The sequence below is a fragment of the Thunnus maccoyii genome, chromosome 16, assembly GCF_910596095.1.
Source record: "Thunnus maccoyii chromosome 16, fThuMac1.1, whole genome shotgun sequence".
NCBI lineage: Eukaryota > Metazoa > Chordata > Actinopteri > Scombriformes > Scombridae > Thunnus > Thunnus maccoyii.
In genome coordinates, this window is record NC_056548.1 from 26191971 (window position 1) to 26243918 (window position 51948).

At 41.0% G+C, this 51948-nt stretch overlaps 1 protein-coding gene across 2 annotated transcripts; it reads left to right on the forward strand.

Moving 5' to 3' along the window:
* Positions 1 to 1193: 1193 nt before the first annotated feature.
* On the forward strand, positions 1194 to 47295 carry ccdc88c (coiled-coil domain containing 88C). Of its 2 annotated transcripts, XM_042387904.1 has the most exons (31): positions 1194 to 1811; positions 4516 to 4628; positions 7002 to 7110; positions 19443 to 19512; positions 20248 to 20306; positions 21462 to 21545; positions 23224 to 23367; positions 23948 to 24180; positions 24806 to 24887; positions 25256 to 25414; positions 25735 to 25881; positions 26164 to 26314; positions 26406 to 26587; positions 26700 to 26837; positions 26925 to 27209; positions 27293 to 28090; positions 28358 to 28485; positions 28613 to 28754; positions 28849 to 28992; positions 29416 to 29577; positions 29732 to 30009; positions 31450 to 31593; positions 32151 to 32337; positions 32495 to 32640; positions 32830 to 32919; positions 33053 to 33354; positions 38546 to 38635; positions 39168 to 39278; positions 39377 to 39514; positions 39856 to 40094; positions 42610 to 47295. In XM_042387904.1, the coding sequence occupies exons 1-31, from the start codon at positions 1752 to 1754 to the stop codon at positions 43390 to 43392; spliced, it is 5898 nt and encodes a 1965-aa protein (XP_042243838.1). In that variant the 5' UTR covers positions 1194 to 1751; the 3' UTR covers positions 43393 to 47295. The 2 variants fall into 2 exon arrangements, with proteins under 2 accessions (XP_042243838.1, XP_042243839.1); XM_042387905.1 differs by lacking the exons at positions 38546 to 38635; positions 39168 to 39278; positions 39377 to 39514; positions 39856 to 40094; positions 42610 to 47295 and adding an exon at positions 36534 to 36815.
* Positions 47296 to 51948: the final 4653 nt, after the last annotated feature.

Here is a 51948-nt window from a genome sequence, read left to right on the forward strand (position 1 = left end):
GTGATGTAAACCTTTGCCATTTCCTGTCTGATCATGCCAAAATAAAAATTACACTCTGGATTTGAGTCTTCCAGAGAAATGACCCGGACTCCACCCTTCACTCCTCCACATGTAATGCAGCCAAAGTGCACTGGGATCAGCATCAAAACACCTGACTTCACTTTCCAGTTAAATTCCTCTCTAAAGGTCGGTTAACTTGGAGTGGGCCAAAGGAACATTTTCACTAACACTTCACTCACTCTTCAAGGTAGACAGCAGCCTTCATAAAAACTTCCAGACTTCATAAAATAATCCCATAGAAAAATACCATGATCTGCTGAAGTACAACTTTATCATTATTTTCTATTTTATTGGTGCAACTTCCTCAGCTCTTGTATTTCATGTCATCAGTTACAGCTAGTTTGTATTTGGCCTTTGTGCCCTTATGATCTGAGCTGATCTTTGGTTTCTTTTCAACCTGTTGTAAGAGTGATCAGAGAGTGTTGAGGCAAAGCAAGATTATTACCCCCAATACCCATCTGTGTGGGCTAACGGAAATATTTCAAACACTTGTAAACATTAGGAATAACAAAGATATATTTCTGGGCCTATTTTATTGTTTTGTCATTAATTTATTTTTTGAAAAACTTTCAAACATAATTTAGAAATGTTTCCATGGCACCAATGCAGTTTGATAAAAGACATTGACAGAAACATATAGGCTACATAAATGTTAGCTTTAAGCTGATGACTTCCAAATAGGAAGGTGTTGGCAAATAAACTATGTATCTGGTTAGCCAACTTAATGTATTATTTATATTTAATGTACAAAACAGTAGCCTAGATAGCCAATATAGTAGCTGATTGTTGTATTGTACAATGACATAGATGCGAAATTAACGTACTAATAAGGTAACTTAAAAAAACACTGACCAAGTAGGGCTGGAAAGATAATAAATATGACAGTAGCTGACAAAAATCAACTAAAAAATACCTAAAAACTGTAGTTTTGGAAACCACTTGTCAGGACGGGAACTATCTTGCTCCGTTTAAACTCTGGCTGCTTGATTCTGTCTGGCGGTGACGTCAGCCTCAGAGAAACGCTTCCAAATTACAGGACTGTAATTGGTTAATTTATTGCAAGGGGCGGGAATCACGCTTCGTGCAGTAGTGGATTGGTCAGTATGCCTGTCAGTCAGCCCCCTGCCCCTGCCTCTGCTTTCACAGTCAGGTTGATGTAGAGACGGAGAGGAGAGAGGTGAAAGAGACATGCAGATGTAGCAGCAAACAACAGAAACAACTCTTTTAACTGTTTTTTCAATATTGCATTTTACTTTTTTCTACTCCGTTTATTTTTCTTTTCTTATTTTCACAGCGGTTTCGCTGCTTTACGGTCCGAGTCGTTGTAGCCTTGGCAACGTGAACAACTGTCCTGCGAAGTTTGGATCAAGTGTTTTTACCTTCAGCCGGGAAACAAACTGGATATTTACCCACTTTAACTGACTGGAATTCACTCTCTGTGCACATGGGCGCTGTTGGAAGTTTTTCGAACAGTTTTTGTCACGTTTAAACTTGTTTTTCAATTTTAAACCCGGTGTTTAAAGAAACGGAGCAGCGCGAGACAATAGTGAGAGGGGGAGAGAGGGAGAGAGCGAGCTCGTGCGGGGGGGATCGATGCCTCGCGGGGGCTTTGTTCTGTCCGGTGTGGAGACCTACCGCGAGCCTGCTGCGGATATTGATTGATTGATTGATCGGAAGCCGTTCGAGCAGCCATGGATGTGACTGTGTCCGAGTTATTGGCTTCTTTCATGGAGTCACCGCTCGTGGTCTGGGTGAGTGGGAGCTGTTATTTTCTGCTCTATTAGCTGTCTCAGTTTACGCACATTTACAATTTACTAACTACCGTTCATTAACTAGTGGAAACAAAGCACTTTGACCCCTAATGCATCATTCTATAATAAGTTTCTCTTCTGCACCATTAATGTAATCATTGAGCGTTGATTCTGTGTCATACTGAAGTGAGAGGGAACATATTTCTCAATGTTAAAGCCTTACATTGAGAGATTTTTTTGATGGTGTGTTTGGGACTTTCCACATTTAATTCCCACTCTTAACTGTTTTCTGTTTCTTCTGCCTCACCGATTACATCTGGTGCACCTTAACTCATCATTTGCCGCTGTTTCATCACCTCTTGACACTAAAATGTTGATGTTATTTAAGAATCTGTTAAACCAGATGCACTTAGTCTCCTGGTGGTACATCTGTTCTGTTGAGTGAAAAAGAATGAAAGTGCTTAAACAGTCACTTGCCATTGAGTGCTGTTAATCTTCACGGTTTTCTTCTGAGCAAGCAGAACAGCAGCTGGTTTCACTGATACATCACAGTTTCAAGCAGGGAATGAACAAGTGATTGTAAACCTCCTGAAATGATTTTTAGATTGAACACACTGTTAACATAATATATTTGTGTTTTATGCACCTTTATCACAATGTGGTCTGTTATGTTTGTTTTACAGGTAGTTTTAAATCCCTAACAGACTTTGTTATAGATAACAGTTTGTGTGGCCGTGTTTAAGTTCCTGCAGGCCAGCCCAGACTATGACACCCAGCAGAGCAGTCAACAGGTTGTTAACCCTGTGGTTCTTCCTGTTTCCCCGTGACCTCACATCCTGTTGACCTGACCGGTCAACCACCTATTTTTCCCGTCTTTGTTGGACACAGACGAACACAATTCACTTGGCCACACAGTAGAAAGGCGACACAGGGCAACTTTCACCTTTTCAAACTTTCTTTTCTTCTTAATGCTCATGGGTTAGAGAAATGGGCTTGAGACCAGAAGGTCACCAGTACAGTCTCTGGACCGGATTTGATCCTTGGACCGGATTTTTGGATATATCTGGGTGGGGAAAATGAAAGAGCATTGCTTGCCTTCAGCAAGGCCCTTAATCCTCTACTGCTCCAGTGGAGCTGCTCAGTGGCCAGCAGATCAGACTGTGGTTGCACTGGGCAGCTTCCAGCTGTGCAACTGTGTGAGTTTGAGCAGGGCGTTCCTGAAAAAGAGAGCATTGCTCTCAGCAAAACCTCTCTGAATAAGTGAAAACTTGAAAAAATCTAATGTGCTGTATATATTTTTAATGCCAGTAATGTTAATTTGTACAGATCATCAAAGCTGCAACCAAGCAGCAGTTATCTGTGGCTGTGTGGCCATGAAGGTGCCCTTAAATATCTGTAAAGCTGCAGTTCCTCTAGTCACTAAGTGCAGGCTCCAAGCAGGCTCTTACTGTATTGAACATCGCTCTAGAAATAAATAGTCACTATTTTCTTCTCTAGAGGTTACATATAATAGCTCATTTCACTTTTTCTAACATGTGTCTTGGGGTGATACAGAATTTGTTTTATGCTCATTTTAATGCTAGATGGATCTGACATTTTCAGTCTGAGTCTGATTCAACTTCAACTCAGGGTATCTGCTGATAGCAAGTACCATCTGTGCTCTTTTTCCAGAATCTGACATTTGTAGATCTCAGTATGCAGAACACGCTGGGATATTTTTTATCTTGGGTAACATGAGGTCAGAGATTGCTGCGGTGCCAGTGGAATCAGTTGAGTTGAGTTTAGTATATTAGTTTATTTAACAGGGGCCATGCACAACACAGCCGTCGGGCCAGAGTTATCTATATAGCTACTTTACATCTGCAGTCCCTGGACAGCAAAATATCACTGAATTTAATACTGACATTTACAAAGACACGGTATTTAATGTGGATCTGTCACATCTGGCTGATGCTAGATCCACTTAGCTAAGTCAGTATTGGCACCAACATGGATCATAATGGTGCATCCTTAATGTTTACCCTAGTTTTTTTTTTTTTTTAAGCATTTAGCCTTTTATTTCATTGTGACTGAAAGATACAGACAAGAAACATGAGGAGAGAGAGAGGTATAACCTGCAGCAAAAGTCCCTGGACTGAATCAAATCGAAGACATTGTGGTTTTGTGGTAGAAGAAACCCTCTGACCGACATCGTCTTTTTGACGGGTAGTATGGTCTTCATTTTGAAAACATACATTGGCACTATTTAGCCTTTAAGGTTGCGGTTCAATGCCTCAACAGTAGGGCTGTGCGATATGACAATATATTTTGTGGTGATCTACGACAGGCGGAAGTCTCTGGAGAGCATGCTCCATGGGGGTATGGGGTCTATAGAGCATGTGCAGTATGCATGCATCTGGGTAATTTCTTTACAGTGGGAAGTGTTTTTTTGCCTCCATGCGTCACTGAGCCCCACCGCCAACACTATATATCCAGTTCTCTTTATACATCCACTGCTGAAGCACAGTTGATTTAATGGCGACCTTTGTCCCCGCCAACCTGAAAGTCAACAACAGCAACCAAATGACCAATACATGACTAGAAACATCATTACCGAATAACGTAGGATGTCACCAGCATATTTAGTTGAAAAGAAAAACATCAAGACAGGACATTTCTACGTGTGATGGAGTGTCTCCTCTTTTCTGTCTTTGTCTGTCTCTAGGTGCGGACGTTGGGTCCGTTGGGTCCATGTGATGACGTGGGCTCAGAGGAGCGGGTCAACATGTTTATGGAGCTGGTGAACGGCGTCTTCCTGCACAAGATCATGACACACATGTAGGTAGCGCCAAAAAAAGCGAGAGTTCCACGTTTTTATAGCATGAGTCAGTCAAATTATCCTTTGGTGTGTATTTTTTGTGTATCTGGACCTGTGTATAAGTGGTAAGTGAATACAGTGTTTCCTGTGTGTGTGCCTTTGTAAGTGTGTTTGTGCAACCACATCCTGACTCGCTGGTTTCAGATTGGAAACGTCACAGCCAGATGTGCTGCTCAGGTCTGCAGCAAGAAATACTGTGTTTTAAGATGGAGTGTGAGTTCTACCAATTAGGGTCCCTTTAGAGCTGAGCTCAGTCAGTTCCCACTGAGACTCAGGATTTCCACAGGCAGGTGTGTAGCAGGCAGGTAAGACTGTGGTGCAGCAGATAGAGACTGGATCTCCAGATATAAGGATTTGTTCAATCTGTGCAGCTCTGGAAAAAAAAACTGCCACTGCAACACTAACTGACAGGCATACAGGACCTCAGTGCTAGATTCTCCCTTTTTGTACTGTAAGTGAGTTGTAATAAGATATATCAAGCTTTGGCTATACAGACCATACTTGTAGGTAGGATCCATTTATTGTTGGTTTTGGTCTTTTCATGGGATTTGTTGACAATAAGTAAATTATAGAATATCACCAAACACATTGTTTAATTCTTACTGGAGTGGAAAAGCTTCTTAAAGCATTTGGACCCCAGGACACTAATACGGTCCTCATAATAATAATAATAATAATGAAACATACCTACGTGTTTGGAATCTAAATCTTGCTGTGTGCCCCATCCAGAGAGCCCTCTGTCCCCAATCACACCACATGTTCATATGTTAGTTATTGTCTTCAGAAACAATGATAATCATGCTATTGTTCTCCACACACTGAATGTAGGCTGTGCTGACTGGGGGGGTGATTAGGACTTGGTAGGGGTTTATGAGAAAGTGGGTTAGAGAGGAGGAGGCCAGGATGGAAGAGCTGTGAGCAATATTAAAGGAAAAGCACTCAGAGACAGTTGGCAAATCAGTCAGTCAGAGAAGCAGTCAGCTGTTAAATCAGTCAGTCTGTAAACCCGTTATTGTTTCAGACCTCTATATCAACCATAAAAGTGCAAAATAAATGTTGTTTTAAATAAATAAAACAGAAGTAGAAAAGTCTGCTGCTGAAGATGTGCAGTTGAAACATTTGAAATAGCTGACAGACTGAGACAGGCTGAAGTTGAGGTTGTGGTCAAAATACATTTACTGAAAGAAGCTGAAATGATGAGTAAAAATGAAACCACTGAAACAAGTTGAAATCTTGTTCATTTAAGTATAAGCACAGAGTGAAGTTACATCATTTGAAGTGAAAATGCTGAAAGCTTTTAAAATGTGGAAATGTAGGTAAAAATTAAGTTGGAAGTGTCAGTTGAAGTGTAAGCACTGAAAACTGTTTTTTTCAAGAGGAGATTTATGAGTCAGTATGGTAACACAGGAGCACCACACAAACTAGTTGTTGCATAGAGAGTAACTGCCAGTCATACATGTTGTGTAGCTAACTGAACCAACTAACGTTAGCTTTCTAGTGAGTGCCCGTATCTAAAAGGAAAAGAAATAATGTAATTTGTTTGACATATCTGACCAGACACCTGATTAAAATGCTGTTAATAACTATGTGAACTGGTTTTAAATGACGTTTCACAAAAATAACACAACACACTGTAGCTCAAATTCCAAAACTTCATGCGAATGACGTCTAAATGACTAAAGCATTGCTAAGGTTTGCATAATTGGATATTTTCCTCTCATTCTAAAGTACAAGAATGATACTAACTCTCTGTGTATGCAGACAGAAATAAAACAAAGTAATACCCACAGTTACTTAGGATTTGTAAATCTAACCTGATATATCTCTTGGTGACTTCCTGTTTACATAGTTGATTGAACAGCGCTACACATTCTAGCAGCTGATTTTAAGATAGACTTTACATATAAATGTATTGATGGATTTAGGAATAACTGGTACAACACACTCCAGGAGCTCAGATGGTAAGAGGCTTGTGAACAGACTTTCATTTTGCTGGCCTACCATTAAGGTGTCTTAAAGTCTGTTCACTGGTTTACATTTGCAGTAGTTTCCATTAGAGGTGAATGAGCTCCGACATCAAACTGACATCATGACAGCCATGGTAGGTCAGTCAGACAGTGTTGCCCCCCCCCTCCTCCTCTGTTCATATGCAGATCAGTCTGGCACAGGACGACATGTGGACATGTGTGGATGTGAACATAAATCCTTCTCCAGCACAATAGTTACTCTGCACTTGGGGTGTGTGTGTGTGTGTATAAATCTTTGTCTTAAATAGCCACTAATAACGTCAATCTAAGTGTTTCTTGGGTGTGTGTGTGTGTTTGCCTCCATAGTGACCCCAGCCCAACCAATCAGAGGCTGAACAAGAATGTGAACAATGATATGGCGCTTCGCCTTCACAACCTGACTGTTCTCACCAGACACATCAGGACGTACTACCAGGTATGCATGCACACACACACACGGTGCCAACAGTGTGCTCACAAACTACGGCAACATTCATGGGTCAAACTGCACTACAATAGCCAAGCAACAATCCACACTTACATGATTATATTCAGTAGTTATATCACAGCACCACAGATGTTAATTTCTTTTTTCAGCCATGCAAAAGAGTGTGAACCAACTAGTTTCAGTTTCAGTGATCTTTTTATAAACTGCTAATCAATTACTCCAGTTGCTTCATACTCATTTGTAGATGACATCTGTAGTATTTTAATGTTAGACAATTTATAGTCTCTGTCTCTGTCTGTTGTAGATGCTATTGTGATTGAATCCTCAGCTGATTTGCTTGCCTGGGAGGCAAATCATCATTGTCATGTGTATATCTTCTGACATGTCTTTATAGATCTGATGTTACAAACTTCAACGTCCCCCTCAGGCAAACAGTCATGTGTGTCAGTCATGGCTGTATTGATGATGGTATACATCAGTATCGATCAACTTTGAACTTGCTGGCCAATCATCTTTTAGTATACTTGCTTAACAACCAATAATCTGCAGTGATCAATATTACCAGGAAGTGACTCAGTCCAATAGAGTGTGGGATTTTTGTCCTTCGAATTATTTAGTTGTTGTCATCAGATGACGCTACACACAGGACACCTCTGGAGATGTGAATGTTTTCTGATGAATTAGAATTAATTTACTAAAAGAGAGTTTACAGTGAGATTTTCTCTAAGACACTTACTAACTTTCTCCAAAAGGAATGATCAAAAATGATGCTTTCTACTAAATGAATAATTTAAAGATTGAAACAATGCTGAAATGACACCCTTGGTGCACCAGTGATGAAAGCAGTTGCAACAGGAAGACATAAGAAGATAAGTCAGTATTCAGTGACACATCTTGAAACTTGTCTTATGCTACAAAAGTCACTCACTCCACTCTGTCTGGTCTCATTGTGGCCTTTTAAGTGGAGCTGAAATTCAAGAAGGTTATGTGAAGAGGCTTGATGCTCCAGTAACATAATAACTGGTCTGTAGAAGTACTTACTCAGTAGGGCAATAGAATTTTCCTTGAAGAAAAAACTTTGTTTTTATATTTTTAAATTAAAAAAAAAAACAACTTTTGCGTCGCATTTCAAGCTGGAAAGTCTAATACCAACTTCCTTCAATACATTTTATGTACATTTAGGTTTCTGCTTTAGAATATTAATGACTTTGATTTCACGTCTTTGATCCCAAGGAAACAATTTTTCCTTGTCTAATAGAATTCTGAAAGTCATTATACACAAAGTCAGGGGAAAAATGAGTAGTTTTGGGTTTTTTTGCCTGATTGTCAGGAATCTAAGCCTTCCAGTACCCTGTCTGTTGATGTGGGGAAACTAGAGGCAGACTATTTGGTGATACTCCTGCCAAAACTATGATATATGAGCTGTAGCTGTTAAACGTTTGGTCAAAATGTGACTGAATCATCCTGAACAGGAGGAGGAGGAACAGCAGAGAAGTAGATTGGGATGCAGGATCGGCTTAAAGTTTTTTCTTCACTGCAAAAACATGTTATTGAATCCATTGTTACTGCTGTGAATCCAGGCTGAACACAGCCTCACTTCATAAAGGGTTTCCATTGTGAAACAAGTTATCATCTCTTATTCTCAAGTTTGATATAGTTCAGTACTTCCTTTAGCCATCCTTCAAATTTAGAAGGTGTTACCTGTTTCCGTTTGCAGTAAAGCAGTGACAGCAGAGGTCATTTCCAGTGTGACAGGAAGATTAACACTCTCATAGGGGGAGAGTGTTTTTTAAAAGATAGATTTTTAGATTGAGTGTCACTTTAAACAATCGCCTGGCTGTGCACTGTGTTACTTTCCATAAGCGGAAAACTTGTCACGTAGATTAAGACACTGAGAATTTTATTGTACTGAACTTTGCTTCAAAAACAGCAGTGTTGTCAAAACCAGGCAGTGACAAATGCCTGTATGCATGTGTGTGTACTGTGTTTAGTTTTTCCATGTGTTTTAATGCCAAACCCAGTGATGTAATGTGACCATCCTCTCAAAGCTAATTACAGCCGTTGGCCAGAAGCATAAATCCTGCATGTGTGTGTGCGTGTGCATCAAAACAAAGCGTGTCTTTAGTATAAATCGGCGATAAGGAGCTCAGATGTAGTTGATTTGGCTGAGCTGCAGTCATGTTCTGCTGACACACACACACACACACACACACCATCACACTTCCTCTAAGCTCTAACCCCACACAGTGCTGGGAGTTTATTGTTTTTATGTGGTTGTTGCATATAGTTGTTGGTGATTTTTATCTCTAGGAAGATTATTTAATAGCGTGTCCATGTAAAATGTGTGTTAGTTGGCAGCTAAATAACACTGTGGGGTTTATGTAATAGTTTCAGATGGATGCTCAGATTTATCACACTCTTTTTTTCACACCTGTTACACTATTCTTATTGGTACATACTGTGTATAGCTTTACCCAACCTCAGCCAGTCTAATCAGCCAGAATAAATGAAAACACATGTGCAGAGCCTTTTAAAACAGAGAAGTTTAAACAGCCTTTTTTTTTTTTTTTTTACCTATTTGATTGCCCATTAATCCAGTTTATTTGGGTTGTGCTGCAAAAGTAACCCACCCAACCCCTTGTTCTAAGCCCATACATACACACAGGTACACCCACACAGGTGTTTTCACTTTTGTCTAATTGGACCTCTTCTCAGGACTGCATGTACCTCAGTATAACGATGTCTTTTCCAGGGTAGCTCTGCCCAGCTTCATCCTGAGACAGTGAGTGAAAACACCTGTGTGGCTGTGCAGGGCCTTTTAAAATAAAGCTTTGAGGAAAGTGCTTCATGTTGCGTTTTACAAAGAGAGAAGTATGAAGCTCATCACACCATTTTCATACAGGTGGTCAGCAGGTGTCTGAACAGTCTGACCATCTATCCATTCACTAAACTGCAGCTACAGTGCAGAACTGTCAACACCACAGTATCATTCAAGGGCTGTCAGTCACATATCATTAAGATTGATTTAACATTATCAGATTTGATCAGCAGTTTGTCATTATTATGCTAAGCTTTCTTATTAGTTTGAGCTAAATATGAGCATGGAAGTTCATTCTTGACCTTAGACATCAGAGTTGAGACTATTTAGTCACACATACTGTACTAAGTAGTTTTTTTCTGGAGCGTTCAACCACATTATCATTGTCTTGGTCTCGAGACAAGTTGGTCATTATGCTTGGTGCATGTCTGATACTATGCTTTTATCTTCAAGAAGGCTTTTTCCCGGAATGTCGATCTTTATCTGTTAAATAAATTCATTGATGGACTTATTCGGCTTCTTCTCTACCTTTTTTTTGAGGCTCTGCGTGCCGCTGATGCAGACCTTGAGATGTATTTATGGAAGATCATCTCAATTCAAATTGGTCAGAAAAACAGTAGGATATTTTCTCTGAATCCTTTAGCCCTACCAAAACAAAGAGTGTAATTATTTGGTTCATAGTGTCCCAATAACAGAGTCCGGCATAACATGAATCATATAGAGTTGTTCTCATACCGATACCGGTATTGGAAATGCCTCCGATACTGCCTGAAATGGGGTATCGGGTATCGATGAGTAAGCGCACCAATACCATGTAATTTATTAATAAACTTTAAAGTAGTTTCACATTGGAAAGTCCCACCAGTAAAAAGGCAATGTGTACAGTATGCAAGGCTTTAGTTTCGAGGGGTGGCACTTGTTTTGCCAATTTCAACACCAGCAATCTTATAAAGCATTTGAAGACGCATCACATGAAAGATAGCAATCATATTACATCCATACAGGGTCAGCAGTATGCAGCTGTTAAAATGTTTTTTTAATGCAGTGGTATTGGACCAGTACTCGGTATCCGCCGATATGCAAGTTCAGGAATCGGTATTGGGAAGGAAAGAATAGTATTGGAACATCTCTTATCATGTATGTATCTCATGCACACATGCAGGTCAGACACAATAAAGATCACATCTGCTGCTCACTCAGTTTGTGTGTGTGTGTGTGTGTGTGTGTGTGTGTGTACGCTCTGTGAAGTGGGTCATTCTGGGTAGTATGGGGTTAATCTGTCCATGATGGTTAATCTCTAACCACAGTCAAATACCCTGGCCTCAACACACACGTGCATGCACATACCTTATAGTATAACCTTAAGTCAATGAGTTATGAACCTTAGAGTGTCACTTAGTTTAGATCAAAATACACACACACACACACACACACACACACACACACACACCATACCCAGCTGTTCATACGGCACTAGGCGTTGGCTTTCTCCTAATTAGATGATGTCCCAGCAGACACAGAGGCTGGTCCAGTGAATCCTCTTGGTCTCCCCAGTGACAAAGCGCTAACCGTGTGTGTGTGTGTGTGTGAGTGAGGGGGGGGGGGGTGTCTGTCACTTCCCTTCTGTTCCCTCTCTATTGTACAGAGAACAGTAACCTGATATCACAAGCTCTGAATTATTCTAAGCTATTAACACTCTTGTTTTCCATCCAACTGGTCCGACCAAGTGCCGTAACAATCAGCATTATTAATCAGCATTAATTAATTTGATCATTTTATCAACAGAAAATTAATCAAAGACTATTTAAACAGCAAAAATAACATTTGCTGGTTGCAGCTTCTTGAATGTGAGGATTTGCTTCTTTTCTTAGTTTAATATCACTATGAATTTGAACAGCGCTGCAACTAGCAATCATTTTCATTATTGATTAATCGACTGATTTATGAATAGTTAAAACCTAATCATCACATTAAACAAAGAAAAGCAGCTAACTCACATGTCATGACATCACTCAAAATGTTCAATATTTTTTGCTTGAAAAATGACTAGCAAACTATGAATGAAACTATTAATTGATGATCTAAATACTGTATCTACTAAAGAAAGGAATCTCTGTATGTCTGTATGTCCTTCACGCATCTCTTCAACCATTCGTCTGATGGACTCCACACTTTGCAGATACATTGCTGGGGAACAAAAGGAGTGCAGTGTCGAATTTGGTGAAATTTGGACACGCAATATGTTTAATTTGAATAAACTTTGAATAAACCAGTGGTCAGCGAGTCACTCTGCTCTGTGTTTGGGCAAGTCGGAGCTTCAGGCCTCTACCGACTGACTCCGTCATGTTGGGGAGAGAGCAGAGACGAGACACAACACGAGACAGGGAAAAGTAGACAGTGAAAACAGAGCTTTTATTCAAGAATGGACAGTCTTACCCTGTGTCTAGACAGAAAGTGTGTGTTCGCCGCATGTTTAGTAGATCATCAGCAGCAGCAAGTCACTACACTGCAGGCATTCAGGTACATTGTTGAGCGTAGTTCACCCACATTTTGGAAGCGCCATTACACAATGACTGTAGTTATACACATAAAACAAACTAAATACTTTCACGGGAAGTTCGAAACCAGTTTTTCTCATATTCTTTGAGACTGTGGTGATTATGTGTGCCATTACAGATAAAGGACAAATCTTTTGAGCAAACATATCATGAGCAGCACGTTTAGCAGATCATCAGCAGCAGCAAATGAACCGTCGTGTCTACACAGGAGACATTCAGTACATGGTTGAGCATAGGTTACCTGCAAACATACCCACTCAAATCTGAACTGAAGGCACAGAATATAGGAACTCCTACAGTCAGGGAGGTGCTCCCCTCTACCCAGACAAAGTCCTCTGTCAAGACTGAAGACCAGCCCGGCAAAAAGACCACACTGCTGAACACAAGCCATCTGTGAAACCAGCTGCCTGCAGTCCAGAGGAAAGAGAGAAACCCCAACCTGTGGAGGAAGAACCTCCAAGAGGGGAGCAACTTCGTATACTGCCAGGCACTTGACAAGGCCGATTATCCTGCCATGCTGGTAAGATATTTTAAATAGGGTCAGATGAGACAGGAGTTGGGCAAGGTTGTTCATTTAAAAGGGCCAGAGCCTGCCACAGCACCTCAAGAGGTAGAGCCTGCAGCTGAATTAATAGCTGAATCAGAGCTCACTGTGACAGCAGAGCAAGAACCTGCAAGTCAGTCCAAAGACCCAGTGTGGAGGCCTATTGTGAGCAGACCAACCAGGCTCTGCTGCAGATCCCTGAGCTTGAGTTTCAGTCGATCACAGGAGAAAAACAGGAGCAGATCTCCAAACTGGTCAAGGAGAAAGAAGCCCTGCTTAGAGCAATTGAACAAATTGCTGGACACACAAACAAAGGAGGCAAACCTCCGGCACAGATTTCTTATAGTTGAGCTTTCCAAACAGAGACAGACAAAAAGGGAAGCTTCACATAAAATCGGACCATTAGAGAAGGCTCTGGAAGCTGAGAGGAAACAGCGGAAAGATATTGGGATGATTTTGGCCCAGCTGATGTGGGAAACTTTCAGAATTCAGGCTACCCTGGCCCAGGCAGACAAGGACCTGCAGCGCCAAAGACACCAGTGGAAGGAGGACAGGTCCTGTCTCCTGGCCAAGCAGCAGGATGAAACCTCCAGTTTAATGCAAGCAGTGAACCAGGCTAAGGAGGACCTGGAGAATGAGACGCGCCAGTGGAAGGAGGAAAAGTCCTTTCTCTTGGAGTCTCTCAATAACGACAAGAAGACCCATGAGGACGAGGAAGGAGCCAGCAGTGGCTTGATGATCTGATCTGGAGAGGCAGATGGATGAGATTGAAGTCCAAGAGCCCAGGAAGCCCAAGAAGATTCCTCCAATTATTCAATTGAACTGGATCTCTCCATGCTACACCTCCCACCACCACACCACCCAACCTCATCATGCACTTAAATCCTCCTACACACGGTTCACCCAAACTACACATACAACACCTAACCTCAACCACTAACTCTACTCCATTAACCCCTACTCCCCATTACCCCTAACCTCCCCTTTACCTTTTCCCTCTTATTAAATGCATACATATATGAATTGCATAAATGTCATATATGCATGCAATTCCTAATTCCTATTATCTGAGTTTGCGTGTGTGTGTATATCCCCACACATACATACACACACAAACAAACACCCCTTTCTCTGACACTTTTACACTAGTTAATTATATAATAGTTTTTTTCTGGTCACCAGATAAAATTACTTACTTTAAGACTGGGGATCTGATAACTTGTGACATTCCCTATGATTTTTGATTCTTTACATGCTAATAAGTTATTTTAAAAAAGTATATATAAGGGTATATTCATGGATAATAGAAACATTTGTCAGTTGAGCCTCACTGATGTATGTACCCACTTTGACACTATCATTAAAGAGAGAAATCAGGGGACACATATTCAGAGTGTACCGCACCACTGTGTGCAGCGCTTGTCAAAACAACCTCTTTTATTTATTTGATAAATAAATGAAACACGTCTGAATATGAGACATTTTTTGAAAGCCTCACACCACCAGCCTCCGTCAGTGACCAGATGATCAAACTTATTTTTTTGAGTGAGAGTGTCTGTAATACTTCCACAGTGTCCGAGCGTACGACAGCTCTTACATTGAACCTTGTGAAACTCCGGCTCTTGTGAAAGACATTGTCTTGCTGTGTCGTAAGTTGAGCATAATTTGCTCTCCTTTGCTCGCCCCCTTTCCCCTCTCACTTTACCCCTCCTTGGTTGCCGTGGGAACTGCAGAACAAAGCCTTGAGCTTACATGGGATGTTTTGAACTCCATATCCTCTGGCCTACTTTGTACACAAAACACACACCCTGGTAAGGTGGACTGTAATATTCAGCGTATGGGCATTGACCCTGGTCAGACACGTTGACAAGTGTTTTATTGTCTCAACTAACTGTCAGGAAAGACTGCTGCTGACTGTGTGTGTGTGTGTTTATATGCAGGAGGGGTGAGGCTTGACCGTTAGGTTACCAGAGAATTTAGGGTTATCTTTCGGTTTGATCTAACTTTGAGTGTGTGTATGTATGCGTCATCACCTCTTGAATGGTTAGAGGGCAACAACTGGCTTACAGGGGAGAGACAGAGTGCTAATGTTCCCTGTGTCAAGAGAAGAAAAGAAAGAAAGGAAAGAAGAGGAGTTACTATGGAGGGAGGAATGAGCCTTCACTTTGTCTCCCTGTTTGTGTCTGACTTCCTTTGAAAACTCCGAGCCCTCCTAACAGTTCACTAACTGTTTCCCAGCACGACGGTATATATACTCAGGATTTCTGTCAGCAGCTGTCATTCAAACTGAAAAGACTGTCGCAAGCTTTAGCTCTGCTAATTCACAAACTAGTGTTATCAAGAACCAATGAGTTATTTTTAGCAGGAGGTCTTTTAATATTTTACAGGAAAATTGTTACATCTGATGCAAACCTAGATAGACAGATTAGTAGAAAAATGAAATGAAAATAAAGTGATGAATTCTTTTCCTTTCATAAAATGCAATATGTTGGTTTTACTGTAGCTGCAGTATTTCACAGAATCTTTTATAAAGCACAGGGCTACTTTTTGTCTGTTCTTCATTGAGATTTAACCACATTTGTAATTAACTAACAATTATTTTCATTATCAATTAACCTGACAGTTATTTCCTCATTTAATTGATTAGTTGTTTTGATATATAATGTCAGAAAATGGTGAAAAATGTTGATCACTGTTTCCCAAAGCCCAAGGGTACGTCCTCAAATGTCTTCTGTCCGGACCAACAGTCCACAAGCCAGACGTTTGCTGTCATAGAGGACTAAAGAAATCAGAAAATATTCACACGCTGGAATCAGAGAATTTGGACATTTTTTCTTAAAAAATGACTCCAAATGATAAGCCATTATCAAAATAGTTGGTGAATATTTAATAGTTGGCAAATCAATTGATCAACTAATTGTTGCAGCTCTAATATAATGTTGTTACTGCCAAGTATTTTTGATTTCAATCCCATTTGTCTGCCTCTTAGTTAGTGGAATCATTCTTAACAGAATTCAGTAAAATCTGATGCAAACTAAGCAGGAAATGATCAGCTTTTTGCTCTGCGTTGCACCACTTTGGTGCAGCTGTAAACCTTTGTTTTGCTCCTGACTCCTGAAATGTGAAGCATATAAAAACACCTTTTCCTTCAATTCCTTGTAATTTCCTCAGTAATTGCCGTTCCTACTCCTACCTGACCAAATTTTCCACCATTTAGTTTTCCACAACACTTTTTCATTCCTACAAATTTCATAAATTCATCCAGTCTTCCCCAAAATTTCAGTATATGTGAACAACCCTGAGTAATACCCTGTCACAGTTAAACAGTCTGTGTCTTATATCACATTGTCACCAGGATGCCTGACAGCTGTGAAAGTGAACTGTAATTAGCATGTTTCTGCCAGCTTTTCTTCTTCAGTGTGTCATAAGTCAAAATCCACTTTACTGTCTTATGTTATCCCAGTATAAAGTAGTACAAGTGCTTTCCAGTCAGAGAGCTTAGTGTGTGCCTGTAAAGCCCATTGAAACGGTTAATGTGACATTGAGCTGTACGCATACAGTACCAGTCAAAAACACTTTCTAATTCAAATAAACGAGAAGATGTGTCAAACTTTTGACTGGTACTGTAAGTTTGACTCGAGTTAACTGAAATGAACTTTTAAAGGCATCAGAAGCAGATAGTTAAGAGGAGAGGAGCAGGATGTGATTTGGATTTTAAAGCGGTCGAAGTGGAGAGAAAGTTGTGGAGCTCAGCGGCTCAGTTAAAGTCAGATCTCCTGTTAGCTGTCACCATTTTATTGATCTCGGATTAGAAATGTGAGCCCAGTGTGTTAGTGGGCCATGGATTTAGGCCTTGTGTGTGTGTGTGTGTGTGTGTGTGTGTGTGTGTGTGTGTGTGTGTGTGTGTGTGTGTCTAAATGGGTCAGTGTAGCAGCACATATTGATCTCTTGTCAGTTTTAAGTGTTAGATCCTGCTGGTGATGTTGCCGCAGGAGAATATCTATAGATCTGAGCTAGCAATAGTACACATGCACACACTCCTGGTGAAAGATAGAGTTCACATTGTGTTAGTGTTCAGTTTGTGTAGACTGAAAAATAAAACATGCACCAAAATAATACGTACATATTTCTCACAGTAAATGAGGAAAGATACACATTTAACAGCTGACAACTATTACATGTATGTTGATGTATTATTATTATGTAATGTTGTGGAAGTCTGTCTGTCAAACAACCAGCTGATGTAAAGAGTTTGCAAGAATTGAGTTTTGGTGACTAGTAGCATTGATCCATCGTTAACATCTGATTCACGAGTTTCTAAAAAAAAAACACTACAGCAGATTTATTAAAGGCTGTTTGTGTTCCACTGACTAAGATTCCCAATGTCTTTATGAGTTGTCCCCAACTACTACTGTCATACATCAGACATAAAGTAGAGCAGCATTGATTTTTAGAGGTGACGTCATCTTCTAAACGGCCATAGTTAAAGATGATCCTCTGGGAAAGACCCGTTCTCCATCTTGTCCATTGTTTTGTCATTTACGAGTGCGCTTTACCACTATTAAGTGCAGACAAACCTCCTGTGCATCCTGCGACCTTGTGGTCCTTTTCTAAGTGATATGTTTTCCCCAGGAGAGCCGTCTTTGCATCAGCACCTCCAGCATCTGTGTTCCATAATGCTCTCATGTTCATGCGGCTTCTACTGACAAAGCTATCAAAGCCACACAGACAGTTCTGCCTGAGCTAGTGTGGGAAACGTAGGCTACAGCAACACTAAGGTCAACAGTGGTAACATTGTTTCAGTTGTTGCAAGCTTGAAATAATCAACACTTGATTATTTGGATGGATTATGTCCATGCAAACATAACTTCTGTTTGTTAATAAGAAAGCTCCACAGGGCATCTTTAATGGCAGGTACCTTTTAAAACTAATGACAAACATTCACTTGTTAATATTAGCATTAAAGCTAACACACAGCTGAGCTGAAGTACAACTGTTTGTTGAGTCCAGCTTAGAGTAAATAGATTAGCACCAAGTCTGACATTGTAGAGGTGAGCCTGACAAACATGTTCCCTCCTCTGGTGCCGCCGTTAGACCAAATGTTACACTTTTTGTCCCACTCATGCAAAGAATCGAAAGACTTCACTCTCACTCGCTCTAGCAGAGTATCTTCAGCGGTTAGTTAATGGGTTTCTTTGACATCATCTGTCATGTTTTTGTATGAAACTAAAACTTAATGTCAGTGCTTCCAGACTGTCCATAGGTTTCAGCTGCTCTACCTTAAAGACATTTGGTAGTCAGCTCACATGTTTTATTCACACCGTACTGTGTGTGTGTGTGTGAGAGAGAGGGGGGGGGGGGGGGGACTGTTCGGCTATCACCTTACCTGCTGGTGTATAGGCCAGTGTAAGAGTATCTGCAGGTATTACACTACCTGGACGTTGTCCCTGCAGCTCAGCTCAGTTGTAACGGTCGTGTAAGCTGAGAGTGCATTTATTTGACTGGTTAGCAGGTGACACTCTAGATCAGAGAGAGCCCTATACCTCCATGAAGCTGTAGCAATGACTGAATAGCAACACTATTACGGGTCACATGTGGACTTTGGGAAGGTGTGTATGAGACAGTATGCAGGTGTGTGTGAGCATTATTCCAGCCCGCCCTTCCCTGCTGACAGTCACTTCCCTTCTCTAGAAACACTCAGAGTCAGCACACACACTGACACTCCACACCTCCATCAGTACATTTCCCTTCTCCTCAGCCAGAGGTAATCATCATGTCACCTCCCATGAGTCCTTTTCTCTAAACCTAATGTCTTCCTATGTGACCTTAATCCCCTCATGTTTCCTCATTTCAAAACAAACAGCTCCTCTGCCTCTCCAACACTCTTAGCGTCAGTGCATTTGATTCATTACAGTTAGCTGGAGTTTATTTGTCTGGCATAAACATAAAATATTGAATTTTCTTGTCCCGTCTGGACAATCAGGTGTGTTTTTGGGAGGCAGGAGGAGAGGATATTCTGGAATGGAAAGTATTCCCTCCTAGCGGGCCGTTTCTTTCCTGAGTCGCACATACACTCACACACTCTCTTTGTCGACAGCGGTGTGTTTCCTGTTGGCTGCTCGCCTGTGCACACATGCACACACACACAAACACGTAGGCACACATGTCTGGGTCAGTTGGAAGCTGGACTTTGATTCATTTCTACAAAATGTGTTTTGATCAATGCTGAGTAACTCTCATAAAAACAAGAACATCACCTGCAGATTTTGTGACCGCAGTTAGTCAACAGAGGAGCAGCTACTAGATAATAGTTTGTCTTGCTCAAAAGTCTTTTAATAAGTGAAGTCTTGTCTCTCTCTCTCTCTGCCCCGCCACCCCCATGTCCTCTGCTCTGTTACAGGACACATTACAGCAGTTAATAGTCATGCCCCTTCCAAACATTCTCTGCATCGCCAAGGATCCCATATCAGGTAACACACACACTCCCCGCATATCACACACCCTGTTGTTGACCAAGCCCATATAGTTCCACTACCCTCATTCAAACATTCAGTCAGCTTTTCCTGTTAAAGTGAGAAAAGTGTAAAGAGCTGCTGGTAATTAAACAGTTTAACCAGAGTGGTTGATCAAATATACAGTTAGATTTTTTTTTAATTCTCTGCACCATGATCAGGAAATTTTATTTTTTGATATTTGGTGATGTTTTCTCAGTTGTAACAAACAATATAAGGCTACTAGGCTTTTTGCATGAAGAACAGTGGGCAACATCTGTGTCCTTATACCCTTATTCTTTACATTTTTAAACAGAAGGAGGAAATTGCTTCAAACATACAGTGTTGGTACAGGCAGTGTGTAATGATAGCAGGTCTACACTGAGCCTGTCTGTCATCGCGGCAGAAGTTGTACTGTATACTTCACTATATAGTTTTGTCTGTATCTCTGTAGAGTTGAACTAATGTGAACTGAAATGTTCAGTGATTGACAAAAGCCAGGTTAGTCAGCAGTGAAAGGTTAGTTATTGCATAATATAGTCTAACACTGCCTGAGGTGTGATATCGCTCATCTATGTGACTTTTATTCTTGTTGTGCCTTTGTAGTTTTACACCCACACACTAACACTGTTAATACATTCTTTGCATTTGATGCACTTTGTATACACTGCAGGAAAAAAATATATGTGTGTTTTTGTCATCCCCCGCCCCTAGCTAGGAGCATGGAAGAGCTGAAAAGACTTTTGTTGCTGGTACTAGGCTGTGCTGTCCAGGTAACACATATTCACACAAACACACACACACACACACACACACACACACGTGCACCCAAACACGGGAGCTTACTGTACCACCCAGTCTGTCCCAGGAAGTGTGTTAGTGTCTGTTTAGTTTTGCATGTCTGAGCACAGCTGTTCAATGTGCCTACTGTGGTGCAGGGTGGGACTGGAAGTGAGTGTGACTGCAGGATTGAAAAAACAATGGTTTACGACACTAACAGCCAACAGGTTTATGCTTCTATTCAATGAAAATGTAGCAAGTATGAGCAGCTCAGTGTAAGATTTAAGAGCCTCGCTCAAAGGCACAATTGTTTAAATAGTTCATAAATAAATAAAACAATTCATGATGTGACCCAAACTAGAGTATAAACCAGTTCATTCTGAAAAACACTTTTAGTTATTGAAATGTTTTTTTGTCAGGAATATAGGAGGATATAAGATTTAGTCAGACGTGGTGAGTTAAGAGTTAATTGGGTTACCTGGAGAAATTAAAGAGGAGGGGCCAGTCATGCGGGAGGTGGGGGCACAGGTGGTTTCCCTCTTTGTTTGTCTGTCTGCTCAACTCTTTTTTTTTTTTTTTGTCTCTCATTTCCATCACTCCCATGGCTCTTTCTCAACCCACCAAACAGTTTTTCATCTTACCTTCTCTTGCTTTCCTTTGCCCACGGCTGCTCTGTTTCACCCTTCCTCACTCTCTCCTTCCTAACTTCCCTCCCTCTCTCCCTCCCTCTCTCTCTTTCTCTCTCTTCCCTTCTTTTGTCTCGCTCCCTACCTGTTCTGGTTCTACTGGTTCCAGGAAAGAGGAAGGTCATGAGGGAGGGATGAATTGAAAGACGGAGGGAGAGAGGGAGGGAGTGAGTGGTGGATAGAGCCGCATGAAAATGTTGTTGATGTTGTACAAAACAACTCTTTCTCCACTCCAGTCAAATAAACATGTGCCAAACAAACTCGCATTTTACGTCACACCACTTCTTTCCCGTAATCCCCTTCTGCTGACATCAATTAAAATACAGATATATTAACAACTTGCACATTACACATTTTTTATGACCTTTTTTAATTTCCTCCTTTATTTGTGTGTGTGTGTGTGTGTGTGTGTGTGTGTGTGTGTGTGTGTGTGTGTGTGTGTGTGTGTGTGTGCGCGCTCAGTGTGAGCGTAAGGAGGAGATGATAGAGAAAATCAAGCTGCTGGATATTGAGACCCAGGCAGCCATCGTCTCTCACATCCAGGAGGTGAGTAGAGCTCAGTGCTAGTAGAGCCTACGACAGAAATAAACCAGTGACGTTTAACCGTGATCCAAACTGAAAAGACTAGAAGAATAATCTTCATTCAGGGTACTTGAGACAAGATTTACTTGACTCGAGTACCTTGCTAGGTTTTCTGGTGCTGTCAACCGCATCCTGTGGTCTTCATCAGCGAATAGAGTTTGTTTAGATGTAATAGAGATTGCTCTGTTGCCACCACATGACCTAAATATGGAACTTAAAAGTACTGACAGAAATGTGATATAAGTATAACGTACTAATAATTGTCCCTAGTGCTTTTCTAATATTTTTGTCCAGTAGGACCATGAAAAAGGTATTAAATTGCATTGTGTGTGGCATTAAAATGTTTTTTAATTTGTTGAAGAGTGGTTTGGTCGGGTGTTCACAGACAGCTGATGTCTGCTGCAGGTGCTCATTCAGTCTTTTGTCCTGAGTGGCTGTTTCACTGATGTACTGTTCCCCATAGCTGTCACATGTGATGTCATGATGACATCACACACCACCTCTTCTCCCATGTTCTGACAATCTAGCCCACGGTCCAGCCACTTAAAGGAGTCCCACTGGGATGCTTCTGATGGTCTCTGTTGATTAAACATGGCTCCTTACAGCTGCTGCAGCTCTCTGTCCTCTTCCTCACTGCTGTGTGGGAGGTTTATCATCACTGATCTGTTATGTTTGTTTAAGGTGTATGGTGGGTTTTAGTGGAGTTCAAATCAGAATATTGGTCTGTGTTAGTGGGTTTCCTGTATGCTGTGGCAGCTCAACATCCTCTTCCTGTTAACCTGTGAACTTGATATGTGGGTTGATGTGAAGATGTCCACCAGACCCCTACCGATACCGAAACCAGATTTACCCTGTACAAGTTAATGGGGCAGATGTGTGACCTCATGGCTGTTTCTGTAGTTTCTCTTGTTATCATGTAAGGGAAGTTCCACACTTAGGTCATGTACTTAGGTCACAACCAAGTAAACTCCATTTGCACATGAAGACTGTGAGACATGGTTGAAATCTCTGTAAAAAGCTGTAATGCTTTTGTCATCAGCTGACATAGATAAGAGAACAATAACAGCGTAGTCAACAGTAATCTGTTCAATGATCGTGCATTCTGAATGTGATAGTTAATAAAGCTCCTTCCTGTTTTCAGAAAGCTTGTTTATTTATTTCAAAGCAGCCATCAGGCTAACCGTGTCACCATGCTAGTTACCTACTTCAACTCTGACACTTTGAAGAGTCTGTCACTGCTCTCTGTGTGGATGAGCATTATTCAAGCTCACAGAACTTCATTATTTGAACTTCCTGGTAAGATCCCGAGGTTTCCAAATATGTCAGACAAGTCAAGCTGAGTTACAGGGTAATGAGCGTAAACATGCAGATCATTTCAACTGTTCCATCTGGTTTAACATCTCTGCTTTTAATATTTTACTCATAGACATAAACTGCTAGAATGAACATACAGAGTAGGTAACATGTGCTGTTGTCAGACTGTTTGGAGCAATAAAGTCACTTTAGCAGTTGAATACAGTAGTTTTTGTGTTACTGTATACACACTACATGACATGTATGTATCCTAACTGTTGGAAACGGTTACAACATCTAATTTGTGCCACATTTGACAACATTATATTTTGTGTGTGTGTTGCTGCAGGTGACTCATAACCAGATGAATGTTCTCGACCTGTCCTGGATGGAGGAAGGAGCAGAGCTCACACAGGACGAGCTGGAACCTTTGTCCCGCAGCATGGCTGTGTCGCTACGGCAACTGATTGACCAGAGAGACAAGGCCAGCGAGGTACGGAGACTCCACAACAACCACTTCTTACTACTTTATTAAACCTGCAGTGCAGAACTTTTACATATAAATGAATGTCCTTTACATTCAAGCCCTTACCAAACGAGTTTACACAACGCTGATTAAGCCCATCACCGCCAGATAAATCTTGCTGTATTCAACACTGTACAGAGCATGCGCACCAGAGACTTCAGCTGGATAACTTCCGGTTAGCTCTCTGCTGACTTGAATGGGGATAAAATAATTTAATCGTGTGGCTCTTCTAGACTTTCCAAATGTTATCCGACATATGGTTTGGTCACATGTGTTTCATAATTGATATAAAAGGATAATATTTGATGATTTTATGATAATATAATTAACGCACATTTGTCATGTTGTGATGGCGTTTCAAACCATAACACACTATTCTGTGGGAAGTACTGAATAATATGACATTTTTGTCTAGAAATTGATCTAAATTAAGGACATTAAATATTGTCTGTTGACAGAATTGTTGAGAGCAAAAGAGTAAGTATGATAAGGCCCAAATAAGGCCTAATCCTAAAAGTAAATTTCACAAAACTCCTATACCTTCCAGGTGATTGTGGATCTGACCCAAGAGAGGGACTACCTGTCCAGTCAACAGCCCCAGGAAGGGTGCAGGTCCCTGGGCATGAGCAGCCCGGAGCGTGGGCAGTCTTCCGGAGGTGTGACACTGAATAACGGAGGGTCGGCCGTGACTGTCGCTGGACTGACCAAAGAGGAGAAGCAGCATCTGTCTGTGGAACTTGCTGATACCAAGGCCAAACTCCGCAGATACAGACAAGAACTGTGAGTCTTTTATGACTTACTGTGGACATAAGTCTAGAGAAAGTTAGAAACTGAATGTCTACTTAATTGTTTTAAAATCGGTGTTTCATGGCAAACAAATCTGCCAGCTCATACAGCTCATTACGTACTGTTGCCCATCAGAGTTGACCAAAACGTTTCTGTGGCTATCACTGGTTAAAGGCTGAACCGTGGTGATGCAAGCTGCAGCTGGAAGTCATTATACAACCAAGTTGGCTTATTATGCTGTCTAGTTCTGATAAATCTGCAGTATAATCACATAGAGGATCCATCTATTTAGAGATTACCTATAAACACACACTGCTTACACAGCAACTGAAAGTCATTTTGCTCAATGCACTGTCTAGATTTGTTTACCTAGATATATTAAAACAAAGTCTTCAGTACTTTTCTCCAACCTTATTATGTTCAGTTGTCAAACTCTTCATTTGCTGTCAACTTATCCAGGCATTACCAGGGTGTGGGGCTGATTATACAACATAATGATGGATTGTAACATTTTTAATTGAAGCTGACCTGTAATTTGTGTGTGTGTGTGTGTGTGTGTGTGTGTGTGTGTGTGTGTGTGTGTGTGTGTGTGTGTGTGTGTGTGTGCGCGCGCGCGCAGGGAGGAGAAGACAGAACAGCTGATGGATTCAAAACATGAAGTGGAGCGTCTGGATCAGGAGTTACAGAGACTGAAACAAGAGGTCAGCACTGCTTTATCATTAGGAATGTCAGTTCTGTTTTGCTTGTGTGTTTTATCAGAGGAAATTATTTTAAAAAGAACAGAAAAGCAGATTAGGCTGCGTGATGTTAGTCTAAGATTCTAGACAGAGTTTGGCATCAGTTAGTGGCAGTTTTCTGCTGTGAAATGACCATGTCCCTCATCCTGAATGCTGAAAAAACATTAAATTAATGGTCAAGTTAGTATTAGCTTAGGTTAGAGTTAGGGAACAAATGAAATGAAAATGAAAAGGCATTGATGTTTGTGTGTTTGTGTGTGTGTGTGTGTGTGTGTGTGTGTGTGTGTGTGTGTGTGTGTGTGTGTGTGTGTGTGTGTGTGTGTGTGGTTCAGAACCAGTCGCTGTCTTGTGAGGCTCGTTCGGTGCGAGCGTACCGGGACGAGGTAGACTCGCTGAGAGAGAGAGCGGCCCGCGTCGACCGACTGGAGACTGAACTCACCAGATGTAAAGAGAAGCTCAATGACGTTCACTTCTACAAGACCAGAGTGGAGGTACAAACACAACTTCACACACATCAGTGTCATACCTGGTCATGTTTTTGGTATATTTTTGTAATGTTCATATTTTTCATTATCTGTATGTTATCATCTACATTATTATCTACATTACGGCATGAACATAAGGAGGATTATTGGACTCTGATATGCATGAATATATACTTAAACTTGTTACCAACCCTTCATAAATCTTTCAGCTGATAGAGGAGAAACAAATGTACTATGAAACCAGACAGACCTGGCAGCTGCCAGTGGCAGTCCACTCAAAATGTGTGTGTGTCTGTGTGTGTGTGTGTGTGTGTGTGGTCATTCAGGAGCTTCGCGAGGACAACATGACTCTGATGGAGACAAAGGTGTTGTTAGAGGAGCAGCTATCCGCCTCCAGAGGGCGCTGTGATAAACTGCACACGCTTGAGAAAGACAACCTGCTGCTACGAGCTAAAATACATGACCTGGAAATGGTATTACACATCTACCACAGTCATACACTAATATATTTACTTTTCAGTATCAACAATTTATTCCAAAACAGAATGTTATGTATATTCTGTTTTAAAGGCATTTCCTGTTAAAAAGACAAAAAAGCAGACTACCACCTACTGTATCTAAATGTCTGTTAACCGCTTATGTGTCTCAGCCTGTTTTGAGGTTTGAGACATTACTATTTGCTAATCTTGTGTGTGTGTGTGTGTGTGTGTGTGTGTGTGTGTGTGTGTGTGTGTGTGTGTGTGTGTGTTGTGCAGGAGAGGGACAATGAGCGTCGGAGGTTGGAGGAGCTGGTGGAGGAGAACATGCTGCTGGAGATCGGACAGAAACAGAGTATGAATGAGTCAGCTCATCTGGGCTGGGAGCTGGAACAGCTGACCAAGAACCATGACAACACTAACACCGAGAGTGAGACACCCACTTTTTAGCTTTTCTGCTCTGTTTATTCTATTGTCCTCTATCTGTGTGTCCCAACCGATGTATTTCTTCTGCGCTGCAGCTCGGAAGTCGTTAGTTCACGAGCTGAATGAGTGTGTTTCCAGTCGGGTGTTGAAGCTGGAGAAGGAGAACCGGGAGCTGCAGGCCTCTATAGAGAGACTGAAAGAGGAGAATCACCTCCTGCAGGAGCAGCAGCTCCACACCCAGGAGCTGGACAGGGAAAACCAGGGCCTCAGCAAGAAGGTAAGAGGCCTTCATGCCCTAAAGCTATTTGTACAAAGAAGAAAATACACAATATATATTTGAATTGTTACAGAGAAGAACACTTTGTCTTGTTTATTTGTTTGTTATATAGTTGGAGCGTCTCCAGGGCTTACTGGACCAGGAGAGGCTGACCAATCAGGACATGGAGTCTCTCGGAGAGGAAATATTGAAGGAAAAACAGACACTGGAGAGAGATATGCACGCTCTGAGAGCAGAGAAAGACAGACAGGTAGAAAACACACACGCTCACGCTAGTTATAAGAGACCAAACTGCGTCCTTTGCTGATGCCCTCCTCTGCTTGTACCTTCCAATCAGATCTCAGAGTTGGAGAGTGAGAAGCAGCACCTGTCTGATGCGGTGGCTTCCCTCCGTGAGCGTGCTCAGTCTAACAGTGAGGCAAGGGTCCGCGAGGTGGAGGCAGAGAACCGCCTAATGCACCAGAACATCACTGACATCAGCTCCCGATTGGCCAGCTTGGAAACTCAACTCAAACAAGCCAGTGAGGAGGCAGAGAGGCTGAGGGAGAGGGCGGGACGGTGCGAGGAGGCGGAGAGGGATGCTGCGAGGTTGGAGAGGAGCAGGGAAGCTCTAAACAGAGAGGTAATCCACGTTTTATTTATGATGCACACTTCATGGCAAAGAAAAGTCACTGTATAAGACACACTTCTCTCTTTGGCCTCCAGGTGGCGTCTCTGCGTGCATGCAGCGAGCGGTCAGAGGCTCTAGAGAAGCAGGTGTTCTCCCTGGAGCAGGAGGTTCACAGGCTGAAGCGAGAGGCAGAGGAGGCACAGCGGGAGCTCCAGCGACTGGGGACGCAAGAGGCAGACAACAGCCTGCTGTCGAAGGAAAACCTGGACCTCCGCTGCTCCGTGGAAAACCTGCGCTCCTCATCCGCCCGCCTCGCCACCCTGCAGGAGGAGCATAAGGAGGCACAGAAAGAGACACAGGAGCTGCAGAGGAGGCTGGAGGAGGCAAGAGAGGAGGGACAAAGAGAGAGGAAGAGGGCAGAGAGGCTGGAGCTGAACTCAGCCACTCTGAACCAGGAGAAGCATCGTTTAGAGGAGGAAATAGAGAGGAGCAAAGAGGAGAGGGAAGAGGTAGAGAGAGAGAGGCAGGAGACGCAGAGCAGAGAGGAGGAACTAAGGAGGGAAGTAGAGGAACTGAAGGAGGAGCGGAAGAGGAGGGAGGACGGTGACGAGGAGAGGAGGAAGCTCCAACTGGACCTGGAGCAGTCGGAGAAGGGAAGGAAGCACCTAGAGAAGGAGAGCTGGAGGATCAGAACACTGCTTGAGGGGAAAGAAACAGAGCTGGAGGAGAAGGCCAGGACGCTGGCTACGGTGGAGAAGGAGGGTGTAGCTCTTGGTAAGGAAGTGGATAGGCTGAAGGAGGTGGCAGTCAAAGCCAAGGAGTTGGAGAGGGAGAACAAGGAGCTGCAGAAACAGGCAACCATTGACAAGAGAACTTTGGCTACACTGAGAGAGGTGAGAGAGAAAAATCTTTTCCTCACCGCACAACAAGTCTTTAGAAATGATTTAACTTCATCAGCTGTACTATAAATACATATCCAATCATACTGTTCCATATTAGGCAAAAAACACTAACTGGTTTATATACAATATTTAATAAAAGACTGATACCAGCCAAGATTCAGACTAACCTGCCCTGGTATGCCTTCTATCAGCTGTATGAAAGTGTAGATGTGTGTATAGATTTTTGTAGTTGTGTAACATGGAGCTTTGTGTGTACAGGATTTGGTGTCAGAGAAGCTGAGTGTTCAGCAGCAGAGTGTTGAGTTAGAGAGACTCAATGAAGAACTGGAAAAGATCGGACTGAACAGAGAAAAACTACTGCAGCAAGAGCACACACTGGAGGACAGGTAGCTACGTCTCACATAGCATAATGATATTTCACTCCTATTCCAGGTTTAAATGATTTTATATGCAGAACTTATTCAGAATGTAGAAATCAACTGATTTTCTTTTATGTGTGTGTGTGTATGTCAGCAGGTACAGGCTGCTGGAGTCCAGGCTGGAGGAAACAGTCCAACAGACGATGAAGATTAAAGAGGAGAAAATCTCCAGTCTGGAAAAGAAACTGGAGGAGAGCAACACACAAAGCACTACGCTACGTGCTGAGCTGGCATCTGTAAGGACACAAATTCTTGCTACTGAAAACGCACTTTTCTCCACTCTGTTTTTTTGGTGAATTGTTATGCATCAAGTTTTTTTTTCTGCTTTAGGCTCACCAGACAGTGTCTGCTCTGCGTCAGCAGCAGGAGGAAGAAAACCACTCCCAGCAGCACTCAGGGGGTGACAGGGGTCGTGGGTCAGCCACTGCTGAGCTGCTCCGCCTCAAAGATCATCTCATTGATGTAGAGAAGAACGTAAGATTTTCTTTCAATTTATGAACCCCTGAATAAAAACAAAATGTTTACCCACATTGAACGTATCATCTTTAATGTTTTCTGTATATTTTCATATAAATTATTATTATATTATCATTATATTTTGTCTCAACATGTGCTATTTATGTACCTGGTAGCACACTGTACTTCATATATTGTATTTATAATACCTTGCATTTGTACATTACTAGTTAATCTAACATACTCTTCATTTGCTCTAATTTTAACTATTGTATTTTTTAGCTTGAGCTCCAGTTTCTCCTACACTGATCCATAATGTTTAATCTCTTCAGTTGCTGTAGCAGCAATCTCAGGAATTTCTATTGGTCTATATATATTTTAATCAAATGTTTGGATGAGTGTTAGGTTAGTAACTGTTTTTGGTGTCACTGTTTTCTCCAGAATGCCTCCCTACAGACAGAGAGCAGTTTATTAAAGGATCAGCTTAAACAGCTGGAAAACCAGAACACTTCTCTCAACAACCAGATGCTGGGGCTGCAGCGGCACACCACCACCCTGCAGGAACAGAATTCCACCTTACACACACAGACCGCTAAACTACAGGTAAACACTAGATCATTCAGACATGTTGTTGTTTTGTCAAACTCTGCTAATAAGTGGGAATAACAACTTCTGTAATATTATTTTTGCCCTGATGATGTAAAAAAAAAAAAAAAAATCAAGTTATAGTGGATCTCACTGCGTCTTTCTTTCCCAGGTGGAGAACTCTACACTGTCATCCCAGAGTGCATCTCTCATGGCCCAGAATGCTGTGCTGCAGGGCCAAGTCACCGCCTTGGAGACAGAGGTAGAGTCATGGCAGCGGCAGCGCGAGGAGGCGTGGCGAGCCAGAGAAGGCGTGCTCAGCGACCACGAACGCCTGCTGAGCGTTCATGAGAGGCAAGCGCACGAGTACGAGCAGCTCATCAGTCAGCACGCTGCGCTGAAAGGCAAGCAGAGGACGCTAGAGAACGAATTGAGGACGCTGCACAGCAAGTAAGTTTATAACATACAAAGCCTACTGACACTGTCAAAACACAGTGAGGTAAACTCATAACCAGAGTATTGTCAGGGAGGAAAATATATGAGATAATAATATTACTCATCTTTGTCTCTGGCTGAGATTGTATGTTCGGTCAGATGACAAATGAAGAGTGATGAAGCTGTTGTTTTGTAGCTTAATTCCTTTGTGAAACTAACACACTGCAGGTTTGTGAACTACTGTACAGAATAATGACTGAAACATAGACAGTAAAAAAAATAATGGATGTAGCCACCGTGACGTTACCCATTGGTTTGTGGACTCCTTGATTAGAGGCATTTTGACCGTCGCCATTTTGGACTTTTGGAGTCAGAAGTGACCATATTTGGAGAGAGAGTGAAGCTGACCCTAATGCTAGCTGCTAGCTTGGTAAAATAGGTCAAGTGAGATGTAGGGTCATCTTCTCACAGACATCTATACAATCAGACTTCTTTTTGGAGCCAGTGGAGTCGCCCCCTGCTGGCCATTAGAGAGAATGCAGTTTTAAGTCACCTCTGTATTGGCTTCACTTTTTAGACCTGGAGCTACCTGCTTGGACTGCAACAGAACTACCATAGAGCACACTGAGTTTTAAGACATACATGGAGTCACATGAAACACATACAGTGTGTTCTCAGTTTCACTTTGTTCATTATTGACATCTCATACCCACCCTGTATCGTATCAGCACCAGTAGGTCACAGTCTTATTGACCAGTGACCGGAACATCAACCAACACACCACCACCATACAACCACAGCTTCACACTCAATTTGCTGTAATGATTTTTGCCATCTTGTTTCCAGAGTGTTTTTTTTTCCTCAGCTTTGATGTCATGCCAGAATTTATACAGACGATGGACCTTCCACATTGCTTTTCCAAAGGTTTCTGAAATGGTTCAGCAAGTATAACTAGTAATGACAGAGAACTTGTTGGGTTTGAATATAGATTCACACTGTTGTTATACCTGCCTGACTAGACTATTTGTTAATATGAGTTGACTGTGAACTTGTTTCTACGCAGTGGAAACAGGACTACAAATGTTTAACTAGTTCAAGGAATCAAACAACTCCTCTCATGCTGATCTGCTCTTTGTTGGCACTTCCTCAAACACTATTTAATCAGCAGGATCATACTGTCAATAACTAATGTGTTACATATTTTAGAGATTCAGAAAATGCTCTTATTCTAGGAAACTTATTATTCACACTTCTCTGCTCACCATTTCATACTAGCATGTGGGCAGACTGTGCAGGTGTAGAACAGTCGGTAGGCACCAAAAATACTCAGTTGCGTGATATCAAAGGTGTATGACAGTGCGACTTGTTAATCTTGTAAAAACAGACACTCACATAGGAATGTCTGTCTATCACATAGGAATAACTCTTTTGCACCATCTGTCTGTCTGTCTGCAGGCATTGCATTTTGCTGCAACAGAAGGAGAAATGGGAGGAGCAGGAAGGGCGTGGTCAGAAGGAGAAGGAGGAGCTGAACCAGGAGATCCAGAAGAATCGGCTACTACAGCAAGAGAATCTGCAGCTAAAAACAGAAGTGGACAGGTATATAAAAACAGTGGCAGACAGTAGCAGAAGGATGGTTTGTTGAAATTACCCATTACCAGAGTTTGCTACAAGTAAGCCGATGAAATCTTTATACATTAGATATTAAGACATTATTAGAGTTCAGCCACAACATCAACTATATGGAGGAACAAAGAATTTTTGTTTTGCAGCCTTCAACCTTTCTATAGGACAGTCATGGAGTAGAAGAAGAATACCACTTAACCCTAACCCAATAAAAAATCCTTAATGTAACCTGTCATAAGATATGATGCATAGATGCATATCAGAATAAGAGGACTAAAACTGAAAACAGAAGACTTAAGCATCACTCTTGCATAAACAATTAACTGTAAGTCCTAGTGAGGCCTGTACCACAAAACAAGATAAGTGAGTTATACAGCTATAATGATGATTATAGCTGAGACCCAACATTTCCCCCATGACCACATGCACATGTAGCTTTATCAATAACCGCAGAGTTAACAGAGCCAGTTGATAATATCTGCCCCACTAGTCTTCCCTTCTTCCTGAGTTCTTTCATGTTCACCCTCAAGGTTGACGGAGAGCCAATCACAGCAGTCAGAACAATGCGAGGGCTTCCAGCAGCGCATGAATGAACTCAAGAGCTCATTAAGCTCCTCCCAGCTAGAAGCGAGTCGATGGATGGCACGATACGATTCGCTAATGGAACAACACCAGGGCCTGGATCTAACCATGACCAAACTAGACAACCACTGTGAGGTAAACAGAGCCTTGTGCTTTATTTCAAGACACATGTGAAAAGTAACATTACTAACTTGTTTAGGAGCATTCCTTCTTGACTCATTACACTACAATCTCTATTGTTGGAGTCACAAACCATGAACTTTTCCTGACCCCTGTACACGTATGTGTTTAGCTGTTGAGTCGACTGAAAGGGAACCTAGAAGAAGAAAACCACCACCTCCTGAGTCAGATCAACCTGCTGAGTCAGCAGAATCACTCTCTGCTGGAGAGAAGCATGGAGAGCAAAGAGCTCTATCACCAGGAACAGAAACTATACATGTAACTACCTGCACACCATACACCGCCTGTATTCATGTGGTATACTGTCCAACACTTGTAACAGAAAGCATAAATGTAGCTACAGAGTTGACACCACCCTTAACATGTAATTATCTATAACATATGAATATTTATATATTAAAACTGATAACTTTCTTTGTTTTTTCCGTCTTTGTCTCTCTGCATCAGTGACAAGCTGAATGCTCTCCGTCGTCAGAAAGAGAAACTAGAGGAGAAGATCATGGACCAGTACAAGTTCTACGACCCCACACCTAAAAAGTAATGCTTTTATCAACACCTTTCATGTTTTTTTAGATAAAATATATAGGGCAGTATGAGCTTCCATATAACAGAATTTTATGCAGCAGAGAGTGATGACAGATATACAGTAAGTGTTGCTGTGTGTTGTCAGGAGGAGTCAGTGGTCCGGAGCCAAAGCTTTAGCCAAACTGATCAAACCAAGAAAGGAGAGCAGCAGGGAGAGAGGCGACCGAGACAAGGAAGGGGGCAAAGAGAAAGAACGAGCCAAGGGGGCCCCGGACATCCCCCTCCCTGCCCCGCCTCCCCTCCTACCCCCTGAAACCCCGCCCCCACTTCCACAGAGGACAGGAGTTGACGCCCCAGACAGCAGCCATGCCCACAGTAACCATAACAACCACACCACCAGCCCCAGCCTGGGACCCCAGAGTCCAGCGCTGACACCCATCAGCAGAGGTAAACACTGTCTCACACACATACACACACACACACATACATATACACACATTAAAAAAATGACAAAACCCCTCTTCATACAGCATTAGTTACAAACAGATGTCTGCAGATTAGTAATTTTCATCCCAGGATTCATGTCTGTGGTTTCTTCTTTAAGGGGTATAGTAGAGGAAACTGTACAAATAAAGGGTATCATTCTAAAATACACATACAGCATTTATCAGATACATATTTTCCTAATATGTTGGTTCCAAAAGTCACAAAGCTGAAAAAAAAGCAGCTTTGGATCTGGTGCACCTCCCCGTCTGCTCCTCTGGAGGGCGCCGTCGACTATCATATGACTGACTGACAGTTCAACTGACAGAAACTTTACACCTCTGTTTCTTCCACTGTATCTGTTCTCTACTGTTCCCACCGTAACCAGGCTGCTTCAACAGCAGGAATACTAACAGTGCTTAGAAGTGTAACTGAATGTTTAAGTAGGTTGTTAGTGCATTCTGTCCTAACATCAGAAATGTTTTCATTAAGTGAGTTGCGTTTATACTAATATGTATATATTTATGCGTTTTCAGACATTACCTGATGCTTTTATCACATTGCCATAAAGTGTGTGCAACAGTTTAAATTAAAGGATAAGCTTGTGATTTTCTATATTTTGAACAAATGAACAAATCTCACGTGTAGAAACAAACCAACAATGAACTCATTCTACTTAGAAGCATTGTGTGTGTATCCAAAGCCTAATATATCTCATTCCTCTGTGTCGAAGACCTCTGCTGTTGTCCAAAAACGTTATCAGTGAGTCACACCGCTGCGCCAGGGGACATGTTCCTGTGTCCCTGAGGAGCGTGGTTACTGTAGCTTGTTTAGAAACGGCTCCTAAGAGTTATAACAGTAATAAAAAAGTAACTCTCAGGAATGAGGTTCCTAGTACGGCAGGCACCACTGAGCATGTGCGGGAACACGGTTCAGTTCACAGAGCTTCACTAGCTTTTTGTGCTACATAACACAACCTCTTGACTTTGTACTGAAGTTCTTTGAGAAATGTATAATGTAGAACAAAGTCAAGAGCTTGTGTTATGTAGCACGAGAAGCTAGTGAAGCTGTAAACAGAACCACGTTCCTGCACATGCAACTTCTCTTCTGAGGGTTTTAATGTTATCCCTGTTATTACTCTATGGAGTCATTTCTAAACAAACTACGTTAATCACTGTCTTCATGGATGAAGTAACATGTCACCCAGCGCAGCGGTGTGACTCGTTGACATGTTTTTAGGGCACAAAAGGTAAAATATGCAAGTTGTTGTTAGATTTGCTTCACTCACCAGTCCAAAAAAACATTGGTAATCTATTGAGTGGCTGGTAAAATTTGAACATTCACTAGCCACTTGGCCTGTGGATAAAAAAGTTCATTTGGCACCCTGTCTGCGGCACAGAGGAACACTACATATCAGGCTTTGGATACACACACAGTACTTACGTAGGATGACTTCATTGTTGGTTTGTTTCTGCACACGAGATTTATAGACAATAAGAAAAATATAGAAAATTGTCTTATCCTTTAAGCTCCAGATCTAGATTTACTATTTTTTGTAGATATGGTTCTGTATTTATTAGAGAGAAATAACAGAAATTGTTGTATGTTTGTAAGAAGTAATGTACAAGCAAATTAAAAAAAACAAAATAACACATATTTTCAATGACCACACATTAAAATAAAATTCAAAATGGGAGAAAAAAAAGGAAAAATGTACTCAATACATTCAGGACAATATCTCAGTCTATTTTGACATCTTGCTTTTTGTCTTTATTTTAACTTTGTTTTAACTTTAAACTAACTGTTGACAGTGATGGTTTGTGCAATGCAATAAGATTTAATCCCTAGATCTTTACACTCCCTCCTAGACATCCTGCCAAAACAACCAAACATCAATAAAAATAACGTCTGGGCTTTTCTTGGCTTGTCATGATGTTTGGGATGTCACTGGATGTCACATTTTTAGTTTGGAACAATTAGTCATTGACGACAAGAGAGGAACGGAATGCTGGCAGACTTTTCAGATGACTCTAAGCAATCTGAGATTGCTACAGGAATTCCTCTCAGATTGCTGTTGTTGTTTCACAGTGACAGCCAGTTATTCATTTGTCAACACAACGGATCAAATATAGTGAAATCGCTGCAAAAAACTTTCATAATATTTGGTTTAGATGCACACATAATCCAAAAACTCTTTCTGCTAGATTTATTCTGAGAGTGTGAGAAGGGGTTTTAGGATGCAGCTGGAGCTTTCCAGGTTGTGTCAGGGCACCATGTTGTTGTCCATTAACGATGGACAGTGATCTCCTGGGTACAGCGACACAAGACTCTTGGCATATGTTGGCCTAAATGCGACCAAGTTTTTTTGATGACTAAAACCTTTCTTTAGGCAGCTTATTTTCTCCTGGTGAGCATCCAACCCTTTAGATGTCTTTATCAGCTACAGCAGTGGTTCCCACATTCGGAAGGAACTCCAAGACAAATCTAAGGGATCATGAGATTATTGTTGGGATAGGAAACAAGCTACACAAAAGTCTGTTTATTTTTGCTTTTTTTGTCACAGTATAGTTAAGCACTGTAGTAAAGTTCAGACCTCTATGTTAAATTAACTTCAAATTACTCACAATTGAAGACATGCAAGAATAAATGGTTGGGAATGAGAACCACTATACACTGTAGCCGACAGATGCGTATTTCACTTCCTTCTTTCCTGATGGTAGATTCTAATGCATGATCTTAATTTCTATGGATTTTCTGGTAAATGACTCTTTTCTTAAAGGTCATTCTACTCATGACTGAGCTCAATTCACTCTTAGTTCAACAAATGGCATGAGGAAGTTGTCATACTAAGGAGAGAAATTCTGTTATGGCTGAAGATTATATTTGTCATTTATGGTGCACTGAGGAGCCATACTTTGATTACATACAGAGTGAATTGAGGTCAGTCCTGATTCTAATGCATGATTTTACTTAACAATGCTGTTTTGGTGTTTAATTCTAACGGGTTCTCTTGCATGTTATCTGTTGTTTTTTTTACACTTAATAACGTCTTAACCGACTATTTTCTTTTTATTTACTCACTGTCATTCTTTTATCATTTCTCTACCTTTCTCCATGTCTCTCTCCATTTCTCCCCCTCTCAGCTCCTCCTGCCCAGAAACGCTTCTGTTTTCTCCGCAGTAAAAGTCAAGACAAGCTCCTTCCCTCCTCCTCTTCCACCTCCCCCACCTCCCATTCCTCCAACCGTCCCTCCCTCTCTCTCACCAGAAGACTGCGATTCTGGTCTTCCTCTGACATCACAGCTGACGTCCTCGCTAGCCAGCCAATCTCAGCCAATGGAGTATTCTAACACCCTCCTCCTCCTCATCCTTTAACCATACATATCATCTTCATCATCATCATTGTCACTGTCAGCCCCCATCTGACACTCACACTCACTCTGTGACTTAAAGTATTTCACACACAAATATCACACACACACACACACACACACACACATGGACATCATGAACACTAACACAAGCACGGATTGCACACTCCTCGAGCACACAGATAAACATACACAAACAGGTGCATGTTGCGGTTGTGAGCCAGCCAGTATTACTAGTAAGTAGTGTGTGTAGAGATGGTGTATGTATGTGAGAGTGTGCGCACATGCTCCTGTTTCCCAGCACAGCCAGCTTGCTCGCATATATCTGCATGTTCCTGAAGAGTCGTTTGCTTTGATTTGTATCTGTATAAATATATATATATACGTTTGAATGTGTGTGTTGTCACCCTCCCAGTGTGTGCCAGTGAGGACTGATGGCTCTTTTAAGAGCAGATCTCATTTCAGTGACCTCGGGTCTGGAGTTGTTTTAGGATAGATCTGTTCTCTTGATTCATGCTGCAGGGACAGGTTACCAAAGCAACCAACTACTACAAATTCGTCACCCACCACCTCTTTTGTCAAGCTTGTCTCTCTGCTCGCCATAACCCTTCACCTGTCCATCCTCCCTCTGAAATATCGGATTTTCAAGGTTACTTGGGTTTATATTTAATAAATCAAGCCATCCTATTAGCTTAAAGTGAGACTATGTAGCTTGTGGAAAAATGAACAATTTTCCTCTTACAAATGAAAAGTTAAATTCACCAGCAATAAAATGCACCTTTGCCCGATTCAGTACATGTAGTTATGCTGTAGCAATACCCTGCTGTCACAGCCTCATGTGGTCTGGTATGATCAGTGGCTTGTGGTGGTAAAAAGAGAGATTAAGTGTGCCATTATGCTGCAATTTCCACTTGTGGCCTCAATGGTTGCTGCTCAGTTAAACTTACTGCATATAGTCTCACCTCAAATCAAGAAACAAGTAACTAATTTGCCTTAACCGAAACATAGATAGATTATACCCAAACATAGATTGTTGGGTATAAGATATAGTTACTGTTGTGGCCAAAAAAAAACACAAGACTGTCTGCTAGCGTGCAATATACAGCTAAATTTAGACTCAACAGCTATGATTGATTGTCATAACTACCTCAGTCTAAACCGCAATCTAAGAAGACATTCATAGATGCCACTTATAAAACTTACTAAAGATAATAACGCTCTTTTAAATTGGTACCTCATGTTGCCATCAACAAACTGACTGGTGCAGCTTTTAATTTGAACAATTTAATGTCAAAAAGCCCCGATATTTTTCTGCAGAACTCTGTGCATGCATGACAGCACATGGCAGGGCTTTGCATGAGTGATGCTACGTTTTTGTTGAGCGCATCCATGTTCACACCTTCACCGACGTGGTATTTGGATGATTCACTGTGAGAGACAGATGGAGAATTGCGGAGGCAGCTGCATCCTTTACAGACGTTGACGACCCCTGTTCCATGACGCTGGGTAGAAAAATCTGGTCATAATATCTGATTAGAATCAGACACAAACACTGAATGACTAGTAACAGATAGTGATTTGTAAGCTTCAAGCCTGCTGGAATCAATGAATACATTCCTGATGTCCTGCTTTGCTCTCTTGCTTTACTATTGACTAATCTCACACACATCCCAGTGTTTTATCCCAGCATTCTTGCAGCACTGTGCTTCCTGTGGTTGTTTGTGTTATGGTTACACTATGACATACAGGTCCAGATGGCTCAACAACATTCTGATTGGTCTGCAGGTTTGCCTGACAGGGGCCGCGGTGTTTATCGCAGCAGTACTCCAGGAGGCAGCAGTGAGAGTGTAAATGGAGAAGATGGACATAGACAAGGTAATTAATACATTCATGATTATTAACATTATTGAAAATGTGACTCCTAATAGGGAAATGTATTAATTTATTGATTAGATTAGTAAATTAAATGAAGGTTTATGGTGTTTCCACATATATTTTGAGATGATATCATGCAAATTAACAGTATACTTTTTACTTTGTGCACCACCTGCATGGACTGGTTGTGAAATCAACTGGAACCATTTAAACATTTCATTCAGAATCCAGCTGATGCTGTGTCTGGTGACTTTGCATGTTTAGTGTTGCTGTTCCTTTTTTATACTTCTTGCTTTTCAAAACAAAATTGAGACCGTGGGAAGGAATGGAGAGAGAATTATGCAATGTCTACTTTGTAGAGCAAGTATACAGGAAACAGGAAATTGATCTTAACTTTGACAAGGAGTTGTAGGTAAAAAAAAAAGGTGCATCATTGCAATCTTCCGTATAGTTTGCACAAATTGTTCTGTATTAATAAATAGTTTTTTTCTCCTTGCAGATTAACCTCTCAGTGTGTTTTTTTTAATCCCAGGTCAGGCCCATAAAGCTCTGAGCTCCACTCCAAGCCATCACTCATCATCACTGGGCCTAACCAACAACTCCAGCTCCAGACTGGGACAAACCCCCAGCCGCAGGCCCAGAGGTGAGGCTCAGCTCAGGGCCAGTTATCAATACATTAGCCCCTAACAGAATTGTGCAAGAGTGTTGACTGTATTTATGACAATGCTTACAAATTTTTAGGTCTATTATTGGATGAAGACTCTCGCCTCAACACCTCTGACTCCATGTTTGGTCAGCACAGCAACACGGGAGGCCGCCCAGGGTCGGCTGACTTCAGCCACAACACCTCCAGCTCCAACTCACCAGTCAACTGCAGAGGTACAGGTTGCAGATTGACTCACTACATCTCCTTCATGACAGTTTGCTGTCATTAAAATCCTGGTGTTGTGTGGGATTGTGCATAAGCAGTGCTAACTGCCAACAACAGAGCACCACCCACACAAAGTCACACTTAAACAGTGGAAAAACGTAATGGGACCACTTTGTGACAAATGACCTTTAAGAAGTGTAATGATGAAACTCTACAGTAGAAAGCAAACCAAAAGAGGGAACTCAGCATTCACACTTCAGAATGATAAATGATGGGTCACCTCAATGTTTCTAATCAGATGGCACCCACCTCTAGTCAGTAATAATACTAATACTTCTTGCTCTCTTAGACACATCGGATCGTCAGGTTCGCTCAGCCAGCCTCTCTAGCGATGATGTCGTAGGCCCCGGCCAATCTCAGCAGTCCTTGTCACGTAGTTCCACTCTCCCGTACGACCACACACCCCAGAGGGCCCAACCACAGCAGGGAGGCGGGGTTAGGAATAGAACCCGCACTTCTTCTCCTGGAAGTGAGATGGTGACGCTGGAGCAGTTTCTACAAGAGAGCAACAAAAAGTCACCTCCAATGGTAAGAAATATATCTATACGTATTAAAATTGTTGCTGCTCATGGTAACAATATACATACACAAAGAACACACATGCTCTATAACAAAACAATCACATGGACAGACATAATGCACACTTCTTTACACATCTTATCCCTGCAAACATTGAGATGCATTCAAATAAAGCATTATTTTACTATAGATACAATTCAAAAAACCTTTCCTTGTTCCAACATTCCCCATATGTACACACCACCTCTGTTCTGGCTTTCAGAGCAGTTAATGTGATGAGTATAGCCTCAATCACCAGACACTTACTCTCAGCCAAACACTTACCATGGGAACGCTGGCTATTACAGCGTTCCCATGGGTCATTGACTGTGACTGTTGACTGATATTCTGTCAGGTTGAGTCAGAAAATATAAAACACTATATGTGGAAGAATTACATATTAGTCACCTTAAAAGGAAAGAAAATGTGTGGGTTTTTTGTTGTTGTTGTTTTTTTTAAGAAATTACAAATTGATTGTATCTGACAGTCTGTTTTTTAGCTTAGCTGGAGTAGATTAAGGACTGGTTACTCACCAAAGAAAAACATCATTAATAAACCAGTTTTTTGTTTTTTAAGTCCTTTTAAGACGCAGACATTTTATTTCAGCTTCACGGTGGAGACCACATTGTTCACACAAATAACTTATGCATAGAAACTTATTGTGATACCCCTTACTGATTAAATTAAAACTGCCTGAAGCTAATGGGCATATTATGGAGCACTTAGTAAACAACACTACCTAGTCAGACTGTTCTACAAGTGTAATGGATATCTGCTTTAACACAATCACAATAAAACCTCATTGTTCTAGAAAGGACATTTCTGTCTCTAAGTTTCAGCTGCAGAGAGCATTTAAGGACAGACTGTTTGACTATTTTCAAAATGGGAAGTAAAAGAAACAATAACTTGGAATTGTGGGGCGAAAACCTAAAAGATCTAATAGAAACACAGTCATGGAACAAGGAAGTGACAAATCACAAATTTAACACATTTTCACTTCCTCTAATCATTGTAGTCTTTAAATGTATGTTTTTTCTAAATTCTTTTCCTCTATGCTTTGAGCTCATTACTACAGCAGCATGTTTAGCATGAAACCAGTGTTACTGGTAAAAGCTCTGAACATTCATAGAATAGGTTTTGCATTTAAATGCCTCGTTAAAGGTTGTGAGTTTAAACTTAGTTGACAGTGCATCCTCTGTGAGAACGCTGTAGTTTGAATGAGTTTCAGGATAAATCCCTCTTATTTGGGGACTTTTGTCTGAACTGTGTGACCTGATGTCTCTGTTCTTTGAAGTTGATTTACCTTTCAGCCTACATATAGCACCTCACATGAAATGAACCTGTCAATGACATGCATTACCACTGACCAGATAACACATCTGGCTCATGAAGTGATGTTATTAATGGTTTACAACTGAGCAACAGACACTCATCATCTAGTCATAGTCCAAGTTTATAATAGTACTTATCACTTCTAATCCAACTGTTGTGAGGCCAAATCCTACTCACAAATCAACTGTTTCATCACAGCCTGTCGCCCACATGTGTATTGACGGCGCCAGATGTGATATCAGTGTGAGAATTCTTAAAGACACTGAATGTCTCACTTTGTGTCAGTCTGTTAAGTCTAAACAAACCTCCTACAACACCCATAATAATTCTCACTGATGATCCTGTGGAGAGGGAGAAGCCTTGATTGTTGCATCTGAAACATACTCTGATCAACTGATATCAGGCTATTTATTTTTGCCTAGACACATTTATTCTATCACAGGGCTTGAAGTTCTCAGGCAACATGCCTGATTTCAGGCATAGAGCAGTTTTAAATTCAGTACATTGTACACATTTCCTCCTGGGCAACTTTTCAGGCTCACATATCTTTTCTTGCTTTAATCCTTGCAATCAGAAATAATAGTTTTCATGCACTTGCTCACAAATGCATAACAGGAAGACAGATAATGAATAAAAGTAAAATATGAATGTGGTAGAGATAAGAATCCTTCAGAGTGGATCACTCGGAGCGGCTGTGCCTTAGCAAATACAGAGCTGTAGAGGTCTGATCCATCATATACTGTAGCTCTGTCAGCTATTATGACCCACAAGCCATTGTCATGTGCACGTTATATGATGAGCATGGTTAGTTAGTCACCCCAAAATCATTTAATAAAATAAATGCATGTACACACCCCAGAGTTCAAGATGATTCAGTAAGATGACTCGCTGAGGCTATGCTAGTTAGCCATACTGGGCTAATATGTAGCTCCAGCTAACCCTGCTTGTGTACCAGTACCAATAGTCAGCTGTGACACATGCCGGTAAAGAAGTGTACACCTATGGAGAGTTGTATCTGGCAGTGGAGCCTGAGTGACATGCTGTTTATAACTGGCATCTGTCACTAAAACAAGAGCACTTTTCTGTTTTGCTATCACTTGTAAAATCGGCGTTAGCTAAAGCGTAATTTGTTATTTGTGTTTTTGTTGGTTAGGTGTCCACAGGAAGCAGAGAGGACTTGATGACTGACTATTTCACCAGAAGTCCCGCCCCCTCAGCACCCTCCGGCAGAGACCAGGTCACCCCCACCAGCTATGTCACGCCCACTGTACAACCATCCAACCAGAGGCCAGGCCAGAGCGTGAAGCCATCGCCCCGCCAGCCTGTTGGTCAATCCCCAGCCTCAGGCCAGCCCGTCACTCAGAGAACCAACCAATCGCTGAGCAGGGCGTTCAGCCTGGCCTCTGTTGATTTACTGCGCTCCAATGGGCCAGACAGTTTCCGTGGAAACGAAGGCTCCCCTGGCCAGTCAGATGTGGTGGTTCGGCGGCAAGGAGGAGGGGCTAACGGGAGAGAGCGGCCACTCTCTGCTCGTCTGGTTGGTCCGACCAATCAGCATGGAGACGGCAGCTTCCTGAACCCGCCCATTCACCACTCGTCTTCTCTCAACTTGCAGACGGAGAGACACGCAGAGAGAGAACGTGAGAGAGGGAGGACGCCCGCCTCTCGAAACGGCCCCTCCTCATCCTCCTCCTACCATCAGCGAGGAGAGGTTGCCATGGTAACTCCTGTCAGGGCCGTGCCCGCCACCCGGTTAGACGGCACCTCTGAGCATGGGGAGGGGTTAAGGGATGGGAGGTCAGGTGACTCTTCCCACTTAAAGAAAGACGGAGAGAAAGCGAGGTGCGGCTCCGTCGAACGCCCTAAAAGCACGCCGGCTTCCCCTGACCCCAACAACGACCCCCAGACTGTGTGGTATGAGTACGGCTGTGTCTAAACACTGCAGCTAATGCAAGTCTATGGGTGTGGCTGTGTCTAAAGATGGGAAGTCTGCTGGGGCAGATTACTGGAACTTTATGGGTTGAGTCCAAACCGAAGTAATCAGCCTGCTCAGTCTACGCTCTTTGTATTGTGGATGAATATTGTAACTCTCAGATCTCTGTAGTTAAGCTTTGCTCAAACATCAACTGGAAATCTATCTAAATCCTGGAAAAGCCACATAAAACATCTCTGCATGAGATCAGTTTGTATTTTTGTTGATGATCAACCAAGCCTGATTCCATACATCTCCTGCCAATAACAGTCTCACATCAATCTCATCAGACCTCAGCTGCTGGATCTGTGGAGTCCACGTCCACTGCCAATTTTGCATCACAAGCAAAATTCCCGCAGTGCTGCTGTGACGTCAAAAACGTCTTCTGCGATGACATGAAAATCTTAAAAACACCGCAGATTTGACCTCAATCACTGATGGTCTTTTTTTTAATACTTAGACTTGAAGACTGCAACACTACATGGTGAGAATGCTGGAATGTATTGACCTCTGCTGTGTTAGTATCACCATGTTTACTGTGGTCCAGCACACCGCCTGAAGCCACCAAAGGAGTTTTTTTTTTTTTTTTTAATTGTGTTGCTTTCAGTGGCTGTTTGAAAAAGTCATTGTGGATGTTTTGACCAGATGATGATCCTGGTGTTGTTTTTTTAAAGCTGATAACTAAAAAAAGAGTGCTAATTTTAACACATACAAGATTGGAGATAGGAGCTGACATGTCTCAAATTGAACAATACATAACACTTAAACCCTGCAGGAACAGAAGACAAGTGCTAATGCACAGGCTTTGTCTATGAGCTGGAACTCTGTCTGGCCCCACAAATGTTTACCTGGATGTCACTGATCTGCTGAACAATCTAAAGTGAAGGTGACCAGAAGCACTAGAGCGACTGAATGTATCTCCTGCTTCCCTCTGCTGTCTAGAACAAACACTGGAAACGATGAAAGTAGGGGGGGGGGGGGGGGGAGTGGAGGGATTCAAGCAAAGAGAAAATGTGAGGGAGCAGAGGATGTAGAGATAGAGACGGAGAGCGAGTGGGAATAAACAGAGGGATGCTGGGGATGGAGAGACAGATATAGAGAGGGATGGAGTGACATGAGGACAGATAGATAAACAGGACAGAGATGAAGGGGCTCCTCCCAGTTAAATTACAGTCTTTCTCCCTCCATCTTTAGATTCTGTCCCAGCATGCAACACTCTGACACTTTACTGGAAACGTTGTTCGGCCCGAGCCAACACTAGTTTCACACACACACACACACACACACACACATATATTTAATGATATATACAGACACACAAGCATTGTCCTTGAGGGGGTTGGTTGCGGGTTTCCTAACCATTGAGCTGGACTTAATTCACACACACACACACACACTGCTGGGTCAACCACTGTGTTTTGGTAGGGTGTACTGCTGCACGCTAAGTTAGCCAGACAGTTGTAAGCACTGCACAGCAGAGAGAGAAAGAAGAAGACTGTTTGCATGCAATGAATTAGCTTTAGCATTAGTTTTATAGTAAGTGAATACACCGTGTGTAAACACTCATTACGTAGTGAGAACAAAATCATCCAAATGTCTCCGCTTATCTATGACTTTGGTGCACCATGCTAACATTTCACACTGGCATATGCTATGATTGGTAACATATGTTTAGCAATTTAGTTAGTATTACATGACTTGTAGCAGGGTGGGTGATTTGGTTAATGTCTTCTATCATGGTATATACCATCTTGTCAGTGGCATATACCATGATACCAAAAAAGGAATATATAATTTTGACTTATGCTAACAGCTATGTTTGAGTGGTGAGTGTAATGAATGTTTGAGTATGTCAGAAGAGAGTTATCTGTCCCTGAGCTTTGGCTTTTATCAGATGATCTGACACACTTACACACTCATAAGATCAAACATTGTTACATAAGTCATCAGTCAAAACACTGTTTGTGACGACCTGAGTCTCACATCACCCGTTCTATTTTTAAAGAAATTAAACATGATTAATTACTTAATCAGAGTAACCACAAACTTACCCGACCTTCAGCGACTCATCGCCACCCACCACCTTGATATCTACCGGTCTCCTGCGCAAAAGGAACCACAATAATAATGAACCACGATGAATGAATCATGTAAGGCCTGTGGTTTCAAACAATATAAATTATAAACAGTGTTAATCTTATAGCATGTCATAATAGATTAATTTCCTGTGCGAAAAATCAAAAACATGACAGGAAGATACTCGAACACTGGCCACATTTATACCACACACACGCACGCACAGAGACACAATCATCGTAGGAACACGTCACCCCGTGCAGCACTGTGATTCATTGACGTGTGTTGCATTATTGGTTTGGGTCTGCACATGAGATTTATTAACAATATAAAACATTTTTCTTCTAATGCTAGAGTGCTGCTCTGAGTGCAGGCGTCAACAGTCCACTGGAGACATGTGGATGATTTCACATCAGTGTTCTCACCGCTGGAGGGTGACCAACGAGAGAATTTGCAAATATTTGGTGAAATTACAAATATTTGGTGTATTTTCAAATACTCTGTGTATTTGAAAAGAGGAAGAGGAGGTGGTGAGGGTAAGAGTATCCCTCAGAGACAGATGATGATATTCATGAATCAACTGGCCTTTTGTCTGTACTGCTGTTTGTTTATAGAAACCTTTCCTCTCAGCATTAGAAACAACTGTGGCAAAGACACAAACATTCCTAAAAAAAAAAAAAAAAAAAAAAAGCACTAGATCGCTGAAGATGAGGAGGGAGAAGTGAACACTGGAGTCATGAAAATGAAGATTTGGGATCCATTACTAACCTTTCTGCTCAACTTTTTTTTTTTTTTTTTTAACAAAAAGCACATGCCGATATGCAACGAGCTAAATTATTTTACCTGTAACATTTGTACATGACGTTAGATTTTTATAAACTGGTAAATGTTTAGAAGACTTGGGATACTTTTTTAAAAATCTACTGGAACTATACCATGAAAATGTATGTTGATACCAAAAAAACAAATCTAATCCAGATGAATTCCTGTAAACTGGTAAAACCATGTGATTCCACTGTAAAACTTCAATATTTGTAGATTTTTTTGATACTTTAAAACGTGTTAGCAGTGAGATCATGTTAGCGGATGGAGTGACAGGATGTGAAACACTGGAGGTTGATACTGTCAGTAGTGCTGCAGCCGTTCTCTTGACCTGTTTTTGTGTTTGTTGCCTTTTTTTTTTACTGTACGTCTGCACTTAAGGCATCTCTCCATTATTAGTTCCCAGAATGCTTCAGGATATTTCACTGTATGTATATGTGTGTGTTTCAGTTTGCTGATGTCAGAAGAAAGAAATAATTGAATTCCCAGAAGCTATTTTTCTTTTATTGAAACACACACTTGTGCGTGCGAGTGTGTGTGTGTGTGTGCATCTCACATTATTACTATGTTATTGGCCTTCTGAAATGTGTGTGTGTGTACTGTTTGTGTTTCGTCTATCTGTGTGTCTGCCTGTTTGTCCGTCTGCCTGCTTTGCCTACTACCTGTGTGTCAGTCTATCTGTTGTTTGTATCTTTCCCTCAGCACACTGTGCAACTTTCACTGAATTACAACAGCATTCATACAAAGACACCAGTTAGCTGCCGCGTCAGACTGCGTCACATGAGAGAATTGAAAGCAGAAGGTGAAGTTGAGGTGACGTCACTGACTTTCCCCACTGTAACTGGAAATACTGCTACTGTAGATCACTTTATTACTGCTGTGATGTGACCACTAGATTGATTCAGTAGAAACTGAGGCTGATGTCATCACACCCAAGAGCTTTTTGGTAATAAAGATTTTTAAACTTGATCTGCAGCTGTTTTCAAGTGTCGGCTGTCTTTCTATCTGTCATGTGTTCCTCATAGACGAGTTCAGAGGTTTAAAATGAGCCTGGCCATACATTAACAGGCCTTTTACAGAAGACATTTTGGCATGTGACAGTAGGAAAAGCACAGGTATAAATAATCAAATCAATGATGGCTGAATTCCATTTAGCTGTTTCAGTTTCAGGGTGCTGGTGGTGGGGACTGGGACGTTTGAATAGATCAGAGCCATCATTAATGATATTAGTGACATATGTGTGTGATAAGTGCATATTATCAGCTGATATCCGGATCAGTGTGTACGTATGTTGGCAGATATGCAAAACAACTGCAGAACAGTAATCAACAGCAATAAATGTTTATTGGCACCATTTTAGGTCCCTTTCACTTATATTTTTCTCATTTCAGTTGTTTTTATTTGTAGAGTAAAATAAATTCCAATGATGTTTACGGTTCAAAATGTACTTTTAACTCATATTTACTGTTTATCACAGCTGAAACAATAAGTTGAATGACAGAAAATTAATCAGCTGTTTTTTTGATGGTTGATTTTCTGAGCAAAACAACAAAAATTCAGTTTCCTGCATCTTAAATGTGAATGTTGTGAGTTTTTTTTTTCTTCTGTGACACCAAGTTCTAGGCTATTAATGAGCTTTAGACTATTAATTGTAAAAAACAAACAATTTGAATATGTCACTTTATTTGCAAATAATTAATCAAGAAAATAATCACCAGATTAAACAATAATAACAATAATCATTAGTTAAAGCTCTAAAGTTTATTGTTCAACTCAGAAATATCTTAACAAAATGTTTGTTAATGTTGTATTGTTATTGGCTTGTTATTTGATATTAGTATCAGCCTCAAATATTCCATTTTGATTGGGTTTTAGTTGTACATTAATCCAACTAGTCAGGTTTGTGTAGTTCTGAAAGGATCTTGTAAGATGCAGCTAGCCAGAGTGAAAACACGACTAAAACCTCAACTGAACCTTGACCAAAATATAACCCTAACCTCAAACAAGAAGTTTCAGTTACACAACATCGCCTTTCCTCAAGTTCAGGCGTCATTTATTTACATATAAAACTTGTTATTTTGAAGGTTTTCAGAAGTCAGTGGTGTTACATGGATCACTCTTCCACACTTTAATTGATCACACACATTTTAAATTCAATCCTGTACACCACATCTTGGAAATTGTGTGTGTGTGTGTGTAATAGGGGCAAGAAAGTGATATTGACGAGGGAAAGCACCTTTTCACTATGTACGTGACAGTGTGTCATTGTGGGACAACTTAAAAGACGAAACTGATCTTTTAAAAACTGAGTGACTGAAACCCCCTTCACACACTTCCCGTTTACACGATTACTCACAATGAACTTTAGTTAAATACAACTCTGGTAGCAAAAATAAATCTTAAACTATTATGCACAGGCAAGCAATACAATACTTTATATACATACTCCATGTGGTTATACTGAGAGGTGTTTCTAATATTTAGTCCACCCCTATTGATATAAATGGGATGGACAAAATAGTAGAAACACTTCTCAGTAGAACAAAATACAATTGATTGATTCGTTGTATTAGACTGCAATAATTTTAGCTAGCTGGACCCAATTAACTTGAAAAGTCTGCCGTAGCAACCACTGAGGACATGTCTTTGCTATTTTTCTGGGAATTTGGGGCACTTGTTGGGTATTTATAGACTGATTCAAGTATTTTTAGACTCAGTTTATTTAAATTTGAATAATGTAAAGCTGTACTAACCAGTATTTTATATTAACATTTTTATCTTAACTGACTATAAATGTGAAAGGCATCACTCAAAGAGACAAACCTACACAGAATTTGCTGTTGCCCGCAGCTCTACGGAGCATTTTGGTGTCTTTAAACACCAATTCATTCACTTGAGAAAAATCCCAAGAGAAGCTCTTATTCCTACTTGAGAGCTCTATTTTATGGAGGTAAACCTGTCCTGCTTGTTTATTTGAATTCAGTTTTATTTTGGTTTTGGTTTGAAACACTAGAAGATACTTGTGTGCTTTAAGTAATATAGATGGTATTGTTATTCAGGACAGGAAAAAATGTTTCATCAAAGCCCAAAAATAGATGAAACAAATACACCAGACTGCCTACAGAGATGAAAGGTTATTTTAGTTTGAAATTTCCACAAAAAAGCATAGTGGGATGTCTCGACTTTTATACTGTTAGAGAGAACATCTGGACCTGCAGTCTGTAGGATTTTTCTGATAACTTAATGGCAAAATAAAACTTACAACAGGCCAAACATGAGAAAAAAAGTACAATCCATTATGTTCATGAAAGAACACAGAAAGAACATGACAGAAAACGCATCAGAGGCCATTGTTACTGTAATCACACTACACTACTCCTAATGAATGCTAAAGTTTCTCTATGTTGGCTGGACGTGTAAATAGTTGTGGAGTACGGTAGTTGCACACTCGTAGCCATGATGCAAAAAATATTTGAACAATTTCCTAATGTTTCGACATGACAGTCTAGAATACATCCTCATCAAGACGCATAGAATTAGAGAGACAGAGCAAATACTATTATAATAGTATACAAGTAGATTTAGAATAAATATATTAGAAAAACATTTTTGTATAGAGAAAACAAACTAAACATAGAAAAAACAATTTTATACAGAGAAAACAATTCTATTATGGAAAAAAAACAGAAAGTAGAAAAGGTTAAGGACAAAGATAGAGGGAGGACGCCTACATATATACGTACTATAGACGATAAACTCTATACAAAGTCAAAGAAAGGGTTTTAAATCAAAGTAAACATTTAGGCCATTAGTCCCTCTTTTCAACAACAACCTATCAAAATCAGCCCGTCCTCTAGGGAAGGTCATTCTATGCACGTGTACCGGACAGCAGAAATTGCATGACCAACCTTAATGAAGTATGCAACAGGATAGTTAATGTTTTTACATTTTATGGAGCTGCAAGGTTCCACTATATGCACCTTACAGGCACCCTTAGTTTTGCCCACATAGTATTTGCCACATGGACGTGAGGTTATATAAATAACTTAATAGGGAAATGTAGCAGAGTGCTCCAGAAAACTACAAGATACTCATTTTTATATTCATTTAACAAGTGACCATACCTCCCAGTTCAAAGTCATGGTCTCAGTGGATCTAGAAGGTTTTTTGAACTATTTTACTAAGAAGGAGTACAACTTTTTAATGGTACAGCACCCTGCAATTCCTGTTTTTTACACTCTCCCATAGTGTCGGCCATTGACTCTCTCACCTCTGCTATTTCCACTTATGTTGATTATTTTATCAGACCTCTGGCTGATCAGCTTCCTTCTTTTGTTAAAGACACAGGTCATATGATTTCTATCTTAGAGTCCGTACACCTCCTCCCTGCAGATTGCATATTAGTAACATTTGATGTAGAAGGATTGTACACAAACGTTCCCCATGAAGGACGCAGTCAGGCTCTTGAATATTTTTTATTATCACGTAATATGAACTAGAGTCCTTCAAATCATTGCATTACTACCCTTGTTGAGAGCCACCCTTACTACCCTTGCTGAGATGGTACAAGAAATAACTCCCTTAAGGTGGATCTATTCCTTAAACACCCTGATGGCCCAGATGTTGGTTTTGATTTAAAAACCCTTTCTTTGACTTTGTACAGAGTTTATTTTCTATAGTACATAGATATCTAGACATCTTCCCTCTATCTCTATCCTTAACCTTTTCTAGTTTTGTTTTTTTTCTATAATAGAATTGTTTTTTCTATATAAAATGTCTTTCTAATATATTTATTCTAAATCTACTCATGAGATATAATGTCCATCTATTGAGGTCTCCTCTTTAGGAACTCAGTCAGAGCCAGGGCTGTTTGCTTTTTCCTTATAATAGTATTTGCTCTGTCTGTCCTAATACTATGTGTCTTGACAACAATGTATTCTAGACTTTTAGCTGTTTTTTTTTTTATATTTGTATGGAGATGTTTTTTGATACACTGTATAACCTAAGATCAAATCAAACGTATCATGCTTCTCTAATGTGATTTTTATATGGCTTATGAATCAGGTACTTTGCTCCGCTGACATTATGTAAATGTGATAGAGCACACCTGTGTCCTGTCTCCTATATAATGTCTGTTGAGCTGTTAGTCCCTCAATACCCTGAAGGAGACTGTCATGTCGAAACGTTGGTAAATTGTTCAAATATTTTTTGGATCATGGCTAGGAGTGTATGTCTACCTTACTTCACACCTGGTCAGCATCTCTCCAACACTGGGTGTCGTTCCTCCTTTCTCTCATCCTGGATGTGTAACTAGGCAACTATTTGTTAACACATCCACCTTAACAAGTTTTTAAAAAGTGATGTTTACAGCTTTATGTGCTGCCCATCAAGTGGCCATAAACAACAATAAAGTTAGATAGAAGTTTGGACACATTTTCTCATTGAAGTGAATGGGAAGGTGTGTCCAAACTTTTGACTGGTACTTTATACAGGCCTATATAGACATTTAACAGTAAATATTCCAAATAATTGAAACAAAAAAGATATTTTTGGTGTCTAGTCAAAAAATGTTTTGTTATTTGCTCCAGGGAACTCAGAGTTTCCACGAAGCTGAAGGTGAGG

Coding starts and splice junctions, on each gene's coding strand:
- ccdc88c (XM_042387904.1), top strand. CDS start 1,752: ATGGATGTGACTGTGTCCGAGTTATTGGCTTCTTTCATGGAGTCACCG. Junction 33,355..38,545: donor GCTGACACCCATCAGCAGAG/GTAAACACTGTC, acceptor ATTGGTCTGCAG/GTTTGCCTGACAGGGGCCGC. Junction 38,636..39,167: donor AGAAGATGGACATAGACAAG/GTAATTAATACA, acceptor TTTTAATCCCAG/GTCAGGCCCATAAAGCTCTG.